The sequence below is a fragment of the Xenopus laevis genome, chromosome 4S (assembly GCF_017654675.1).
Source record: "Xenopus laevis strain J_2021 chromosome 4S, Xenopus_laevis_v10.1, whole genome shotgun sequence".
NCBI classification, from domain to species: Eukaryota; Metazoa; Chordata; class Amphibia; order Anura; family Pipidae; genus Xenopus; species Xenopus laevis.
The window spans coordinates 43,021,566-43,082,513 of NC_054378.1; the positions used below are offsets into that span (position 1 = coordinate 43,021,566).

The 60,948-nt window shown below is 41.1% G+C and overlaps 1 protein-coding gene and 4 long non-coding RNA genes across 5 annotated transcripts in view; 2 read left to right on the forward strand and 3 right to left on the reverse strand.

Annotated features, from left to right (window-relative positions):
• The window catches only part of LOC121393246, a 69,458-nt gene extending 65,714 nt beyond the window's left edge, over positions 1 to 3,744 (reverse strand). Inside the window, exon 1 of the long non-coding RNA XR_005960894.1 lies at positions 3,572 to 3,744. This is a non-coding gene — a long non-coding RNA (uncharacterized LOC121393246). The remainder of the gene's footprint in view (positions 1 to 3,571) is intronic.
• Positions 3,745 to 41,738: 37,994 nt separating this feature from the next.
• Positions 41,739 to 44,351, reverse strand: LOC121393247. Its single transcript, XR_005960895.1, has 2 exons — positions 43,358 to 44,351; positions 41,739 to 42,610 (listed from the first exon to the last, which is right to left on the reverse strand). It is a non-coding gene; the product is annotated as an uncharacterized LOC121393247 (long non-coding RNA).
• A 6,064-nt stretch (positions 44,352 to 50,415) lies between these two features.
• Positions 50,416 to 59,812, forward strand: pdf.S (peptide deformylase, mitochondrial S homeolog). Its single transcript, NM_001114814.1, is given in 2 exon segments — positions 50,416 to 51,146; positions 59,270 to 59,812. Coding segments are annotated over 2 exon segments (726 nt in total). The 5' UTR covers positions 50,416 to 50,578; the 3' UTR covers positions 59,428 to 59,812.
• On the reverse strand, positions 51,553 to 52,477 carry LOC121393249. The gene is made up of 2 exons (XR_005960897.1): positions 52,084 to 52,477; positions 51,553 to 51,886 (listed from the first exon to the last, which is right to left on the reverse strand). It is a non-coding gene; the product is annotated as an uncharacterized LOC121393249 (long non-coding RNA).
• On the forward strand, positions 54,455 to 55,877 carry LOC121393248. Its single transcript, XR_005960896.1, has 2 exons — positions 54,455 to 55,183; positions 55,381 to 55,877. It is a non-coding gene; the product is annotated as an uncharacterized LOC121393248 (long non-coding RNA).
• Positions 59,813 to 60,948: the final 1,136 nt, after the last annotated feature.

A 60,948-nucleotide genomic window follows, 5' to 3' on the forward strand; every position in this document is an offset into this window, starting at 1 on the left:
CAGATTGCTAAAATTGCAATAACAAAAAAAAAGAAATAAAAAATGAAAGCCAACTGCAAATTGTTTTAGACACTCTCTACATTATACTAAATATCCATTTTAAAGACATTTATACATTTCTAGACCAGTATCTTAGAAACTATTTTAAGGTTAACATGACATAGTGGGGTTTTTATTCGGTCTAGGGATTAGAGTAGTGTATAAATCTGCAAGGTCATTATCTATTCCACCAGAAACATTGCAACTTTATTTATACGTTATGTATATTATGGGTGATTTATGCACGGCCAGTTATTTTAATTATGCCCGATATCCCTGCTGTTGTTATTAGTGAGTTAAGCATCTCCAACTTTGTCTGGTCTATTTCTAATATTTTGGCTTTTTGCAACATAAGACTGATAAAGTCTTCAGGTGGTTCCTCAGCTGAGTATATTTTCCTAAAGTACTCTTCCTATGCTGTTAATCAATTTGGGGTTGTTACATGGTGTGATGATACCTGGTTGGTGTTGGGCAGTGAGAGTTTTTAACTCTGAAATTAGGTACAGTAGAAGCCAAATTTTACATTTTCAAGGGACCAGGAGAAATTGTATAAAATTCAGGAAAATGTAAGATTATGGAAATGTACTAAATAAACTTATTCTTTAAGTATACAAAACATATAAGTATAGAGGTCTCTTTTACTCTCACTGAAATACAATATTTACTTTGTCAATGACTACAGTGAAGCATTGCATCATTAATGCTTATTTAAAGATATGGAAGTGAACTATAAAAATCTGTAGTAATAAGATATTAACTTTAAAAAAACTATCTTATATACTCTAAGGTAATTGTCTTCTTAACACTTCAAGGTGAAGTAATGGTGAATAAATAATGATAGAGAGTAGGACTCTAATGCACTAATGCGATGTACTATGAAAGTACACATACTAAAATAAGTTGAAGTTGGATTGCTCTTTTTTCTTTCTGCTTCTATATGATTGCAAGGACTGTATTTGATTTTATACATTTTTCTTGATGCCTAATTTCTTTTCTGTACCACTACATTTTAAATATTTAAAAAATATAATAAAAAAGAGACTTGAAAAAAACCCTAATTCACAATCCTCCAAATTACAGAAAGCTGTCGTAAGTGGAAAACCCCAGGTCCCAAGAATTTTGATAAATAGATTCTATACTTGTACTACTGAGCAGCACTTTGCAAAAAATATATAAAAGGAACCATTAATTTTTCAAAGGTACTGAGATTTATAATCACACCCCTTCCATCAGACCAAAAGGAGAGCACTAGTGATAGGCGAATTTGACCTGTTTTGCTTTTTTTTTTTCACCCATTAAAGTCTTAGAGATTTATATTTGGTGAAGAAGTTTCTGCTTTAGAACAGTATGACAAGGTGGGTTTCAGTAGCATATTATAGCAGGGCTTTCCAACCAGATTTTAGCTTAAGTCAAAACAACAAACCCCAACACTTTCAGCTGCCAAGGGCTGAGAAATTATACTTCAACAAGTTTATGTGTACTAATCCTATCCCAATTGCCAAATTATTTCTATTTTTGTCATGATTCTGTCTAGAGGAGACCTCAGCCAATCAAGGGACTCTGTAGCTTTAAATAGTACTAATGGCACTCACTAGTGGCACACTAAAAGAATTAAACAGCATGGTACTAAAATAAATATTAAAAAGAAATCACAAATAGACCCCCTATTGTTAGAGAAGGTCTTACTGTATGTTAGATTAATCAAAGCAAGGCAGAGGGGACACCCCTGTCTTCTACTTCAGCATATGACTATTGCGTTTCTGAGGGTGCCATTTATGAGTAGCCTAGCTTGGCCATTAGTATATGTTTTTGCTGATGTAAGTTAGGAAGATGTTACCTAGCTTTTCTATTATGGAGTAAGTGAGATAAAAAGGGCCATATGATTTTATCAAATGCCTTATCTGTGTTAAGGCTCAAAATGAGGTTTCTACTTTCCTTGTCCCTAACAGAAATAATTGTAGCCATTATTGTCAAATGCCGATTACATACAAAACCTAGCTGGTGTTTTGTTAAGAAATCAGTAGCAAAAGTTGAAGTCTCCGGGCCAGTATCTTAGATATAATTTTAAGGTTGACATTCAACTGGAATATTACATGGCAGGAGGTCATTTGTATGGTGTTTCTGTTTGGTTTGCAGATTAGTGTAGTGTATGCTTCAAAGAGGTCAATATTTATTTCACCTCTTGCATTATAGACATTCGTTAATAGGTGTATGATATGTGGGTTCAGTATTTTATAATATTATGCTGTGTAACTATCTGGGCCTGGTGATTTATGAGTGACCAGTGTTTTTTTAGGCCTGATATATCTGCTGTCCTTATTGGCAAATTTAACATCTCCCTCTGCATCTGGTCTATTTTTGTTAGTTTGATCAGTTCTTTAGGTGGTTCCTCGGCAGAGTATTTCATTACTCTCTAAATGCTATTAATCAATGTAGGGTTGTTGCATGATGTGTTGGTCCCGGGGGGTTTGTAATTTCAATATGTATTTTGCTTTGGATTGTGATTTAGTTACGTTGACCAGCAGGCTCCCTGTTTCATTTCCCCATCTATAGAATTTATATTTGGAACATTCCAGTTTTGTTTTGGCTTGGGTTTGTATGTGGGTTTTAAACAATTGCGTAACCTCTATATATTTTTATTTTGATGCTGGCTTCTGATTTTTAATATAAAGCTCATGGGCCTTTATAGCATCTTCCATCATTTGTATAAAGGTTAAGTTTTCTTTTGGCTACATCAGTTATTTTGTTACTCTGACAACTGCCCTTAATATTGGGTCTTCTCAGTGATCTTTTATCAATGGAGTTTTGCCAATGTTTTTTCCAGGAAGGTGGTTCAATAAGGTTCAGATTGTGAGAGCAAGGTAGGAAAGTCCATTGCCTATGCAGCATTATTGGTTTTTCTAAGTATTTGCTGATGTGTATTGGTGCATGATCTAAAATTAGTCTTTCTGTGACAGTATAAATGTTGTATTTCCCTGGGGTGTAATAATATCAAGAGATCCAGTAGCGTTAAATTGTTTTTGAGTTGGTATATGTCTCCTGTAATCCATCTATTATGTTTTGTAAGGGGTCCTGTCCTTTCTATGTCTGAGTTGCAGAGCGAGTTGAAAATCAAGGTTGGGGAGGGGGTCTCCACAAGTTTCTGCGTGAGGCAAGTAAAAATGTCCTGATTTGAGCTATTCAGTGCATATATGTTAGCTACCATGTTTTTTTTGTATTATATAATATTAAATAGTGACTTATAAATGGGACATCCAATTTGTATGACAGAGATGTGCAAATAAGAATGGCTACTACCCTTTGTTTGGATTTATAGAATCGGATAGGAATTCACATATCCATGCTGCAATAAGCACACTCTAATCTCCTAATTTCCAGAGATTCCTTTATAATAATATTCTATTAGGTTTTAGTTTCTTGAGATTTGTTAATATATATTTCTTTTGATTGGTGAGGTCACCACCTACATTCCAAGAAACTATCTGTCTCATATGTTGTTTGAACATGTGAAATGTGTTGGTTGTGATGTTACCTGTATACACCTGAGTGTTCTGTCATGAAGTCTTTGCTGTGCATTGTCAGCTATGCCCTGCCTCTACCACGCCCCACCAGGGAATGTTCCAGCCTCTGTGACTTTCCAGAACTGGCATATGTACTAGAGACTGTAGAATTAAGAGAGAGAGATTGACATTATAACATCAATAACATCTAATATCTAATTATATATATACAATTCCAACATTTGCTCCTGCTTTTCAGTATCTTAACATTTAAGGTCAGCTCATTACTCTTCTGTTGAGTAGTGCGAGTTTTCTACTCTGAAATTAGCTACAGCAGAACCCCAATTTTAAATATTTCAGGGGACCAGAAAAACTGTAGGTGTAATACAGGAAAATGAAAATTCGGGAAAGCAACTTATTCTTTAAAGGGGTTGTTCACCCTTACATTAACTTTTAGTATGATGTAAAGAGTGAAATTCTGAGACACTTTTCAATTGGTTTTCATATTTATAATTTGTGGTTTTTGATTTATTTAGCTTTTTAATCAGCAGTTCTGCAGTTTGAAATGTCTCAATTTGGTTACTATGGTCCAAATTACCCTAGAAACCATGCATTGATTTGAATAAGAGACTTGAATATGAATAGGAGAGGACCTAAATAGAAAGTTGAGCAATCAAAAATAGCAATAAGAATAAATTTGAAACTTTACATTTGTTTTTAAGATAGGGTCAGTGACCTCCATTTGAGTCAGAAGAAGGCAGATAATACAAAACTATAAAAAGTAACTAATAACGACCAATTTAAAAGTTGTTTAAAATTGGCCATTCTATAACACACTAAGGGCAAATTTATCAAGGGTCAAATTTCGAGGGTTAAAAAACCCTCGAATTCGACCCTAGAAGTAAAATCCTTCGAATTTGAATATTGAATTCGAAGGATTTTAGTGCAAAAGCTTAGATTGAACGATCGAATAAAAATCGAACGATTCAAACTATTTTAAGCGATCGATTGAATGATTTTTATTCGATCAAAAATAGGCTAACATTGCACTTCGGTAGCTTTAATCTGGCGAAGTTTGAAGTTGAAGTTTTTTTTAAAGAGACAGTACTTTGATTATCGAATGGTTGAATAATCGAATGATTTTCACATCGAATCGTTCAAATAATTTGATTGAATTCGATAGAATTAGACCAATTACCCAAAAAGTTACTTCAAAATTCGAATATTTCTGCATTCAAATTATTCACTCGAGCTTAGTAAATCTGCCCCTGTACTTTGACTGAGATAAACCACCCCTTCAAGTACTCGAAAGATTTAAGCACAGAAGTCTCTTTTACTTTAGACTTACAATATTTACCAGGGAAACTTATTCTTTAAGTATACAAATGATATAAGCACAGATGTCTCTTCTACTCTGAAATACAATATTTACTTTGCTAATAACAAGGGTTAAGCATTGCAGCATTAATTTTACACTATGGGGAGCAAATGCACAACCTCTCTGGCAGTCACGTACAAAAGCTACAGCAATAAGTGACTTGTGCATGACTGTATGAGGTACAGACTAATTGGAAATTACTATTTACAGGAACAACCAAGGCATGCAACTGGTTAGCATTTTAAACCTAATTTTTCACTAATAATAACATTCATAGAGAATAAACGGCCATTTTTGGGATTATCATTTTTAGGTAAAATCAAGAAAACATTATGTAAAATCAGGGAAAAACACCCACTGAAATGCATTATAAATTTGTGGGACAACAAAAAAGAAACAAGGAAAAATGTGGGAAATATAAAATCAGGGTACTCAAAATTAAAGTTTCAAAATCCTATTACTCTCTGTGTAAAAACCCAAGTGCTCCCTTACTTTTTGGGGGTTGGGGAAGACGTGTGTTTGACCATTCAAAATAATGCATAGTGTTGGTGGGTATGTAAGAGAGAAGTGCATGATATTTTGAAATAAGTGTCTGCAAATTGGTGTGAATTCTATCTCTTTTGTGGCTGAGAAGTCCTGAAAGACTTGTATCCTATAGTCTTAAACCTAGAGATCTCTTAAGGTGGCCATACACGGGCCGATAAAAGCTGCAGACAGACCGAGTCGGCAGCTTATTGCCCTGGGTATGGGGCACCCCGACGGACTTCCCCGATCGAGATCTGGCCGAAAGTCGGCCAGATCTCGATCGAATTGGACTAAAAATTCTCGTCGGATCACGGCCGCATCTGTTCGTTGATGCGGTCCTGTGATCCGACCGCCGTTCCCATTCGTTAGGATCCAATCGTTAGGGCCCTCAAGGTGGGTATATCGGAGAGAGATCCGCTCATTTGGCGACATAACTTTTATATATGCCTGTAAGATCAATTCTGCTATAACCAAGTGACTTCTTTCCTATTCTGGGATCGCTCACTCCCCAGCCTGTGTGCCATTTCAATGCTATTATGAGATAACTGATGTTGTAGGCTCAGAAAATTGCAGAGAATATTGAGGTAAACTTGGCCATGTCTACACGTATTGACTATGGTAACCCAATGAAACTTGCTTTTCCAAATACTATTATCTAGATTATCTATTTCTTCTCATAGTAAATTTAGTCTATAGGCAGATCTGGTTTTCTGTTGTTTTCATTTTTCGGTTGTGTTCATTTGATTCTACACCACTAATCTCCAGTATTCAGTCCCTCGGTATTAGATTATATTCAGAAAAGTGTTGTGTTTACGATTTGTTGTAGTACATCAAACTTAGCGAAGTAGAGCATTTAAAGTCTAAACATCTCTTGTACATTTATGGAGAGCATGATGAATGTAGTTTGAGTCTTGTAGAGACGGTGAGTCTCCCATAGGGGATGGTGTGAATTCTGAGTTCTATGTAACCTCTGTAGCTTGTCCCTATTTTTCCCATTTTTGTGCATGGAGGTGGGGATAGCAACCATACGTGTTATAAGCAGAGCCTAACCAAGCAGGCAACCAATTCAAAATGCGATGGTTGAAAAGACCATAGCATTATGTGCTTGATTCTACTTCATTACTTCTTACCCTTCTACTACTACTTTTAGACTGCAACACCTAAGCATACAGTAATTCTTCTCGTCACTAGTATGAAATTCAGTAGTTCATTCACTCCATCATCCACATTGATTTCAATCAATTCTTTATACAACCCACACACTACAACTGACCCTATTATGTATGAATGTTACAGGATCCTTAGATTTTAAGCTCCCATGGGGCAGGGACTGGTGCGAATGATGCAAAATCTCTAGAAAGCACTTTGTAAAGTGTGAGTGTGAGCCATAGAGATAACATATAACTGTCCCTACTGTGAGAGAACGTGATAGGAAGTTTAGATTGTAAGCTCATGTGGGGCAGGGACAGATGTGAATGACGTGATTGAAGTAAACCCACTGGAAACCACTGCGTAGTGTGTGTGAGCCATATGATTAATATATGACTGACCTTACTGTGAATAAACATGATAGGAAGCTTAGACTACATCTTTTTTCCTTACTTCTGTCAATCTTCATGTAGAGTCACGTGACTAAAGTCAACTAATCGTGAGTGTATTGAACCTAATTTACTTTTACTCCCCGTGGGGCAGGGACTGATGTGAATGATATAAACTCTTTGGAAACCACTGACAAGCCAGAAGCTAAGCTCTTCGCTACCGTCCCGTCTGATAGCCTCGCTCGACTGTAATGTGGGGAAGAAGGCATACCTCATTACGGAAGACAGACAGTAGTGCCTGTTCACTCGGAGTATGAAGGATGAGGGGTATCACTGCTCTATTGAGGGGTAAAGCCAGGCTTTATCAATCAGGGTGTCCCTCCCAACATGCAATGAGTTAAACAACTTATCATTCTGTGCATCTTCACCTAGTACGCAACTCAGAAGTTCATAAAAAACAATCACTCCATTATACAACCCACATGCTACAACTGACCCTACTAGGTATGAATGTGATAGGATCCTTAGATTGTAAGCTCTCCCTGTGGGGCAGGGACTTATGTGAATGATGTAAACTCTCTGGAAACCACTGTCAAGCCAGAAGCTAAGCTCTTCGCTACTGTCCCGTCTGATAGCCTCGCTCGACTGTAATGTGGGGAAGAAGGCATACCTCATTACGGAAGACAGACAGTAGTGCCTGTTTGCTCGGAGTATGAAGGATGAGGGGTATCACTGCTCTATTGAGGGGTACAGCCAGGCTTTATCAGTCAGGGTGTCCCTCCCAACATGCAATGAGTTAAACAGCTGAGCATTCTGTGCACCTTCACTAGTACGCAACTCAGAACTTCATAAAAAACAATCACTCCATCATCCACATTGATTCCAATCACTCCTTTATGCAAACAACATGCTACAATTGACCCTACTATGTATGAATGTGATAGGATCCTTAGATTGTAAGCTCTCCTGGTGTGGCAAGGACTTATGTGAATGATGTAAACTCTCTGGAAACCACTGACAAGCCAGAAGCTAAGCTCTTCGCTACTGTCCCATCTGATAGCCTCGCTCGACTGTAATGTGGGGAAGAAGGCATACCTCATTACGGAAGACAGACAGTAGTGCCTGTTCGCTCGGAGTATGAAGGATGAGGGGTATCACTGCTCTATTGAGGGGTAAAGCCAGGCTTTATCAATCAGGGTGTCCCTCCCAACATGCAATGAGTTAAACAGCTGAGCATTCTGTGCACCTTCACTAGTACGCAACTCAGAAATTAATAATAGAACAATCACTCCATCATCCACATAGGATTCCAATCACTCCTTTATGCAAACAACATGCTACAACTGACCCTACTGTGTATGAATGTGATTGGAATATTAGATTGTAAGCTCTCCCTGTGGGGCAGGGACTGATGTAAATAACGTATAATCTGTGTAATGCACTGCGTAAAATGTAACGGCGCTATAGAAATAAGAAGAGGAAGCCAGACCACATGAGAAAATAATCACGATGGAACGTCTGACGAACGGAAGGTAGGATTTTTTTTTAATGATTTCATACCTTGTAAAGTAAAAAAATCCTGTAAAACTGAATGTGATAGGATCCTTAGATTGTAAGCTCTCCTCATTGGGTTGGGACTTATGTGAATAATGTAAACTCTCTGGAAACCACTGACAAGCCAGAAGCTAAGCTCTTCGCTACTGTCCCGTCTGATAGCCTCGCTCGACTGTAATGTGGGGAAGAAGGCATACCTCATTACGGAAGACAGACAGTAGTGCCTGTTTGCTCGGAGTATGAAGGATGAGGGGTATCACTGCTCTATTGAGGGGTAAAGCCAGGCTTTATCAATCAGGGTGTCCCTCCCAACATGCAATGAGTTAAACAATTTAGCATTCTGTGCATCTTCACCTAGTATGCAACTCAGCAGTTCATAAAAAACAATCACTCCATCATCCACATTGATTCTAATCACTCCTTTATACAAACAACATGCTACAACTGACCCTACTATGTATGAATGTGATAGGAATCTTAGATTGTAAGCTCTCCCTGTGGGGCAGGGACTTATTTGAATGATGTAAACTCTCTGGAAACCAATGCGTAGTGTGTGTGTGAGAGCCATATGATTAACATATAACTGACCTTACTGTGAATTAACATGATAGGAAGCTCAGATTGTAAACTCCCGTGGGGCAGGGACAGATGAGACTGATGTATAATCTGCGTAATGCACTGCGTAAAATGTGACGGCGCTATAGAAATAAGAAGAGGAAGCCAGACCACATGAGAAAATAATCACGATGGAACATCTGAAGAATGGAAGATAGGATTTTTTTTTAATGATTTCATACCTTGTAAGGTAAAAAATCCTTTAAAAATGAATGTGATAGGATCCTTAGATTGTAAGCTCTCCTCGTGGGGCAGGGACTTATTTGAATGATGTAAACTCTCTGGAAACCAATGCGTAGTATGTGTGTGAGAGCCATATGATTAACATATAACTGACCTTACTGTGAATGAACATGATAGGAAGCTCAGATTGTAAGCTCCCGTGGGGCAGGGACAGATGAGACTGATGTATAATCTGTGTAATGCACTGCGTAAAATGTGACGGCACTTTAGAAATAAGAAGAGCAAGCCAGACCACATGAGAAAATAATCACGATGGAACGTCTGAAGAACGGATGGAAGGATTTTTTTTTAATGATTTCATACCTTGTGAGGTAAAAAATCCTTTAAAAATGATTGTGATAGGATCCTTAGATTGTAAACTCTCCTCGTGGGGCAGGGACTTATGTGAATGATGTAAACTCTCTGGAAACCACTGACAAGCCAGAAGCTAAGCTCTTCGCTACTGTCCCGTCTGATAGCCTCGCTCGACTGTAATGTGGGGAAGAAGGCATACCTCATTACGGAAGACAGACAGTAGTGCCTGTTCACTCGGAGTATGAAGGATGAGGGGTATCACTGCTCTATTGAGGGGTAAAGCCAGGCTTTATCAATCAGGGTGTCCCTCCCAACATGCAATGAGTTAAACAACTTAGCATTCTGTGCATCTTCACCTAGTACGCAACTCAGCAGTTCATAAAAAACAATCACTCCATCATCCACATTGATTCTAATCACTCCTTTATACAACCCACATGCTACAACTGACCCTTCTAGGTATGAATGTGATAGGATCCTTAGATTGTAAGCTCTCCCTGTGGGGCAGGGACTAATGTGAATGATGTAAACTCTCTTGAAACCACTGACAAGCCAGAAGCTAAGCTCTTCGCTACTGTCCCGTCTGATAGCCTCGCTCGACTGTAATGTGGGGAAGAAGGCATACCTCATTACGGAAGACAGACAGTAGTGCCTGTTTGCTCGGAGCATGAAGGATGAGGGGTATGACTGCTCTATTGAGGGGTAAAGCCAGGCTTTATCAATCAGGGTGTCCCTCCCAACATGCAATGAGTTAAACAGCTGAGCATTCTGTGCACCTTCACTAGTACGCAACTCAAAAGTTCATAAAAAACAATTACTCAATCAACCACATTGATTCCAATCACTCCTTTATACAAACAACATGCTACAACTGACCCTACTATGTATGAATGTGATAGGATCCTTAGATTGTAAGCTCTCCCTGTGGGGCAGGGACTGATGTGAATGACGTATAATCTGCGTAATGCACTGCGTAAAATGTGACGGCGCTATAGAAATAAGAAGAGGAAGCCAGACCACATGAGAAAATAATCACGATGGAACGTCTGAAGAATGGAAGATAGGATTTTTTTTGATGATTTCATACTTTGTAAGGTAAAAATCCTTTAAAAATGAATGTGATAGGATCCTTAGATTGTAAGCTCTCCTCGTGGGGCAGGGACTTATGTGAATGATGTAAACTCTCTGGAAACCACTGACAAGCCAGAAGCTAAGCTCTTCGCTACTGTCCCGTCTGATAGCCTCGCTCGACTGTAATGTGGGGAAGAAGGCATACCTCATTACGGAAGACAGACAGTAGTGCCTGTTTGCTCGGAGTATGAAGGATGAGGGGTATCACTGCTCTATTGAGGGGTAAAGCCAGGCTTTATCAATCAGGGTGTCCCTCCCAACATGCAATGAGTTAAACAGCTGAGCATTCTGTGCACCTTCACTAGTACGCAACTCAGAAGTTATTAAAAAAACAATTACTCAATCATCCACATTGATTCCAATCACTCCATTATACAAACAACATGCTACAATTGACCCTACTATGTATGAATGTGATAGGATCCTTAGATTGTAAGCTCTCCCTGTGGGGCAGGGACTGATGTGAATGACGTATAATCTGCGTAATGCACTGCGTAAAATGTGACGGCGCTATAGAAATAAGAAGAGGAAGCCAGACCACATGAGAAAATAATCACGATGGAACGTCTGAAGAATGGAAGATAGGATTTTTTTTGATGATTTCATACTTTGTAAGGTAAAAATCCTTTAAAAATGAATGTGATAGGATCCTTAGATTGTAAGCTCTCCTCGTGGGGCAGGGACTTATGTGAATGAGGTAAACTCTCTGGAAACCACTGACAAGCCAGAAGCTAAGCTCTTCGCTACTGTCCCGTCTGATAGCCTCGCTCGACTGTAATGTGGGGAAGAAGGCATACCTCATTACGGAAGACAGACAGTAGTGCCTGTTTGCTCGGAGTATGAAGGATGAGGGGTATCACTGCTCTATTGAGGGGTAAAGCCAGGCTTTATCAATCAGGGTGTCCCTCCCAACATGCAATGAGTTAAACAGCTGAGCATTCTGTGCACCTTCACTAGTACGCAACTCAGAAGTTATTAAAAAAACAATTACTCAATCATCCACATTGATTCCAATCACTCCATTATACAAACAACATGCTACAATTGACCCTACTATGTATGAATGTGATAGGATCCTTAGATTGTAAGCTCTCCCTGTGGGGCAGGGACTGATGTGAATGACGTATAATCTGCGTAATGCACTGCGTAAAATGTGACGGCGCTATAGAAATAAGAAGAGGAAGCCAGACCACATGAGAAAATAATCACGATGGAACGTCTGAAGAATGGAAGATAGGATTTTTTTTGATGATTTCATACTTTGTAAGGTAAAAATCCTTTAAAAATGAATGTGATAGGATCCTTAGATTGTAAGCTCTCCTCGTGGGGCAGGGACTTATGTGAATGATGTAAACTCTCTGGAAACCACTGACAAGCCAGAAGCTAAGCTCTTCGCTACTGTCCCGTCTGATAGCCTCGCTCGACTGTAATGTGGGGAAGAAGGCATACCTCATTACGGAAGACAGACAGTAGTGCCTGTTCACTCGGAGTATGAAGGATGAGGGGTATCACTGCTCTATTGAGGGGTAAAGCCAGGCTTTATCAATCAGGGTGTCCCTCCCAACATGCAATGAGTTAAACAGCTGAGCATTCTGTGCCCCTTCACTAGTACGCAACTCAGAAGTTCATAAAAAACAATTACTCATTCAAACACATTGATTCCAATCACTCATTTATACAAACAACATGCTACAACTGACCCTACTATGTATGAATGTGATAGGAATCTTAGATTGTAAGCTCTCCCTGTGGGGCAGGGACTGATGTGAATGACGTATAATCTGCGTAATGCACTGCGTAAAATGTGACGGCGCTATAGAAATAAGAAGAGGAAGCCAGACCACATGAGAAAATAATCACGATGGAACGTCTGAAGAATGGAAGATACGATTTTTTTGATGATTTCATACCTTGTAAGGTAAAAATCCTTTAAAACTTAATGTGATAGGATCCTTAGATTGTAAACTCTCCTCGTGGGGCAGGGACTTATGTGAATGATGTAAACTCTCTGGAAACCACTGACAAGCCAGAAGCTAAGCTCTTCGCTACTGTCCCGTCTGATAGCCTCGCTCGACTGTAATGTGGGGAAGAAGGCATACCTCATTACGGAAGACAGACAGTAGTGCCTGTTTGCTCGGAGTATGAAGGATGAGGGGTATCACTGCTCTATTGAGGGGTAAAGCCAGGCTTTATCAATCAGGGTGTCCCTCCCAACATGCAATGAGTTAAACAGCTGAGCATTCTGTGCCCCTTCACTAGTACGCAACTCAGAAGTTCATAAAAAACAATTACTCATTCAAACACATTGATTCCAATCACTCCTTTATACAAACAACATGCTACAACTGACCCTACTATGTATGAATGTGATAGGATCCTTAGATTGTAAGCTCTCCCTGTGGGGCAGGGACTGATGTGAATGACGTATAATCTGCGTAATGCACTGCGTAAAATGTGACGGCGCTATAGAAATAAGAAGAGGAAGCCAGACCACATGAGAAAATAATCACGATGGAACGTCTGAAGAATGGAAGATAGGATTTTTTTTGATGATTTCATACTTTGTAAGGTAAAAATCCTTTAAAAATGAATGTGATAGGATCCTTAGATTGTAAGCTCTCCTCGTGGGGCAGGGACTTATGTGAATGATGTAAACTCTCTGGAAACCACTGACAAGCCAGAAGCTAAGCTCTTCGCTACTGTCCCGTCTGATAGCCTCGCTCGACTGTAATGTGGGGAAGAAGGCATACCTCATTACGGAAGACAGACAGTAGTGCCTGTTTGCTCGGAGTATGAAGGATGAGGGGTATCACTGCTCTATTGAGGGGTAAAGCCAGGCTTTATCAATCAGGGTGTCCCTCCCAACATGCAATGAGTTAAACAGCTGAGCATTCTGTGCACCTTCACTAGTACGCAACTCAGAAGTTATTAAAAAAACAATTACTCAATCATCCACATTGATTCCAATCACTCCATTATACAAACAACATGCTACAATTGACCCTACTATGTATGAATGTGATAGGATCCTTAGATTGTAAGCTCTCCCTGTGGGGCAGGGACTGATGTGAATGACGTATAATCTGCGTAATGCACTGCGTAAAATGTGACGGCGCTATAGAAATAAGAAGAGGAAGCCAGACCACATGAGAAAATAATCACGATGGAACGTCTGAAGAATGGAAGATAGGATTTTTTTTGATGATTTCATACTTTGTAAGGTAAAAATCCTTTAAAAATGAATGTGATAGGATCCTTAGATTGTAAGCTCTCCTCGTGGGGCAGGGACTTATGTGAATGATGTAAACTCTCTGGAAACCACTGACAAGCCAGAAGCTAAGCTCTTCGCTACTGTCCCGTCTGATAGCCTCGCTCGACTGTAATGTGGGGAAGAAGGCATACCTCATTACGGAAGACAGACAGTAGTGCCTGTTCGCTCGGAGTATGAAGGATGAGGGGTATCACTGCTCTATTGAGGGGTAAAGCCAGGCTTTATCAATCAGGGTGTCCCTCCCAACATGCAATGAGTTAAACAGCTGAGCATTCTGTGCACCTTCACTAGTACGCAACTCAGAAGTTCATAAAAAAACAATTACTCAATCAACCACATTGATTCCAATCACTCCTTTATACAAACAACATGCTACAACTGACCCTACTATGTATGAATGTGATAGGATCCTTAGATTGTAAGCTCTCCCTGTGGGGCAGGGACTGATGTGAATGACGTATAATCTGCGTAATGCACTGCGTAAAATGTGACGGCGCTATAGAAATAAGAAGAGGAAGCCAGACCACATGAGAAAATAATCACGATGGAACGTCTGAAGAATGGAAGATACGATTTTTTTTGATGATTTCATACCTTGTAAGGTAAAAATCCTTTAAAACTTAATGTGATAGGATCCTTAGATTGTAAACTCTCCTCGTGGGGCAGGGACTTATGTGAATGATGTAAACTCTCTGGAAACCACTGACAAGCCAGAAGCTAAGCTCTTCGCTACTGTCCCGTCTGATAGCCTCGCTCGACTGTAATGTGGGGAAGAAGGCATACCTCATTACGGAAGACAGACAGTAGTGCCTGTTTGCTCGGAGTATGAAGGATGAGGGGTATCACTGCTCTATTGAGGGGTAAAGCCAGGCTTTATCAATCAGGGTGTCCCTCCCAACATGCAATGAGTTAAACAGCTGAGCATTCTGTGCCCCTTCACTAGTACGCAACTCAGAAGTTCATAAAAAACAATTACTCATTCAAACACATTGATTCCAATCACTCCTTTATACAAACAACATGCTACAACTGACCCTACTATGTATGAATGTGATAGGAATCTTAGATTGTAAGCTCTCCCTGTGGGGCAGGGACTGATGTGAATGACGTATAATCTGCGTAATGCACTGCGTAAAATGTGACGGCGCTATAGAAATAAGAAGAGGAAGCCAGACCACATGAGAAAATAATCACGATGGAACGTCTGAAGAATGGAAGATACGATTTTTTTTGATGATTTCATACCTTGTAAGGTAAAAATCCTTTAAAACTTAATGTGATAGGATCCTTAGATTGTAAACTCTCCTCGTGGGGCAGGGACTTATGTGAATGATGTAAACTCTCTGGAAACCACTGACAAGCCAGAAGCTAAGCTCTTCGCTACTGTCCCGTCTGATAGCCTCGCTCGACTGTAATGTGGGGAAGAAGGCATACCTCATTACGGAAGACAGACAGTAGTGCCTGTTTGCTCGGAGTATGAAGGATGAGGGGTATCACTGCTCTATTGAGGGGTAAAGCCAAGCTTTATCAATCAGGGTGTCCCTCCCAACATGCAATGAGTTAAACAGCTGAGCATTCTGTGCCCCTTCACTAGTACGCAACTCAGAAGTTCATAAAAAACAATTACTCATTCAAACACATTGATTCCAATCACTCATTTATACAAACAACATGCTACAACTGACCCTACTATGTATGAATGTGATAGGATCCTTAGATTGTAAGCTCTCCCTGTGGGGCAGGGACTGATGTGAATGACGTATAATCTGCGTAATGCACTGCGTAAAATGTGACGGCGCTATAGAAATAAGAAGAGGAAGCCAGACCACATGAGAAAATAATCACGATGGAACGTCTGAAGAATGGAAGATAGGATTTTTTTTGATGATTTCATACTTTGTAAGGTAAAAATCCTTTAAAAATGAATGTGATAGGATCCTTAGATTGTAAGCTCTCCTCGTGGGGCAGGGACTTATGTGAATGATGTAAACTCTCTGGAAACCACTGACAAGCCAGAAGCTAAGCTCTTCGCTACTGTCCCGTCTGATAGCCTCGCTCGACTGTAATGTGGGGAAGAAGGCATACCTCATTACGGAAGACAGACAGTAGTGCCTGTTTGCTCGGAGTATGAAGGATGAGGGGTATCACTGCTCTATTGAGGGGTAAAGCCAGGCTTTATCAATCAGGGTGTCCCTCCCAACATGCAATGAGTTAAACAGCTGACCATTCTGTGCACCTTCACTAGTACGCAACTCAGAAGTTATTAAAAAAACAATTACTCAATCAACCACATTGATTCCAATCACTCCATTATACAAACAACATGCTACAATTGACCCTACTATGTATGAATGTGATAGGATCCTTAGATTGTAAGCTCTCCCTGTGGGGCAGGGACTGATGTGAATGACGTATAATCTGCGTAATGCACTGCGTAAAATGTGACGGCGCTATAGAAATAAGAAGAGGAAGCCAGACCACATGAGAAAATAATCACGATGGAACGTCTGAAGAATGGAAGATAGGATTTTTTTGATGATTTCATACTTTGTAAGGTAAAAATCCTTTAAAAATGAATGTGATAGGATCCTTAGATTGTAAGCTCTCCTCGTGGGGCAGGGACTTATGTGAATGATGTAAACTCTCTGGAAACCACTGACAAGCCAGAAGCTAAGCTCTTCGCTACTGTCCCGTCTGATAGCCTCGCTCGACTGTAATGTGGGGAAGAAGGCATACCTCATTACGGAAGACAGACAGTAGTGCCTGTTTGCTCGGAGTATGAAGGATGAGGGGTATCACTGCTCTATTGAGGGGTAAAGCCAGGCTTTATCAATCAGGGTGTCCCTCCCAACATGCAATGAGTTAAACAGCTGAGCATTCTGTGCACCTTCACTAGTACGCAACTCAGAAGTTATTACAAAAACAATTACTCAATCATCCACATTGATTCCAATCACTCCATTATACAAACAACATGCTACAATTGACCCTACTATGTATGAATGTGATAGGAAGCTCAGATTGTAAGCTCCCGTGGGGCAGGGACAGATGAGACTGATGTATAATCTGTGTAATGCACTGCGTAAAATGTGACGCGCTATAGAAATAAGAAGAGGAAGCCAGACCACATGAGAAAATAATCACGATCGAACATCTGAAGAATGGAAGATAGGATTTTTTTTTAATGATTTCATACCTTGTAAGGTAAAAAATCCTTTAAAAATGAATGTGATAGGATCCTTAGATTGTAAGCTCTCCTCGTGGGGCAGGGACTTATGTGAATGATGTAAACTCTCTGGAAACCAATGCGTAGTATGTGTGTGAGAGCCATATGATTAACATATAACTGACTTTACTGTGAATGAACATGAGAGGAATCTCAGATTGTAAGCTCCCGTGGGGCAGGGACAGATGAGACTGATGTATAATCTGTGTAATGCACTGCGTAAAATGTGACGCGCTATAGAAATAAGAAGAGGAAGCCAGACCACATGAGAAAATAATCACGATGGAACGTCTGAAGAACGGAAGGTAGGATTTTTTTTTTTAATGATTTCATACCTTGTAAAGTAAAAAAATCCTGCAAAACTGAATGTGATAGGATCCTTAGATTGTAAGCTCTCCTCGTTGGGTTGGGACTTATGTGAATAATGTAAACTCTCTAGAAACCACTGACAAGCCAGAAGCTAAGCTCTTCGCTACTGTCCCGTCTGATAGCCTCGCTCGACTGTAATGTGGGGAAGAAGGCATACCTCATTACGGAAGACAGACAGTAGTGCCTGTTCACTCGGAGTATGAAGGATGAGGGGTATCACTGCTCTATTGAGGGGTAAAGCCAGGCTTTATCAATCAGGGTGTCCCTCCCAACATGCAATGAGTTAAACAGCTGAGCATTCTGTGCACCTTCACTAGTACGCAACTCAGAAGTTATTAAAAAAACAATTACTCAATCATCCACATTGATTCCAATCACTCCATTATACAAACAACATGCTACAATTGACCCTACTATGTATGAATGTGATAGGATCCTTAGATTGTAAGCTCTCCCTGTGGGGCAGGGACTGATGTGAATGACGTATAATCTGCGTAATGCACTGCGTAAAATGTGACGGCGCTATAGAAATAAGAAGAGGAAGCCAGACCACATGAGAAAATAATCACGATGGAACGTCTGAAGAATGGAAGATAGGATTTTTTTTGATGATTTCATACTTTGTAAGGTAAAAATCCTTTAAAAATGAATGTGATAGGATCCTTAGATTGTAAGCTCTCCTCGTGGGGCAGGGACTTATGTGAACGATGTAAACTCTCTGGAAACCACTGACAAGCCAGAAGCTAAGCTCTTCGCTACTGTCCCGTCTGATAGCCTCGCTCGACTGTAATGTGGGGAAGAAGGCATACCTCATTACGGAAGACAGACAGTAGTGCCTGTTTGCTCGGAGTATGAAGGATGAGGGGTATCACTGCTCTATTGAGGGGTAAAGCCAGGCTTTATCAATCAGGGTGTCCCTCCCAACATGCAATGAGTTAAACAGCTGAGCATTCTGTGCACCTTCACTAGTACGCAACTCAAAAGTTCATAAAAAACAATTACTCAATCAACCACATTGATTCCAATCACTCCATTATACAAACAACATGCTACAATTGACCCTACTATGTATGAATGTGATAGGATCCTTAGATTGTAAGCTCTCCCTGTGGGGCAGGGACTGATGTGAATGATGTAAACTCTGGAAACCAATGCGTAGTGTGTGTGTGAGAGCCATATGATTAACATATAACTGACCTTACTGTGAATGAACATGATAGGAAGCTCAGATTGTAAGCTCCCGTGGGGCAGGGACAGATGAGACTGATGTATTATCTGTGTAATGCACTGCGTAAAATGTGACGCGCTATAGAAATAAGAAGAGGAAGCCAGACCACATGAGAAAATAATCACGATCGAACATCTGAAGAATGGAAGATAGGATTTTTTTTTAATGATTTCATACCTTGTAAGGTAAAAAATCCTTTAAAAATGAATGTGATAGGATCCTTAGATTGTAAGCTCTCCTCGTGGGGCAGGGACTTATGTGAATGATGTAAACTCTCTGGAAACCAATGCGTAGTATGTGTGTGAGAGCCATATGATTAACATATAACTGACCTTACTGTGAATGAACATGAGAGGAAGCTCAGATTGTAAGCTCCCGTGGGGCAGGGACAGATGAGACTGATGTATAATCTGTGTAATGCACTGCGTAAAATGTGACGGCGCTTTAGAAATAAGAAGAGGAAGCCAGACCACATGAGAAAATAATCACGATGGAACGTCTGAAGAACGGAAGGTAGGATTTTTTTTTAATGATTTCATACCTTGTAAAGTAAAAAAATCCTGCAAAACTGAATGTGATAGGATCCTTAGATTGTAAGCTCTCCTCGTTGGGTTGGGACTTATGTGAATAATGTAAACTCTCTAGAAACCACTGACAAGCCAGAAGCTAAGCTCTTCGCTACTGTCCCGTCTGATAGCCTCGCTCGACTGTAATGTGGGGAAGAAGGCATACCTCATTACGGAAGACAGACAGTAGTGCCTGTTCACTCGGAGTATGAAGGATGAGGGGTATCACTGCTCTATTGAGGGGTAAAGCCAGGCTTTATCAATCAGGGTGTCCCTCCCAACATGCAATGAGTTAAACAACTTAGCATTCTGTGCATCTTCACCTAGTACGCAACTCAGCAGTTCATAAAAAACAATCACTCCATCATCCACATTGATTCTAATCACTCCTTTATACAACCCACATGCTACAACTGACCCTTCTAGGTATGAATGTGATAGGATCCTTAGATTGTAAGCTCTCCTCGTGGGGCAGGGACTTATGTGAATGATGTAAACTCTCTGGAAACCACTGACAAGCCAGAAGCTAAGCTCTTCGCTACTGTCCCGTCTGATAGCCTCGCTCGACTGTAATGTGGGGAAGAAGGCATACCTCATTACGGAAGACAGACAGTAGTGCCTGTTTGCTCGGAGCATGAAGGATGAGGGGTATCACTGCTCTATTGAGGGGTAAAGCCAGGCTTTATCAATCAGGGTGTCCCTCCCAACATGCAATGAGTTAAACAGCTGAGCATTCTGTGCCCCTTCACTAGTACGCAACTCAGAAGTTCATAAAAAACAATTACTCATTCAAACACATTGATTCCAATCACTCCATTTATACAAACAACATGCTACAACTGACCCTACTATGTATGAATGTGATAGGATCCTTAGATTGTAAGCTCTCCCTGTGGGGCAGGGACTGATGTGAATGACGTATAATCTGCGTAATGCACTGCGTAAAATGTGACGGCGCTATAGAAATAAGAAGAGGAAGCCAGACCACATGAGAAAATAATCACGATGGAACGTCTGAAGAATGGAAGATAGGATTTTTTTTGATGATTTCATACTTTGTAAGGTAAAAATCCTTTAAAAATGAATGTGATAGGATCCTTAGATTGTAAGCTCTCCTCGTGGGGCAGGGACTTATGTGAATGATGTAAACTCTCTGGAAACCACTGACAAGCCAGAAGCTAAGCTCTTCGCTACTGTCCCGTCTGATAGCCTCGCTCGACTGTAATGTGGGGAAGAAGGCATACCTCATTACGGAAGACAGACAGTAGTGCCTGTTTGCTCGGAGTATGAAGGATGAGGGGTATCACTGCTCTATTGAGGGGTAAAGCCAGGCTTTATCAATCAGGGTGTCCCTCCCAACATGCAATGAGTTAAACAGCTGACCATTCTGTGCACCTTCACTAGTACGCAACTCATAAGTTATTAAAAAAACAATTACTCAATCATCCACATTGATTCCAATCACTCCATTATACAAACAACATGCTACAATTGACCCTACTATGTATGAATGTGATAGGATCCTTAGATTGTAAGCTCTCCCTGTGGGGCAGGGACTGATGTGAATGACGTATAATCTGCGTAATGCACTGCGTAAAATGTGACGGCGCTATAGAAATAAGAAGAGGAAGCCAGACCACATGAGAAAATAATCACGATGGAACGTCTGAAGAATGGAAGATAGGATTTTTTTGATGATTTCATACTTTGTAAGGTAAAAATCCTTTAAAAATGAATGTGATAGGATCCTTAGATTGTAAGCTCTCCTCGTGGGGCAGGGACTTATGTGAATGATGTAAACTCTCTGGAAACCACTGACAAGCCAGAAGCTAAGCTCTTCGCTACTGTCCCGTCTGATAGCCTCGCTCGACTGTAATGTGGGGAAGAAGGCATACCTCATTACGGAAGACAGACTGTAGTGCCTGTTTGCTCGGAGTATGAAGGATGAGGGGTATCACTGCTCTATTGAGGGGTAAAGCCAGGCTTTATCAATCAGGGTGTCCCTCCCAACATGCAATGAGTTAAACAGCTGAGCATTCTGTGCACCTTCACTAGTACGCAACTCAGAAGTTATTAAAAAAACAATTACTCAATCATCCACATTGATTCCAATCACTCCATTATACAAACAACATGCTACAATTGACCCTACTATGTATGAATGTGATAGGATCCTTAGATTGTAAGCTCTCCCTGTGGGGCAGGGACTGATGTGAATGACGTATAATCTGCGTAATGCACTGCGTAAAATGTGACGGCGCTATAGAAATAAGAAGAGGAAGCCAGACCACATGAGAAAATAATCACGATGGAACGTCTGAAGAATGGAAGATAGGATTTTTTTTGATGATTTCATACTTTGTAAGGTAAAAATCCTTTAAAAATGAATGTGATAGGATCCTTAGATTGTAAGCTCTCCTCGTGGGGCAGGGACTTATGTGAATGATGTAAACTCTCTGGAAACCACTGACAAGCCAGAAGCTAAGCTCTTCGCTACTGTCCCGTCTGATAGCCTCGCTCGACTGTAATGTGGGGAAGAAGGCATACCTCATTACGGAAGACAGACAGTAGTGCCTGTTCACTCGGAGTATGAAGGATGAGGGGTATCACTGCTCTATTGAGGGGTAAAGCCAGGCTTTATCAATCAGGGTGTCCCTCCCAACATGCAATGAGTTAAACAGCTGAGCATTCTGTGCCCCTTCACTAGTACGCAACTCAGAAGTTCATAAAAAACAATTACTCATTCAAACACATTGATTCCAATCACTCCTTTATACAAACAACATGCTACAACTGACCCTACTATGTATGAATGTGATAGGAATCTTAGATTGTAAGCTCTCCCTGTGGGGCAGGGACTGATGTGAATGACGTATAATCTGCGTAATGCACTGCGTAAAATGTGACGGCGCTATAGAAATAAGAAGAGGAAGCCAGACCACATGAGAAAATAATCACGATGGAACGTCTGAAGAATGGAAGATAGGATTTTTTTTGATGATTTCATACCTTTGTAAGGTAAAAATCCTTTAAAACTTAATGTGATAGGATCCTTAGATTGTAAGCTCTCCTCGTGGGGCAGGGACTTATGTGAATGATGTAAACTCTCTGGAAACCACTGACAAGCCAGAAGCTAAGCTCTTCGCTACTGTCCCGTCTGATAGCCTCGCTCGACTGTAATGTGGGGAAGAAGGCATACCTCATTACGGAAGACAGACAGTAGTGCCTGTTTGCTCGGAGTATGAAGGATGAGGGGTATCACTGCTCTATTGAGGGGTAAAGCCAGGCTTTATCAATCAGGGTGTCCCTCCCAACATGCAATGAGTTAAACAGCTGAGCATTCTGTGCACCTTCACTAGTACGCAACTCAGAAGTTATTAAAAAAAACAATTACTCAATCATCCACATTGATTCCAATCACTCCATTATACAAACAACATGCTACAATTGACCCTACTATGTATGAATGTGATAGGATCCTTAGATTGTAAGCTCTCCCTGTGGGGCAGGGACTGATGTGAATGACGTATAATCTGCGTAATGCACTGCGTAAAATGTGACGGCGCTATAGAAATAAGAAGAGGAAGCCAGACCACATGAGAAAATAATCACGATGGAACGTCTGAAGAATGGAAGATAGGATTTTTTTTGATGATTTCATACTTTGTAAGGTAAAATCCTTTAAAAATGAATGTGATAGGATCCTTAGATTGTAAGCTCTCCTCGTGGGGCAGGGACTTATGTGAATGATGTAAACTCTCTGGAAACCACTGACAAGCCAGAAGCTAAGCTCTTCGCTACTGTCCCGTCTGATAGCCTCGCTCGACTGTAATGTGGGGAAGAAGGCATACCTCATTACGGAAGACAGACAGTAGTGCCTGTTTGCTCGGAGTATGAAGGATGAGGGGTATCACTGCTCTATTGAGGGGTAAAGCCAGGCTTTATCAATCAGGGTGTCCCTCCCAACATGCAATGAGTTAAACAGCTGAGCATTCTGTGCCCCTTCACTAGTACGCAACTCAGAAGTTCATAAAAAACAATTACTCATTCAAACACATTGATTCCAATCACTCCTTTATACAAACAACATGCTACAACTGACCCTACTATGTATGAATGTGATAGGATCCTTAGATTGTAAGCTCTCCCTGTGGGGCAGGGACTGATGTGAATGACGTATAATCTGCGTAATGCACTGCGTAAAATGTGACGGCGCTATAGAAATAAGAAGAGGAAGCCAGACCACATGAGAAAATAATCACGATGGAACGTCTGAAGAATGGAAGATAGGATTTTTTTTGATGATTTCATACTTGTAAGGTAAAAATCCTTTAAAAATGAATGTGATAGGATCCTTAGATTGTAAGCTCTCCTCGTGGGGCAGGGACTTATGTGAATGATGTAAACTCTCTGGAAACCACTGACAAGCCAGAAGCTAAGCTCTTCGCTACTGTCCCGTCTGATAGCCTCGCTCGACTGTAATGTGGGGAAGAAGGCATACCTCATTACGGAAGACAGACAGTAGTGCCTGTTTGCTCGGAGTATGAAGGATGAGGGGTATCACTGCTCTATTGAGGGGTAAAGCCAGGCTTTATCAATCAGGGTGTCCCTCCCAACATGCAATGAGTTAAACAGCTGAGCATTCTGTGCACCTTCACTAGTACGCAACTCAGAAGTTATTAAAAAACAATTACTCAATCAACCACATTGATTCCAATCACTCCATTATACAAACAACATGCTACAACTGACCCTACTATGTATGAATGTGATAGGATCCTTAGATTGTAAGCTCTCCCTGTGGGGCAGGGACTGATGTGAATGACGTATAATCTGCGTAATGCACTGCGTAAAATGTGACGGCGCTATAGAAATAAGAAGAGGAAGCCAGACCACATGAGAAAATAATCACGATGGAACGTCTGAAGAATGGAAGATAGGATTTTTTTGATGATTTCATACTTGTAAGGTAAAAATCCTTTAAAAATGAATGTGATAGGATCCTTAGATTGTAAGCTCTCCTCGTGGGGCAGGGACTTATGTGAATGATGTAAACTCTCTGGAAACCACTGACAAGCCAGAAGCTAAGCTCTTCGCTACTGTCCCGTCTGATAGCCTCGCTCGACTGTAATGTGGGGAAGAAGGCATACCTCATTACGGAAGACAGACAGTAGTGCCTGTTTGCTCGGAGTATGAAGGATGAGGGGTATCACTGCTCTATTGAGGGGTAAAGCCAGGCTTTATCAATCAGGGTGTCCCTCCCAACATGCAATGAGTTAAACAGCTGAGCATTCTGTGCACCTTCACTAGTACGCAACTCAGAAGTTATTAAAAAAACAATTACTCAATCATCCACATTGATTCCAATCACTCCATTATACAAACAACATGCTACAATTGACCCTACTATGTATGAATGTGATAGGATCCTTAGATTGTAAGCTCTCCCTGTGGGGCAGGGACTGATGTGAATGACGTATAATCTGCGTAATGCACTGCGTAAAATGTGACGGCGCTATAGAAATAAGAAGAGGAAGCCAGACCACATGAGAAAATAATCACGATGGAACGTCTGAAGAATGGAAGATAGGATTTTTTTTGATGATTTCATACTTTGTAAGGTAAAAATCCTTTAAAAATGAATGTGATAGGATCCTTAGATTGTAAGCTCTCCTCGTGGGGCAGGGACTTATGTGAATGATGTAAACTCTCTGGAAACCACTGACAAGCCAGAAGCTAAGCTCTTCGCTACTGTCCCGTCTGATAGCCTCGCTCGACTGTAATGTGGGGAAGAAGGCATACCTCATTACGGAAGACAGACAGTAGTGCCTGTTTGCTCGGAGTATGAAGGATGAGGGGTATCACTGCTCTATTGAGGGGTAAAGCCAGGCTTTATCAATCAGGGTGTCCCTCCCAACATGCAATGAGTTAAACAGCTGAGCATTCTGTGCACCTTCACTAGTACGCAACTCAGAAGTTATTAAAAAAACAATTACTCAATCATCCACATTGATTCCAATCACTCCATTATACAAACAACATGCTACAATTGACCCTACTATGTATGAATGTGATAGGATCCTTAGATTGTAAGCTCTCCCTGTAGGGCAGGGACTGATGTGAATGATGTAAACTCTGGAAACCAATGCGTAGTGTGTGTGTGTGAGAGCCATATGATTAACATATAACTGACCTTACTGTGAATGAACATGATAGGAAGCTCAGATTGTAAGCTCCCGTGGGGCAGGGACAGATGAGACTGATGTATTATCTGTGTAATGCACTGCGTAAAATGTGACGCGCTATAGAAATAAGAAGAGGAAGCCAGACCACATGAGAAAATAATCACGATCGAACATCTGAAGAATGGAAGATAGGATTTTTTTTTAATGATTTCATACCTTGTAAGGTAAAAAATCCTTTAAAAATGAATGTGATAGGATCCTTAGATTGTAAGCTCTCCTCGTGGGGCAGGGACTTATGTGAATGATGTAAACTCTCTGGAAACCAATGCGTAGTATGTGTGTGAGAGCCATATGATTAACATATAACTGACCTTACTGTGAATGAACATGAGAGGAAGCTCAGATTGTAAGCTCCCGTGGGGCAGGGACAGATGAGACTGATGTATAATCTGTGTAATGCACTGCGTAAAATGTGACGGCGCTTTAGAAATAAGAAGAGGAAGCCAGACCACATGAGAAAATAATCACGATGGAACGTCTGAAGAACGGAAGGTAGGATTTTTTTTTTAATGATTTCATACCTTGTAAAGTAAAAAAATCCTGCAAAACTGAATGTGATAGGATCCTTAGATTGTAAGCTCTCCTCGTTGGGTTGGGACTTATGTGAATAATGTAAACTCTCTAGAAACCACTGACAAGCCAGAAGCTAAGCTCTTCGCTACTGTCCCGTCTGATAGCCTCGCTCGACTGTAATGTGGGGAAGAAGGCATACCTCATTACGGAAGACAGACAGTAGTGCCTGTTCACTCGGAGTATGAAGGATGAGGGGTATCACTGCTCTATTGAGGGGTAAAGCCAGGCTTTATCAATCAGGGTGTCCCTCCCAACATGCAATGAGTTAAACAACTTAGCATTCTGTGCATCTTCACCTAGTACGCAACTCAGCAGTTCATAAAAAACAATCACTCCATCATCCACATTGATTCTAATCACTCCTTTATACAACCCACATGCTACAACTGACCCTTCTAGGTATGAATGTGATAGGATCCTTAGATTGTAAGCTCTCCTCGTGGGGCAGGGACTTATGTGAATGATGTAAACTCTCTGGAAACCACTGACAAGCCAGAAGCTAAGCTCTTCGCTACTGTCCCGTCTGATAGCCTCGCTCGACTGTAATGTGGGGAAGAAGGCATACCTCATTACGGAAGACAGACAGTAGTGCCTGTTTGCTCGGAGTATGAAGGATGAGGGGTATCACTGCTCTATTGAGGGGTAAAGCCAGGCTTTATCAATCAGGGTGTCCCTCCCAACATGCAATGAGTTAAACAACTTAGCATTCTGTGCATCTTCACCTAGTACGCAACTCAGCAGTTCATAAAAAACAATCACTGCATCATCCACATTGATTCTAATCACTCCTTTATACAACCCACATGCTACAACTGACCCTTCTAGGTATGAATGTGATAGGATCCTTAGATTGTAAGCTCTCCCTGTGGGGCAGGGACTAATGTGAATGATGTAAACTCTCTTGAAACCACTGACAAGCCAGAAGCTAAGCTCTTCGCTACTGTCCCGTCTGATAGCCTCGCTCGACTGTAATGTGGGGAAGAAGGCATACCTCATTACGGAAGACAGACAGTAGTGCCTGTTTGCTCGGAGTATGAAGGATGAGGGGTATCACTGCTCTATTGAGGGGTAAAGCCAGGCTTTATCAATCAGGGTGTCCCTCCCAACATGCAATGAGTTAAACAGCTGAGCATTCTGTGCACCTTCACTAGTACGCAACTCAGAAGTTATTAAAAAAACAATTACTCAATCATCCACATTGATTCCAATCACTCCATTATACAAACAACATGCTACAATTGACCCTACTATGTATGAATGTGATAGGATCCTTAGATTGTAAGCTCTCCCTGTAGGGCAGGGACTGATGTGAATGATGTAAACTCTGGAAACCAATGCGTAGTGTGTGTGTGTGAGAGCCATATGATTAACATATAACTGACCTTACTGTGAATGAACATGATAGGAAGCTCAGATTGTAAGCTCCCGTGGGGCAGGGACAGATGAGACTGATGTATTATCTGTGTAATGCACTGCGTAAAATGTGACGCGCTATAGAAATAAGAAGAGGAAGCCAGACCACATGAGAAAATAATCACGATCGAACATCTGAAGAATGGAAGATAGGATTTTTTTTAATGATTTCATACCTTGTAAGGTAAAAAATCCTTTAAAAATGAATGTGATAGGATCCTTAGATTGTAAGCTCTCCTCGTGGGGCAGGGACTTATGTGAATGATGTAAACTCTCTGGAAACCAATGCGTAGTATGTGTGTGAGAGCCATATGATTAACATATAACTGACCTTACTGTGAATGAACATGAGAGGAAGCTCAGATTGTAAGCTCCCGTGGGGCAGGGACAGATGAGACTGATGTATAATCTGTGTAATGCACTGCGTAAAATGTGACGGCGCTTTAGAAATAAGAAGAGGAAGCCAGACCACATGAGAAAATAATCACGATGGAACGTCTGAAGAACGGAAGGTAGGATTTTTTTTTTAATGATTTCATACCTTGTAAAGTAAAAAAATCCTGCAAAACTGAATGTGATAGGATCCTTAGATTGTAAGCTCTCCTCGTTGGGTTGGGACTTATGTGAATAATGTAAACTCTCTAGAAACCACTGACAAGCCAGAAGCTAAGCTCTTCGCTACTGTCCCGTCTGATAGCCTCGCTCGACTGTAATGTGGGGAAGAAGGCATACCTCATTACGGAAGACAGACAGTAGTGCCTGTTCACTCGGAGTATGAAGGATGAGGGGTATCACTGCTCTATTGAGGGGTAAAGCCAGGCTTTATCAATCAGGGTGTCCCTCCCAACATGCAATGAGTTAAACAACTTAGCATTCTGTGCATCTTCACCTAGTACGCAACTCAGAAGTTCATAAAAACAATAACTCCATCATCCACATTGATTCTAATCACTCCTTTATACAACCCACATGCTACAACTGACCCTTCTAGGTATGAATGTGATAGGATCCTTAGATTGTAAGCTCTCCTCGTGGGGCAGGGACTTATGTGAATGATGTAAACTCTCTGGAAACCACTGACAAGCCAGAAGCTAAGCTCTTCGCTACTGTCCCGTCTGATAGCCTCGCTCGACTGTAATGTGGGGAAGAAGGCATACCTCATTACGGAAGACAGACAGTAGTGCCTGTTCGCTCGGAGTATGAAGGATGAGGGGTATCACTGCTCTATTGAGGGGTAAAGCCAGGATTTATATAATCAGGGTGTCCCTCCCAACATGCAATGAGTTAAAGAGCTGAGCATTCTGTGCCCCTTCACTAGTACGCAACTCAGAAGTTCATAAAAAACAATTACTCATTCAAACACATTGATTCCAATCACTCATTTATACAAACAACATGCTACAACTGACCCTACTATGTATGAATGTGATAGGAATCTTAGATTGTAAGCTCTCCCTGTGGGGCAGGGACTGATGTGAATGACGTATAATCTGCGTAATGCACTGCGTAAAATGTGACGGCGCTATAGAAATAAGAAGAGGAAGCCAGACCACATGAGAAAATAATCACGATGGAACGTCTGAAGAATGGAAGATAGGATTTTTTTTGATGATTTCATACTTTGTAAGGTAAAAATCCTTTAAAAATGAATGTGATAGGATCCTTAGATTGTAAGCTCTCCTCGTGGGGCAGGGACTTATGTGAATGATGTAAACTCTCTGGAAACCACTGACAAGCCAGAAGCTAAGCTCTTCGCTACTGTCCCGTCTGATAGCCTCGCTCGACTGTAATGTGGGGAAGAAGGCATACCTCATTACGGAAGACAGACAGTAGTGCCTGTTTGCTCGGAGTATGAAGGATGAGGGGTATCACTGCTCTATTGAGGGGTAAAGCCAGGCTTTATCAATCAGGGTGTCCCTCCCAACATGCAATGAGTTAAACAGCTGACCATTCTGTGCACCTTCACTAGTACGCAACTCAGAAGTTATTAAAAAAACAATTACTCAATCATCCACATTGATTCCAATCACTCCATTATACAAACAACATGCTACAATTGACACTACTATGTATGAATGTGATAGGATCCTTAGATTGTAAGCCCTCCCTGTGGGGCAGGGACTGATGTGAATGACGTATAATCTGCGTAATGCACTGCGTAAAATGTGACGGCGCTATAGAAATAAGAAGAGGAAGCCAGACCACATGACAAAATAATCACGATGGAACGTCTGAAGAATGGAAGATAGGATTTTTTTTGATGATTTCATACTTTGTAAGGTAAAAATCCTTTAAAAATGAATGTGATAGGATCCTTAGATTGTAAGCTCTCCTCGTGGGGCAGGGACTTATGTGAATGATGTAAACTCTCTGGAAACCACTGACAAGCCAGAAGCTAAGCTCTTCGCTACTGTCCCGTCTGATAGCCTCGCTCGACTGTAATGTGGGGAAGAAGGCATACCTCATTACGGAAGACAGACAGTAGTGCCTGTTTGCTCGGAGTATGAAGGATGAGGGGTATCACTGCTCTATTGAGGGGTAAAGCCAGGCTTTATCAATCAGGGTGTCCCTCCCAACATGCAATAAGTTAAACAACTTAGCATTCTGTGCATCTTCACCTAGTACGCAACTCAGCAGTTCATAAAAAACAATCACTGCATCATCCACATTGATTCTAATCACTCCTTTATACAACCCACATGCTACAACTGACCCTTCTAGGTATGAATGTGATAGGATCCTTAGATTGTAAGCTCTCCCTGTGGGGCAGGGACTAATGTGAATGATGTAAACTCTCTTGAAACCACTGACAAGCCAGAAGCTAAGCTCTTCGCTACTGTCCCGTCTGATAGCCTCGCTCGACTGTAATGTGGGGAAGAAGGCATACCTCATTACGGAAGACAGACAGTAGTGCCTGTTTGCTCGGAGTATGAAGGATGAGGGGTATCACTGCTCTATTGAGGGGTAAAGCCAGGCTTTATCAATCAGGGTGTCCCTCCCAACATGCAATGAGTTAAACAGCTGAGCATTCTGTGCACCTTCACTAGTACGCAACTCAGAAGTTATTAAAAAAACAATTACTCAATCATCCACATTGATTCCAATCACTCCATTATACAAACAACATGCTACAATTGACCCTACTATGTATGAATGTGATAGGATCCTTAGATTGTAAGCTCTCCCTGTAGGGCAGGGACTGATGTGAATGATGTAAACTCTGGAAACCAATGCGTAGTGTGTGTGTGTGAGAGCCATATGATTAACATATAACTGACCTTACTGTGAATGAACATGATAGCAAGCTCAGATTGTAAGCTCCCGTGGGGCAGGGACAGATGAGACTGATGTATTATCTGTGTAATGCACTGCGTATAATGTGACGCGCTATAGAAATAAGAAGAGGAAGCCAGACCACATGAGAAAATAATCACGATCGAACATCTGAAGAATGGAAGATAGGATTTTTTTTTAATGATTTCATACCTTGTAAGGTAAAAAATCCTTTAAAAATGAATGTGATAGGATCCTTAGATTGTAAGCTCTCCTCGTGGGGCAGGGACTTATGTGAATGATGTAAACTCTCTGGAAACCAATGCGTAGTATGTGTGTGAGAGCCATATGATTAACATATAACTGACCTTACTGTGAATGAACATGAGAGGAAGCTCAGATTGTAAGCTCCCGTGGGGCAGGGACAGATGAGACTGATGTATAATCTGTGTAATGCACTGCGTAAAATGTGACGGCGCTTTAGAAATAAGAAGAGGAAGCCAGACCACATGAGAAAATAATCACGATGGAACGTCTGAAGAACGGAAGGTAGGATTTTTTTTTTAATGATTTCATACCTTGTAAAGTAAAAAAATCCTGCAAAACTGAATGTGATAGGATCCTTAGATTGTAAGCTCTCCTCGTTGGGTTGGGACTTATGTGAATAATGTAAACTCTCTAGAAACCACTGACAAGCCAGAAGCTAAGCTCTTCGCTACTGTCCCGTCTGATAGCTTTGCTCGACTGTAATGTGGGGAAGAAGGCATACCTCATTACGGAAGACAGACAGTAGTGCCTGTTCACTCGGAGTATGAAGGATGAGGGGTATCACTGCTCTATTGAGGGGTAAAGCCAGGCTTTATCAATCAGGGTGTCCCTCCCAACATGCAATGAGTTAAACAACTTAGCATTCTGTGCATCTTCACCTAGTACGCAACTCAGCAGTTCATAAAAAACAATCACTCCATCATCCACATTGATTCTAATCACTCCTTTATACAACCCACATGCTACAACTGACCCTTCTAGGTATGAATGTGATAGGATCCTTAGATTGTAAGCTCTCCTCGTGGGGCAGGGACTTATGTGAATGATGTAAACTCTCTGGAAACCACTGACAAGCCAGAAGCTAAGCTCTTCGCTACTGTCCCGTCTGATAGCCTCGCTCGACTGTAATGTGGGGAAAAGGCATACCTCATTACGGAAGACAGACAGTAGTGCCTGTTCGCTCGGAGTATGAAGGATGAGGGGTATCACTGCTCTATTGAGGGGTAAAGCCAGGATTTATATAATCAGGGTGTCCCTCCCAACATGCAATGAGTTAAACAGCTGAGCATTCTGTGCCCCTTCACTAGTACGCAACTCAGAAGTTCATAAAAAACAATTACTCATTCAAACACATTGATTCCAATCACTCATTTATACAAACAACATGCTACAACTGACCCTACTATGTATGAATGTGATAGGAATCTTAGATTGTAAGCTCTCCCTGTGGGGCAGGGACTGATGTGAATGACGTATAATCTGCGTAATGCACTGCGTAAAATGTGACGGCGCTATAGAAATAAGAAGAGGAAGCCAGACCACATGAGAAAATAATCACGATGGAACGTCTGAAGAATGGAAGATAGGATTTTTTTTGATGATTTCATACCTTGTAAGGTAAAAATCCTTTAAAACTTAATGTGATAGGATCCTTAGATTGTAAACTCTCCTCGTGGGGCAGGGACTTATGTGAATGATGTAAACTCTCTGGAAACCACTGACAAGCCAGAAGCTAAGCTCTTCGCTACTGTCCCGTCTGATAGCCTCGCTCGACTGTAATGTGGGGAAGAAGGCATACCTCATTACGGAAGACAGACAGTAGTGCCTGTTTGCTCGGAGTATGAAGGATGAGGGGTATCACTGCTCTATTGAGGGGTAAAGCCAGGCTTTATCAATCAGGGTGTCCCTCCCAACATGCAATGAGTTAAACAACTTAGCATTCTGTGCATCTTCACCTAGTACGCAACTCAGCAGTTCATAAAAAACAATCACTGCATCATCCACATTGATTCTAATCACTCCTTTATACAACCCACATGCTACAACTGACCCTTCTAGGTATGAATGTGATAGGATCCTTAGATTGTAAGCTCTCCCTGTGGGGCAGGGACTAATGTGAATGATGTAAACTCTCTTGAAACCACTGACAAGCCAGAAGCTAAGCTCTTCGCTACTGTCCCGTCTGATAGCCTCGCTCGACTGTAATGTGGGGAAGAAGGCATACCTCATTACGGAAGATAGACAGTAGTGCCTGTTTGCTCGGAGTATGAAGGATGAGGGGTATCACTGCTCTATTGAGGGGTAAAGCCAGGCTTTATCAATCAGGGTGTCCCTCCCAACATGCAATGAGTTAAACAGCTGAGCATTCTGTGCACCTTCACTAGTACGCAACTCAGAAGTTATTAAAAAAACAATTACTCAATCATCCACATTGATTCCAATCACTCCGTTATACAAACAACATGCTACAATTGACCCTACTATGTATGAATGTGATAGGATCCTTAGATTGTAAGCTCTCCCTGTAGGGCAGGGACTGATGTGAATGATGTAAACTCTGGAAACCAATGCGTAGTGTGTGTGTGTGAGAGCCATATGATTAACATATAACTGACCTTACTGTGAATGAACATGATAGCAAGCTCAGATTGTAAGCTCCCGTGGGGCAGGGACAGATGAGACTGATGTATTATCTGTGTAATGCACTGCGTAAAATGTGACGCGCTATAGAAATAAGAAGAGGAAGCCAGACCACATGAGAAAATAATCACGATCGAACATCTGAAGAATGGAAGATAGGATTTTTTTTTAATGATTTCATACCTTGTAAGGTAAAAAATCCTTTAAAAATGAATGTGATAGGATCCTTAGATTGTAAGCTCTCCTCGTGGGGCAGGGACTTATGTGAATGATGTAAACTCTCTGGAAACCAATGCGTAGTATGTGTGTGAGAGCCATATGATTAACATATAACTGACCTTACTGTGAATGAACATGAGAGGAAGCTCAGATTGTAAGCTCCCGTGGGGCAGGGACAGATGAGACTGATGTATAATCTGTGTAATGCACTGCGTAAAATGTGACGGCGCTTTAGAAATAAGAAGAGGAAGCCAGACCACATGAGAAAATAATCACGATGGAACGTCTGAAGAACGGAAGGTAGGATTTTTTTTTTAATGATTTCATACCTTGTAAAGTAAAAAAATCCTGCAAAACTGAATGTGATAGGATCCTTAGATTGTAAGCTCTCCTCGTTGGGTTGGGACTTATGTGAATAATGTAAACTCTCTAGAAACCACTGACAAGCCAGAAGCTAAGCTCTTCGCTACTGTCCCGTCTGATAGCCTCGCTCGACTGTAATGTGGGGAAGAAGGCATACCTCATTACGGAAGACAGACAGTAGTGCCTGTTCACTCGGAGTATGAAGGATTAGGGGTATCACTGCTCTATTGAGGGGTAAAGCCAGGCTTTATCAATCAGGGTGTCCCTCCCAACATGCAATGAGTTAAACAACTTAGCATTCTGTGCATCTTCACCTAGTACGCAACTCAGCAGTTCATAAAAAACAATCACTGCATCATCCACATTGATTCTTATCACTCCTTTATACAACCCACATGCTACAACTGACCCTTCTAGGTATGAATGTGATAGGATCCTTAGATTGTAAGCTCTCCCTGTGGGGCAGGGACTAATGTGAATGATGTAAACTCTCTTGAAACCACTGACAAGCCAGAAGCTAAGCTCTTCGCTACTGTCCCGTCTGATAGCCTCGCTCGACTGTAATGTGGGGAAGAAGGCATACCTCATTACGGAAGACAGACAGTAGTGCCTGTTTGCTCGGAGTATGAAGGATGAGGGGTATCACTGCTCTATTGAGGGGTAAAGCCAGGCTTTATCAATCAGGGTGTCCCTCCCAACATGCAATGAGTTAAACAGCTGAGCATTCTGTGCACCTTCACTAGTACGCAACTCAGAAGTTATTAAAAAAACAATTACTCAATCATCCACATTGATTCCAATCACTCCATTATACAAACAACATGCTACAATTGACCCTACTATGTATGAATGTGATAGGATCCTTAGATTGTAAGCTCTCCCTGTAGGGCAGGGACTGATGTGAATGACGTATAATCTGTGTAATGCACTGCGTAAAATGTGACGGCGCTATAGAAATAAGAAGAGGAAGCCAGACCACATGGGAAAATAATGGAACGTCTGAAGGACGAAAGGTAGGATTTTTTTTAATGATTTCATACCTTGTAACGTAAAAATCCTTTATAAATGAATGTGATAGTGTGCTTATGTATATTAGGAATGATGTAAACTCCCTGGAAACCACTGCGTAGTTTATGAGCTCTTTGCTACTGTCCGTCTGATAGCCTCGCTCAACTGTAATGTGGGGAAGAAGGCATACCTCATTACGGAAGACAGACAGTAGTGCCTGTTCATTTGGAGCATGAAGGATTAGGGGTATCACTGCTCTACTGAGGTTTAGCCAAGAACCTAGCTCCTACATACAAGTGTACTGGTGGACTTATAGTAAAAATTTATATTCGTTTTGTGCAAAATTTGTACTTATGGTTTATGGGAAGAAGTATTTTATGCTGTGTTAATTTGGGTTTTTATCCGCTGCGAGGTGTAGCCAATTGAGGTGTTTGGTGAAGGACAGGGACGCCTAAAAATTCGTGGTGTGTGATGAGTCCATGAGATAATTTCATCTTGCCTGTTGATGATTTCATCTCTCTGATGCCACAAATATTGTTTCTATCAACACCTCATAAGCTCCCCTTTCAGTGCAGTTGCTAAGGCTGTATTTCTGAGCAACATTTCCAAGATTTACAAGAATATTAGGTCTCCCTAGAATCTTGGTTAGTAAGGACTTGAGGTTTTTTTTTTTTTGTACAGTGATCCTTGCTCATTCAGGGTTTGCAGTTGTGCTAAAATAACAAATAAAAAACCAAATACAAAAAGTATTGTAGAAGTGATACCTATATTGGCTAACAATAAAAAAATACATTGCAAACTTTCAGAGCACAAAGGAAACTCTGCTTCAGTTGTGCTAAGAAACTTATGAATTACTGGTAGATGGAGACAGTTTGCATTTCAAAAATTTAGTCTAGGTTTAGCCACTTTACGCTTTACTTTACTCCTTTCTTACGCCACTTTTGGAGAGAAACAAGATACTTGGCTTGATAACTCAAAATCACAACTTTCGGTGCAGTTCCTGAGCCCTTCTATTTCTGGGCAATATACATTTTGTTATTAGTATAGGCATTCAGCTTTCTGTAGAACAGAGGCTGGCACAGCTATGGTTTTTGAGTGATCATGATATGAATTGAATATTTATGCTGTGGTGGTATAGCCTATAGAAGTGGGTGAATTTGGGTTGACACTACCAATATTTTGTGGCAAATATGTTTCCATAAATGTGCAGATTTTCTAGTACTTTTAAAGTTTACAGAATAGAGGTGAGGCTAGTGACTGTCCAAGTTGGGGGTATAAGCTAAGCTTAACCAAGCTGGGAGCCAATCCAAAATACCACAGGCAAAAAGACCTTAGCATTATGTGCTTGATTCCACTTCATTACTTCTTACCCTCAATTACACCTTAAAATACTACTACTTTTAGACTGCAACACCTCAGCATACAGTAATTCTTCTCTTCACTAGTATGCAATTCAGTAGTTCATTCACTCCTTATCCACATTGATTCAAATAACTTCTTTATACAATACACACGCTACAACTCACCCTACTGTGTATGAATATAATAGGATCCTTAGATTGTAAGCTCTCCCCATGGGGCATGGACTGATGTAAACAATGCTCCAGGGCCTGATGGCATACACCCCCGGGTTCTAAGAGAGCTTAGTTCAGTTTTAGACCAGCCCCTATTTTATTTTCTCAGATTCACATTCATCTGGTATGGTACCTATGGATTGGAGAAAAGCTGATGTCATTCCAATATTTAAAAAGGGATTACGATCTCAGCCTGGCAATTATAGGCCAGTAAATTTGACATCGGTGGACAGCAAATTATTTGAAGGCTCGTTAAGGGATGACATTCAAAATGTTGTCCTAGTGAATGGCATTATGAGCAGCAATCAGCATGGCTTTATGAAGGATAGGTCATGTCAGACAAATTTGATTGCTTTTTATGATGAGGTAAGTAAGATGCTGGATAGTGGGTAGCCAAAGCGTTTGATAACGTGCCCCAGTCTAAACTAAGGTCTGTTGGGCTTAATGAAGCCGTTTACACATGGATAGGAAACTGGCCACAGGATCGGGTACAGAGGGTGGTTGTTAATGGTACATTCTCTGCTTTTAGTAAGGTTCTTAGTGGGGTCCCTCAGGGCTCGGTATTGGGACCACTTTAATTTAACTTGTTCATTAATGACTTAGGGGAGGGTATTGTAAGTAATGTATCAGTGTTTGCAGATGACACAAAACTATCCAGCCCAATAAATTCCATCCAGGATGCGTCATCCTTGCAACAGGATCTTGACAAACTGGCAATCTGGGCAGCTAAGTTGCAAATGAGATTCAATGTTGATAAATGTAAAGTTATGCACCTGGGATGTAAAAATATCCAAGCGACTTATACCCTTAATGGGGCTGCCCTAGGCAAATCCATTATGGAAAAGGACCTTGGAGTCATTGTAGATGATAAACTTGGCTGTAGCAAGTAATGCCAGTCAGCAGCATTTAGGGCAAATAAGATCTTGAGCTGTATTAAAAGGGGCATAGATTCACGGGAGGAGGGGGTCATTCTACCACTTTATAGAGCACTGGTAAGGCCCCATCTAGAATATGCTGTACAGTTTTGGTCCCCATCACTCAAACAGGACATTATTGTATTAGAGAGGGTGCAGAGAAGGGCAACTAAGCTGGTAAAAGGTATGGAAAATTTCAGCTATGAGGAAAGACTGGCCAATTTGGGGATGTTCACGCTGGAGAAGAGGCACTTAAGGGGTGATATGATAACTATATATAGGGATCATATAATAATCTCTCTAATGCTTTATTTACCAGTAGGTCCTTGCAGCTGACACAAGGTCACCAATTCCGTTTAGAAGAAAAGAGGTTCCGCCTAAATATTCGGAAAGGGATTTTTTACAGTGAGAATTGTGAAGATGTGGAATTCTCTCCCTGAACCAGTTGTACAGGCTGATACATTCGATAGCTATAAGAAGGGATTGGATGGCTTTTTAGCAAGTGAAGGAATACAGGGTTATGGAAGATAGCTCATAGTACAAGTTGATTCAGGAAGGATTTTTTCCCCAGGTTAGGTTAAAAAAAAGTAAAAAGGTTGAATTTGATGGATGTGTTTCTTTTTTCAACGTAACTTACTATGTAATAAATGACTATGTAATGTTAATGATGTAAAATCTCTGGAAAGTACTGTGTAAAGTAAAGCAAAGCTTAACCAAGCAGGGAGCCAAAATGTCACGGGAGAAAAGACCCTAGCATTATTTGCTTGATCTCACCTTGCAATCCGTCTGCTTTTAGACTACAACACCTTACCATTCATTCTTCACTAGTATGCAAGTCAATAATTCATTCACACCATTTACTCCATCATTCACATTGATTATATTCACTCCCATTTACAAACCACACACTACACCTGACCCAACTGTGTATGAATGTGTTAGGATCCTTAGATTGTAAACTCTTGTGAGGCAGGGACTGATGTGAATGATGTAAAACCTCTGAAAAGCACTGCATGAAGTGTTTGAGATATATAAACAAAATATAACTGACCCGACTGTGAGTGAACGTGATAGGAAGCTTAGATTGTAAGCTCCTGTGGTGTAGGGCCAGAAGTGAAATGTGACAGCGCTGTAGAAATAAAAATAACAGAATTTACACTTTCTGCAGCATTTGGCAGCACCAGGTGGGCTTAATGTGGGAAAGAAGACATGGTAAAAAATAATCATGTATGTCTGAATAACGGAAGATAGGATTATTTTAATGATTATATACTCTGTAAGGTAAAAACCCTTTAACATTCACAAGCTAGAAGCTAAGCTCTTTGCTACAGGCCCGTATTGTAAAACTGATAGCACCACATTTAAATTTCATGGGGGGACTGAATACTTGTATGGAGGAGCCAGTCTCTTTAGGGAACTCAAAGCTAGTCCCTTGGACAGTCCGTATATTTTTCCTCTGCCATGCGTGGGTCAATGTGTTTGGATTCACACCATCCGATGAATGTCTTCCAAACTCGGTAGATTTTTGCTGAAACGGGCTTGTGTGCCCGTAACATAGTGGGGATGGCATCTGAGGGTGCCCCGTATGTTTTCAGGATTAAGGCCTCAAGAGCCATGCCGTTAAAGCCCACATATGTAAATTTGGGTGGACAATGGGCCCGAGTTAACAGGTCGGGTCTTTGTGGGAGGTGAAGAGGTGTCCCTGCTAAAATGCCCACAATGTCTGCGAACCACGATCTTCTTGGCCAGAAGGGGGCTACCAGAATGGTTTGTATTCCTTCCCTTCTTATCTTTTTGATGACTCTTGGTAGAGGAGCCAGCGTGGGAAAGAAGTAGGCCAGCTTGAAATTCCAGTGAAGTACTAGGGCATCCACTGCAAATGCTTGTGGGTCAGCGGAACCTTGTGGTTGTATCTGGATGCCATCAAGTCCACCTTTCTACGATCTCTTGGAACACCTCCGGGTGCAGGCTCCATTCTCCCTGATCTAGTGACTCGTGGCTTAGTTAGTCCGCCATCCAATTGTCTACACCTGGAATCTATCACAAGTTTCACAGTCAGCACCCTTCACCTCCAAATTGTTTTAACCTGATGCATGTCCAATGGTTTCTACCTCCAATCCGTTCAATCAGACCACATTAGTTATTGACGGCACCAGTCAGTGATTTCTTTTCTTAAAATGCCTTTATTAGGACATGGGCTCTGACCCCTGATGTCAACTATTGTGGAAGGAACCACCAGTCGAGGGAGGACTTGACTTGGTCCCGAATGTGAACCATTCTGTCTAGGTACTTGCAATCTCTCCTTTGGTGGTGTAAGATCACGTGCTGGAGTGGTCTTGTGTGCAGCTGTGCATAGGGGATTGTTGGGAAGGTCGACACCAATGTTCCCAGAGTCTGCATAGCTGTTTGCAGTGTCATAGTGGAGGTTGTCTGAAGGGCTCCAATCCGCCTCCTTAGAGTGTTGATCCTGTCCCGTGTGGAAGGGCTTTCCAATATCAACCCTAAGAAATCTGTGGTGAATGATGTAAAATCTTTGGAAAGTATGGATTGGAATGTGCAGGTATGTGTTTTTTATATCGATCACTGTCATGAATTTGTTTGCCTCCATGGCCATTAATACGAACTGGACCGACTCCATCTTGGACAAAGAGGTTTAGGGCTATTAAGTCCAGAACTGGTCTGTAGGAGCCATCTTTTTTGGGACCATGAACAGATTGGAGTAGAAGCCTCTTCCTCATTCTGTGACTGGAACTGGTTGGATGACCCCGGAGATCGCGAGGTCTTGGATGGCTGCTTTCTGTTTGAGATTGGTTGTGGGGAGCCGTGATACAAAAATTCTTATAAGAGGGGGCTGTAGAAGTTGTATTAGAGGACCCATTGGTATCGAATTTGACTTTGCCACGCCTCCCAAAAGAATCTTAAGATGCTGCCTAAGGGGGTCCCCCCAGGGGTGGGCGTACCTTCATGCAGAAGTGGATTTGTCTTGGGAGGACTTGGTGGGTCCCTCGGAGAAGGACAAACCAGATCCTTGTTTGTTGTGGTATCATGGCCGACTACTTGTGTTTGTCGGTATGTTGCTTCGTCCTCTGTCCCTGTTGAAATGGGCGGATTGTCTCGTTGAGTTCTGACCCCAACAGCTGTTTTCCTTGGAAAAAAAGACTCAAAAGGGACCTTTTTGATGTTAGATCCGCCAACCAGGTCTTTAACCATAGGAAGTGACGGGCTGCGCCGAGGCCTTGGGTTGCCCGGAGTCTTAGTGTTTCCCTGTTGAAATAGGCACTTAGCCTAAAATGTAATATACTGTATATATGCTAAGACCTTCAGGCCGTTGCAGATCTCCAGGGAGCAGGAACAGCAGCCTCAGGGAATGTGAAGCTTGCCTGCATGCCTTTGGAGAGCGGCAAGGCAAAAGGGCAATAAATTATACCTAGGTCCAAGGTACCTAGTTGGCTGGTGAGGCACTATACTTGGAAATCCCTGACCTCAGTTTGGCATGACCTAAACAGCAGTTCTGTGGCACTAGTTCCAGCCACTATGTGTCTTCCGTATCTTCCCTCTGTGGACACTAAAAAGAAACTGACTAAGTGGAGGAGGCAAAGGATGAAGCCGGAGCAGGAGGAGGAGTCACTGTTAACATCTTAGTGTCCATTCTCCAACCTGTAGGAACTTCATCCCCAAGGTGCCTGGGTCCCCCAATCTTGGGAAGAAGAGAAAATGTATGTTTCAAAGGCATTTTTGAACTTTATAAACAAGACTTGCTTGCTTTATTACTATCAGACTCTCTCTCTTTGGTAACTCTGAAGACTCCCTACCCAAGCTAAAAGATGATTATTTGATATTCAGGGAGCAGAGTTCTCATTTATCCAGAAAAGCCAGCCCTATCAAATAGAGGGACAATGAAAAAAATATCTATAGCCAATGATCCAGATCCACTCTAATTAAGAGCATCTCCCCTTCACATCAATTAGCGATGGACACTTGAGTGACTGGCTGACACTAAGGGGAATATTTACTATGTTGTATAAATACAGCAAAGAGACGGCATTCAAATTCACCACACATCACAAGGAAAAAAATATAGTGCATTTACCAAGCTACTTTTCTAATGTCGTCAAATGCGGAATTTAGAAGGTGTACAATCTTTGAGAAATTTGCTGTTTCTTTTACATAACGTTTATGTAATCCTATGGGGTTTTAAACGTGTATTTATCAAATGGTGAACTGTAACTTTCACCTATTTTCTAATGTCGTCAAATGCGGAATTTAGAAGGTGTACAATCTTTGAGAAATTTGCCGTTTCTTTTACATTATGTTTATGTAATCCTATGGGATTTTTAAACGTGTATTTATCAAATGGTGAACTGTAACTTTCACCTATTGATAAATATGCTTCTTAAAGGGTTTGTTCACCTTTGAGATAACTTTTAGTACTATGTACAGAGTGATATAAGTTGAACCACCCCTTTAAAAATCACATAGGAATCAGTAGGAGAGTTTTTTTGTGGTGAGCTCTGATCTCACATTTTGATAAATCTAACCCTAAATCTTCTGCCACATTGGTTCATTAGATGATGTAGAACATGTTTTTTTTTTTATGCCGACATTTATATAGGTTTTTTCTATGGTTAGACTAACTGAATATGATCTCTTTCATGACATAGTACATTTCAATTGTTTATATGGATAAAATTAAAGTCATATTCTGCTACATAAATTAAATGAATTCTCTTATGTAAAATCTTGCCAGACAGTTGGGTTGAAGACATGCAAATGAAGCAGGAGAAATGTACAGTAGCTCTTCAGTCCAGAACTTCCTCCTTTCATCACGTCACACATCAGGCAAAGGTGTCAGAGATCCCTTCCCTAAGTGGGGAACAGATAAAAGCTTAAGAGCTTCTGATGTGTAGCTATAGTGGTCTGTAATTTAAAAAAGTTTATTTTAAATAATAAAGATGATAAAATGCTTTTAATGACACAGACTGTTTATATTTGGACAGATTTTCATAGGTGAACAACCTCTTTAGCAAAAATGTAGTCAATTGAATTTCTCCTTTTTGACCCATTTGCTTAATACTGTTGTTTCTCAAAACAACCTTTGACATCAAGCCTAATTTCTCTTACTAAGGTGATAATGGATGTTATAACTGTTTATCAAAACTCCTCCCAATCTTCCCTGAACAGAGCAGCTTTATAAAAGGAAGAGCTGGGACAAAGAACTAGTATAAAGGTTATCTACACTGCAAAACAAGTTAAAAAAACTGCATTGGTTGTAATTGGCACAGAAAAGGCATTTGATAAGAGCTGTAGGAAACACCTTAACGACTCTATCAACCTATTGATTTATAGGCCTTTCATAGATTTTATTCAACTTCTATACTTTTCTCCAAAAGACATATAATCGCATACAAAACATTGAAACCCCTCATCAGATATCTTAAGATGTCCACCTGATTACCTGGTCTCGATATTACTAATCTATCAGTTTACAAGCGTTTGACTTTTTTTTATTATGAAAAATCCTACTCATAATATAAAAAAAAATCTTCTCAATACTACAAACTTTTGAGTCTATTGCTGGATTTTAACCCAAAAAATGGATTTTATACTCACCGGAAAATACTTTTCTAGTAGGCCCGAACTGTCAGTGCAGACGTATGGGTAATGTGTAGGTTGACCTCTGGAGGCAGGGCAGAAGAATTGGTCTGTTGGCCCACCCTCTGGAGCTTGTAAAACTTTGTGTAGAAGCAAAAACATGTAACTAGTAAAACTTTATAAAAGTGTTGGGTGAAGCCCATGTGGCTGCTTTACAGATCTGCTCTGGTGTGGCCAGGTTTTGAAGGGTCCTTTAAGTACTTTGTGCTCTTGTAGAGTGGACTGCCACCCGGAATGGTTGTTGTTTGCCGCTGAGGGTGTAGGCCTGATTAATGATCTCTATGAGCCATCTGGTGATAGTCCTTTTTGACACTGCTAGACCTTTGTGAGCTGGATCATAATAAACAATAAGCGAGTCTGATTGTTGAAAAGCCGTTGTTCGTAGATTTAAATCACCCTTACCACATCAAGCTTGTGTAGCAGTCTTTTAGGATTTGGACAGAAGGATGGGAGTACAATCTCTTGATTGATATGAAACCTTGATACTACTTTTGGTAGAAATCCAGGTGCTGTCTGAAGGGCGACTGTCGTTGTGGACTACAACCCATGGTTCTTTGTGCGACAATGTTGCCATTTCAGACACCCTTTTGGCAGAAGTAATTGCAATAAGAAAAGCGACTTTTAATGTTAACCATTTTAGGTCGGATGTGTGAAGAGGTTCGAAAGGTGCCTTTTGTAGTACTGACAGTACTAATGTTAAGTCCCACGGGGTAGAGTCAGGTACCCACGGGTTACACGCAAAAACCTGCGGTACCCTGCGGGTAGAAGTTCCGAGTGCGGACAAAGACGCGAGTCAGCGACTCTGCGGGTTTGCGGGCCGTGGGTCAGGCCGCGGGTCTTCTCAATAACGATATTTACACCTTTTTTCTGGTCACGTCTACTTCCGGTTTACAATGACAGCACTTCCTGTTTTACTCCTTTTTTTCTGATCACATCTACTTCCGATGATGTCACTTCCGGTTTACAATGACAGCACTTCCTGATTCTTGATGGTCAGCGGGTCCGGGTTGAGAATAAGGTACTTGCGGGTAGGGTCGGGTAGCGGTTCCAAGCGGGTAAGAATGCGGGTTGCAGGTCCCAAAAAATGGAGCCACACAGGACTCTACCAGGTGTAGGATTCCTAAAGGGGGGGTCTGATCCTCTTAGCTCCTTGTGAGAACTGTTCGATGTCTGATTGCTCCAACCACTTGAAGTGGAATAACATTGAGAAGGCAGATATTTGAGCATGCTAGGTGCTAATCCTTTATCAAATTCTGTGGATAAAAACCAGTCATGATTTGTGGTGTACTGTCTTCACAAGACAGTTGTCTCTCTTCGCACCATCCCAGGAATGTTCGCCAAACTTTGTGGTAGACTTTTGCCGTGGGTGCCTTCCTCATCTGCAGAAGAGTGTTTATGACTGGTGGCACGCTGTGTTCCCCGGGTGCCTTGGTCAGTAGTTTTTGTGTAGCTTTGTGTGCCCAGACGCTGGATCAAGTTTGTAGGTAGCTTAACATACCTAATAATAAAGTGTCTGCATACTGATCGGACCATAGTTATGTCATACATTGACAGGTATATAGGTAGCTCTGCATACCTATCCTGTGGTGGCTATGAGTTTCATGCCTCTGCTGAGCATGTTGGTAGCACTGCATACCTTGCCCATATACCCCATTCTTGTTTACTGTCAGGGGTGCAGGATTCCTCTATTCCACTTACTGCAAACTGCCAACAAGGAGGTAATAGTTTAATAGCGTTGGGAGACAGCTCTGCATGCCTACATAATCTTTGTAGTAAGCAGTAATAAAAAGAAAATAATAAAATAGAAGAGAAGATTGATTTCTATTCTTTACATCCAAGGCAGGACAAAAGAACTGGGGGAACAGAGGTGGAGGCAGTCTATATATCCAGAGGGAGGGGCCAAGAGACCAATTCTTCTCTGTTCAATGACCTGCAATGATAAAAAAGATGACACATTTTTATAATGAATAGAAAAATGCACCAGGTACAGGTGACATACTAGATAACGGAAAAGTTCTGTAAAATTCCATTGTATTCCACAGAGTTTATCTGCTATGTAAACCGGTGCCTTTTCTCCCTTTTTCAGCATTGAATGGCTGCCGCAATGCCTACTCAGCACCTTGATTATATAAACTATAGAGGTGTCTCTAAAACAAGCACATCAGTGTAGGGCCACAATACATTATATTTTCATTACTTTGATGCATTTTAATTTTTTTATGTTACTGTCCAAAAATAAACAATGGTCTCAGTGTACCAGGTTAAAGTGATTTAGCTAATCAGCATTAACAAGGTACATTTCAGAGTGGATCTCTGAAAATGGCAAATATACTAATATACATCTAAAAAAAACTACAGAATATAAGGAAAACATATTAGAAATGCTTCATGAACCCTTCAGAAAACAACCCTCTGAAATTAAAGATAACCCAGCTTATAAAAACACTTGTATAGTATGGCATATACTACACAGATTATATAAATATGATTATCAGGCTTTTCCTTACTTACCTTTAAAGGAGAAACAAACCCCTTGTTAAAAAAAAAAAACCCTACCCCACATATAAACCCCCTCACCCCCCCCAGCCTAGCTGCTACCCCGGGGAAATATCATATCTATATTTATCAGAGGAAAACTGCACTGGCCCAGAGTTCCAGTGAGCACCACAGAGGGATCCTCTTCATTCTTATTTTTTATTCACACAGCTGTGCATACACAGTACAGTGAAAAGCCATAAAAAAACTATTTCGCAACGCTGTGCATGTATGTGTCTGCCCCTGTAAATTTGAAGAAGTGGAAAAAGAGTATCACTCTGTGGTGATCTCTGGAAGAACCCCAGGCCGATGCAGTTTTTTATTGACAGGAGCAGCGGCCTGAGGTATCAGGTAAGTAAATAAAATCACATGGGGTGCCTAACTTTTGGCACCCCCAAATTAAAAAGACTTTCCTTCTCCTTTAACAAGGAACACAAGTCTCCTCTGCACAGCTTAGCCTCCAGTCTCCTACCTGGAAAAGAAAAAAAATGAATTGGTTCCAACATCTTATTTCCCCTACAAATAGGAATATTCTTTGTAGGGATGATTGTAGAAGCAAAAGTTAAATCTCTGACAAAGAGAATTTTTTCATTTTCAACTAACAACTAGCCTAGGATTCTCTCATGTACACCTTCCTCATTTCATTCTTTAACAAACAAGACCTTATGCACAAACAGTGATTCATAACATTCTATCACAGAAAATTGATAACCCAATGGATTGCTTATTTTGATTGGTCATCTTTCTTCTCCCTTAAAGGAATAGTTCAGTGTGAAAATAAAAACTGGGTAAATAGATAGGCTGTGCAAAATAAAAAATGTATCTAATATAGTTAGTTAGCCAAAAATTTAATATATAAAGGTTGGAGTGAACAGATGTCTAATAAAACAGCCAGAATCCAACTTCCTGCTTTTCAGCTCTATAACTCTGAGTTAGTTAGCGACTTGAAGGGGGGCCACATGGTACATTTCTGATCAGTGAGTTTGTAATTGATCCTCAGCATTCAGCTCAGATTCAAAAGCAACAGATATGACCCATGTGCCCCCCCCCTCAAGTCTCTGATTGGTTACTGTCTGGTAGCCAGGGTAACCAGTCAGTGTAAACCAAGAGAGCTGAAAAGCAGGAAGTAGTGTTCTGACTGACATGTTATACATTAAATCACTCCAGCCTTTATACATTACATTTTTGCCTAACTAACTATATTAGAAACATTTTTTATTTTGCACAGCCTATTTACCCAGTTTTTATTTTTATACTGAACAATTCCTTTAAGTCCACAATGTTTAAACCTTCACTATTGGATTTTGGGAAAGGCATAGGGAAATTCCAGACCTTACATAAGAAAAAAAATATTTACCTCACAATTTAAATCCATACAGTTTTTAATCCAAGTCATTTTCATGCTACGTTTCTGAATATATTGCATAATTTTGTCCCAAGTTATGGGATGGTCTGAAACTGATGCCTGAAGTGCCCTCCAAGGGCAGATATTTACCACTGTCCTGTCCTGTCCTGTCCATTGATCAAACAATTCTGGGAGACTGTCACTTCCTATTGTAAATTCACGCTACATTTTCAGATACATTGCACATATTTGTGGGCAATCTTGGGATACACTGTATTGCTGGATATCAACTCACCCGCCATCACTTGAAATGATAATTACTAAGCTTGATTTTTCGCATGGATTGGTTTGAAGCCCCCTTGAACATAAAGCACCAAGTAACTACCTTCTTTGCTACCTGGACAAAATATGTGCAGACATTACTCCCACTAGACAAGAGGAAACTTCCTATGTATTTTGGTTTACTACCTGGTATATGTCCGAGGACTTAGTAGGGAGAAATCCCTTACCAATAATAACTCAAACACACAAGAAAACTTGTAAATGCTCTGATAGCATTTTATTTGATACAAACCCTAGTGGAAATAGGTATAATCCCTAAGGCTGCCACCGGCTGATATTTGATTGGCCTAGCAAGAAAAAATCCAACTAGAACCGTGCTGATATTACTAATTTACCGGCAATGAAGCTAATGGTAAATTTGAAGACATCAATCTTCTCTTCCCCTCCCTAAAGCGGTTTGCTAAAAAAAATAATTTTTAAACCCTCCCTCTCATCTCCCACAGGTTACATTTCCCCGATTCGCCTGTTTCTGCACCCCAATATCATATACCTGCCCATTCCTGGCCTTGTGACATCACGAGTCCGCCCATTTCTCATCCCGTGATGTCACCAAACAGGGACTCCTCCTTCAGGCCCAGAAAAATCAAAAGGTGGCAATACTTAAAGCCCCAGGGAAGAGAAACTGTAACTATTTTACCATTTAGGGCAATCTGATGAGTAGCATATGTTTCTGATTATTGAGGATAGGTCGAGGAATGTGTGCAGGCCTACTCCAATTTACAATGCAAATGGATAGTGTAGGACTCATGTACAATGAGGAGACTTGACTTGGCATGTGAACTTACATATTTTGGCCAAAGTGTGGTAATAGCACTTCATTTTTTTAGGTAAACTGTGCGCTGGCAATTTTTTTCTTTCTGTACAAATATTGGCTTTTTATTATTTATAGCAGCTGGGCAACTCCAGATTGTGAGATAGACCGAGCTCTGGCCCAAGGGTGCTTTTAGCAGCTGGTCAACACCACAGTGTGGGTTAGACCAAGCTCTGACGATTTCTTTCTTTGTTTCATATCAAAATTAGGTTCATTCAATCACATCTACAGAAAAATATTCTCATCCCACAGAATCCACTGCAGAATCCTTAGTAAATTCTACTTTGATAAACTAATACTTTCTGAAGTAGTGAGAGAACAAAATTACAGATTGATCCCTTTGCCATACAAAAGGATTTAACTTTCATTCAAATAATAGTAAATACCTTAACAGCTCTCCCAAATGTGTTTTTTCTTTACCCAGTTATTTACATCTACTCTGGGAATGTCCTCTAATTAAACATTTTGGAAAGATATTCAAGCTCATGTTCTCAATTTTCATTATCCTCTCAATTTACGCTCATGGGTACAGATAATGAAATTGGTCTATTCTCTGTAATACTTCATTCTCGACACATTATAAAATCCGTCAAATTAACTCTAGCTGCAGCATGAACTGGATTTAAGAAATAGATCCGAGGCCACTTCTCCTTCCTTAAGCAAGACTTTTTATCTGGATTAAAAACCACTTTCTACAAATATAACTATCCCATTACAGGCTTCATAATATACAAAGTTGATTAAAATTGAAAATATTTTTACAAAACATGGAGAATGAGAAAGACAGGATAAATGGCGTCCTTTACTGTTCCATAGATATTTAATCTTATTACAATCTAGCTGGTAGATATTAAAGATATCCTACACAAACTCTTATGCAGATGTTTAAATTCAGTCATTTTCCAGTTATATTCTTTCTTTTGCCGCCCCCACGGCACTCACCTCTTCAGCACCGGAGTGGTTTGGGGGCGGTCCAAGTCACGCTGGAGGAGTCGGGGTGGTCCACGTCGCTAGTGCAGAACTAGAAGAGTCAAATTTCTGGGTTGAAAAGCTGAAATTTGTCTCTTAGTTACCAGGAGCAGCATTTTTGCCACCCCTGGCAACCAGGGGGTGCTGCTGCCCGAGGCAAGTGCCTAAACTCGCCTCATTAGTGTAGCGCCCCTGTTTACAACGGCACATAAACGGTCTATTTAAGTGCCATTTCTAGATATAATTAAGCTACACTTTATATTCTGATATTTTGTCACTTCTTGATCATTGTACAGTTTGACTGTTATTCACATGTATTTATGTATTAGTGTATAGGTTGCTATAAAGCACCATAACCAGGTTTATCATTCTCCAACGTGGCTTCTAAAACTCTTTTGAATGTGGAGCACATCACGAATGAAGCAGCATTACAGGCCTGGACTGGGAGTCAAAATAGGCCCTGCCGTTCCAAGTACACAGAGGCCCAAACAGCCCCCTATATGGTAACCTTCTATGGAACCATACCTCAGCCACTCTGGCATTTGCCAAAACCTACAGATTGCCAGTCCAGGCCCAATGTCCGCTACAAATCAGGCTAAAGTGCGTGAAGACCAGGTGTGCGGGCGGCTTCTGCTTATTCTGGGGCCCTCCGAGTTACCTCACAACTGCATTATGTGTAAGCAGGCTCCAATAGCCGCCTAATATTAAGGGCACACACCTTACACAAAACAAGTATGTCACAGATTCGCAGCCTCCACTGAACAGCGAGTGCCCCCGTATGAATGAATACAATCCTGCCCCAAGGAAAAAAAAACCTAATGCTAGTCATAGTCAGCGCAAACCAATATTCCCTCAGCTGCGCACTGCGTCAGTGTTTTTCTCCTCCGCGGAACCACCATTTTAAAAACGCGCCGAATGTCACGTGACGCCGCAGACGGTCCCGTGATCGCGACGTCACCCACTGCCGCTTATTAACCAGGAACTATCCATCCGGGTCACAGTAGCGGTCGGACATCCTCGTGTGGGGACGCAGTTGCCGTGAAGACTTGCAGTGACAGTAGTAGCGATGAAGGCAATGCTCGGGATAATGAACTCATTTAGGATGACTGGATTTTGAGATGACAGCAGCAATACACGTCATGTATTATATTTGATGATTATAAGCGCTTGTCCAAGCATGCTGCTTCAGAGAGGCTGCCGTGCTGTGGCTCTCCTGCTGTCTCCCTCCTACAGTAACACGCTGCTGCCTAACGTTACCCATGTGCCTCGCCGCCTGTCCTCCTCTTCGTGGACTTTGGGGAAGAAGCGAAGTTACTGGCGGTACTTGAAGAGACGCGTGTTGGGAGCAGCCACACCTCCGTACTCCCGTGTCACCCAGACTGGTGATCCAGTGCTGCGCTGCACTGCTGCCCGTGTCCCCTCGGCTCACGTGTCCCACCCAGACACACAGGCTGTCGTGAATCAGCTGGTGAGGGTCTTAAGTGCCGGCTGTTGCGTCGGGATAAGTGCCCCTCAGCTTGGGGTGCCTCTGCGGATCCTGGCAGTTGCTTTCCCAGAACAGATGTGCCAGGCAGTGCCCCCTGAGGTTCGCCAAGCGAGAGAGATGAGCCCATTCCCGCTCCAAATATTTATTAATCCAGAGATGCGAATCCTGAACTCCCAGACTCTCAGCTTCCCAGAGGGCTGCAGCAGCGTCCAGGGATTCTCTGCAGTGGTGCCCCGCTACTATGCCGTGGAGATATCGGGTATGTATGAGCAGGGCCCGTACAACAACATTTTCAGGCCCCCTGGGTCCCGGCCCCCAAGCCCCACCCCAGATCCCGCCCACTCCCCCAAGAGCCACCCCAGATCCCGACCACTCCCCAGATCCCGCCCACTCCACACTACAGTTAAAAGACCACACAGACATCTGCGCTAAAAAAGGTAACCCCCACCACGCACAAGTTATAAAGAGCTATTGATGGGCATGCCCCCCTTATAAGTTAAAAAAAAACTGTAGTGCCAGGCCCCCCATAAATTTTTTTTTAAAAAAATTGGTGGTCAGGGCCCCCCTTTAGGCTTAAAAAAACCAATTGGTGATCTGGTCCCCCCTATAAGTTAAAAAAAAAACACCAAAAAATAGAACACAAGAAGATAGGCGCTGAGGCAGGATTAACTGCTAAATCATCAGTGTTTATTTGCCAACACTACATGTTTCGAACCATAGAAGGCTCTTTGTCAAGTGTGGAGACAATCAGTGCATCATTACTTAAAAGGTGTTAGACAGGAAGTGACACAATATAATGGAAACGAACTTTCCAATTATTAACCCTTGCCTAAAAGATTAGTGAAAAAATTATTTAGAAAAACATACTGAAGCGTGACAATGTCCAATACAGATTTTTGTTTGGTACAAATAAAGTCTTTTGAAGCGTTTCAATGGTGTCTGTTGTGTGTCTTTACTTTTTGCGATAAGTCTTTAAGGTGGAAGTAGGAAAAACAGTGACTGTGAAGATAAAAATATCATAGGGAATAAAAAACAATTTATTATCCAGGTTTAGTACTGCCTAAAAAAGCCTACCAAGCCCTCTTTTCATCACAAATTCTTAACAACAGAGTTCCATTAGTACGAAATTACTAGGCCTTAAATGCCATTGGTTTATTATATATATGTTTAACAAATTTATTGAGCCCATACGTTACCATTAGAAGTTTTCAAACATATCTTGGCTATTAATACTGATCAATATCTGGAAGAGAAGAGTAATGCACATATTAGGACCGTTTATAAAGAACTTTTTATAAGAAACTTTTTACGCTCCAAGACTCATTCAAGCCTTTTGGATTCATAGTGTTTAGTTTCTTAATCCAGTACATTTCCCGTTGTAACAATTTGGTTTTCACATCCCCTCCCCTAGGAGGGTTTTGCACTACTTCTAGTACAAGCCATTTCAACTGATTGACATTGTGTTTCATTTCTGCGAAGTGCCTCGCAACTGCTGTATCTGTGTAGGTGTCTTTTTTATAATTTCGGATATACCCTCGATGTTCCTTAATCCGTATTTTTATTTGCCTAGCAGTTTGCCCTACGTATGCCATTCCACATGGGCATTTAAGTAGGTAGACTACGTTGCATGTGTCGCATGTTGCATAATTTTTTAAAAACAAGGGGGTGCCATATAAGGGGTGATTAACCCTATCTCCCTTGATAATAGATGCGCAACACACACAATTAAGGCAAGCAAATGTTCCCTTTTTAGGTTTTCCCAAAAATCTTTGTGTGCTGCTCTTTGGGGGGTCAATTTCAGATGGGCATAATATGTCCCGTATGCACTCGCCCCTTTTATAGCTAAACATAGGATTATTAGGGTAACACTTCCCTATTGTTCTATCCTGCTGGATAATGGGCCAGTATTTTAACACAATTTTTTCTATGGCTTTACTATGTGACCCATATGTAGAAACAAATGGTAAACTCTTTTTCTCTTCTTTTTTGGTTTTATACATTAAAAGGTCTTTTCTATCGACTTTGTTAGTCTCTTGTATACAATTATGTATTTGCTTGCGATTATAGCCTCTATCTAGAAACCTTCCTCTCAGTGTTTCCGTGGCACTAATCAGGCTCCCTGTGTTTGAGGATATCCTACGAGCCCGTAGGAACTGCCCTCTAGGGATAGCCTTAATTATATTTGGTGCGTGAAAGCTGTTAGCATGTAAGACATTGTTCCTGTCAGTCTCCTTACGATAGTCTTCTAAATATAAACGACCACAGGCAAACCTTTCATATATAGAGCGCAAGGCCTTAACTGCTTTAAAAAATAATAACACCATTGTTATACGTAAAGCTGATAAAGGGGGGGCTACAGTAGTGATGGATAAAAAAAGCTATATAACTGAAGCTTTTAACCAGCTAACTACCCCTGGCCACTATGAAAAAATAGCCTGTGACCCTACTGCCCAGATTAAGAAAGATATTGACCTAATGATAAATGAGGCATGGGTTAGTAACATAATATCCACAAATGTTAAAGAGTATTTAACTACTGAATTTCCAAGAATACCAGTACTATATTTACTCCCAAAAATTCACAAAAGTCTAACAAACCCCCCAGGTAGACCAATAGTATCAGGGCTGGGCTCAGTCTTGGAACCATTATCTAAGTTTGTAGATTCTTATTTGCAACCGTTGGTAAAGGGGATACCGGTTTGCCTTAAAGACACCACAGAATTACTTGTAAAAATGAATGAAATACAGAATCTACCATTGGATGTCCAGCATGTAAGCATAGACATACAGAGCCTGTATACATCTATACCACAGAATGAGGGGTTAAGGGTGGTGGAAGAAGCCCTTTTAGAAACTAATCTCTCTCCACACCTCATATACTTTATACTTGATTCCCTTACAATGGTACTACAAAGAAATTACTTCAGGTTTGCTGGAGAGTTTTACTGGCAACGCCAGGGCACGTCCATGGGTGCTGCGGTAGCACCCTCTTTTGCCAATTTGTTTGTGTACCATTTAGAGAAAACATTATTCTTAGAAAGTCGCTTTAAGCGGTACATATACCAATATTATAGATATGTCGATGATGTCTTGATTCTGTGGAAAGGCCCCCTAGATATCTTCCATGAAATGGTAAATGAAGCAAACAAGGCACATAACACCATTAAATTTACATTGGAAGTAGGAGGTAAAACGCTGAATTTTTTGGATGTACACCTTGAAATTGTGGAGGGCCAAGTATGCACCAGCCTGTATCGTAAGGAGACTGACAGGAACAATGTCTTACATGCTAACAGCTTTCACGCACCAAATATAATTAAGGCTATCCCTAGAGGGCAGTTCCTACGGGCTCGTAGGATATCCTCAAACACAGGGAGCCTGATTAGTGCCACGGAAACACTGAGAGGAAGGTTTCTAGATAGAGGCTATAATCGCAAGCAAATACATAATTGTATACAAGAGACTAACAAAGTCGATAGAAAAGACCTTTTAATGTATAAAACCAAAAAAGAAGAGAAAAAGAGTTTACCATTTGTTTCTACATATGGGTCACATAGTAAAGCCATAGAAAAAATTGTGTTAAAATACTGGCCCATTATCCAGCAGGATAGAACAATAGGGAAGTGTTACCCTAATAATCCTATGTTTAGCTATAAAAGGGGCGAGTGCATACGGGACATATTATGCCCATCTGAAATTGACCCCCCAAAGAGCAGCACACAAAGATTTTTGGGAAAACCTAAAAAGGGAACATTTGCTTGCCTTAATTGTGTGTGTTGCGCATCTATTATCAAGGGAGATAGGGTTAATCACCCCTTATATGGCACCCCCTTGTTTTTAAAAAATTATGCAACATGCGACACATGCAACGTAGTCTACCTACTTAAATGCCCGTGTGGAATGGCATACGTAGGGCAAACTGCTAGGCAAATAAAAATACGGATTAAGGAACATCGAGGGTATATCCGAAATTATAAAAAAGACACCTACACAGATACAGCAGTTGCGAGGCACTTCGCAGAAATGAAACACAATGTCAATCAGTTGAAATGGCTTGTACTAGAAGTAGTGCAAAACCCTCCTAGGGGAGGGGATGTGAAAACCAAATTGTTACAACGGGAAATGTACTGGATTAAGAAACTAAACACTATGAATCCAAAAGGCTTGAATGAGTCTTGGAGCGTAAAAAGTTTCTTATAAAAAGTTCTTTATAAACGGTCCTAATATGTGCATTACTCTTCTCTTCCAGATATTGATCAGTATTAATAGCCAAGATATGTTTGAAAACTTCTAATGGTAACGTATGGGCTCAATAAATTTGTTAAACATATATATAATAAACCAATGGCATTTAAGGCCTAGTAATTTCGTACTAATGGAACTCTGTTGTTAAGAATTTGTGATGAAAAGAGGGCTTGGTAGGCTTTTTTAGGCAGTACTAAACCTGGATAATAAATTGTTTTTTATTCCCTATGATATTTTTATCTTCACAGTCACTGTTTTTCCTACTTCCACCTTAAAGACTTATCGCAAAAAGTAAAGACACACAACAGACACCATTGAAACGCTTCAAAAGACTTTATTTGTACCAAACAAAAATCTGTATTGGACATTGTCACGCTTCAGTATGTTTTTCTAAATAATTTTTTCACTAATCTTTTAGGCAAGGGTTAATAATTGGAAAGTTCGTTTCCATTATATTGTGTCACTTCCTGTCTAACACCTTTTAAGTAATGATGCACTGATTGTCTCCACACTTGACAAAGAGCCTTCTATGGTTCGAAACATGTAGTGTTGGCAAATAAACACTGATGATTTAGCAGTTAATCCTGCCTCAGCGCCTATCTTCTTGTGTTCTATTTTTTGGTGGATTACTTATTTGCACCTACGGCGGAGGTGCCTCACAAGAAGACTGGGCAATACTATTTAAAGACTTTTCGGTATCCAGTCAACCTTGATTACTAAGTTAAAAAAAAAACATTGGTGGTAGGGCCCCCCTTACAAGTAAAAAAAAAAAAACTTCCCCCCCCACAAGTTATAAAAAGCCATTGGTGATCAGGCCCCCCCCTGCAAGTAAAAAAAAAAAAAATTGGTCAGATCCCCCACAATTTTGTAAAAATTTGCTTGCCTGTGTTTTGTGTCTAAGGGGGGCCGCCATGCTTCACTTACTTGATTAGCTGGGCCCCCCCTGCTTTCAGCGTGCACAAAATATGGCACAGCAGCTCCGTGCACGGAAGCTTTTCTCCTTCCTATGCCCTGGTGGTCCTTTAAGAATAAGTCCTGGTAAAGCTGTACGGGGATTGGATAAGGGGATCCAATCCCAATGCAGATGTAATCCTTTATTCTTAAAGGACCAATGAGGGTACAGGAAATCTTAATAGGAGAAAAGCTTCCGTGCACAGAGCTGTGTGCCATATTTTGTGCACGCTAAAAGCAGGGGGGCCTGGCTAATCAAGTAAGTGAAGCATGGTCTGGGCCCCCCCTTAGACACAAAACCCTGCGGGCCCGGGACAACTGTCCCCCCTGTGACCCCCTGATGGCGGCTCTGTGTATGAGCGCCACATAGCTCCAGCAAACACATACAGAAGCCAGTGGTGGATTAATGAGATGTGTGGCCCCTAGGCTACACTTTCCACAGGCCCCCTTCTAGGGTACTCCCAAAGTTTATAAATCTAAAACAATCGGGTGCATGGGGCCCAAGATCTAGCTTTTTTTCAATTATTCCGTTTTTTAAAGAAAATAAAAATAATTGAAAAAGCTAGATGGCTCCCTAATCACTCTGGGCCCTTAGGCTATAGTCTAGGGTAGCCGATTCATTAATCCGCCCCTGACAGAAGCTCATACCATTCTTTAAAATAGTGATACTACTGCAGCCTTGACTCGGAGTCTGTGTGCTATGGCCCAAAGAAATGTGCCCAATGGAGCAGGTTTTCTCTGCTTGAAGGAAAAAGTCTTTGCATCAAGATAGCGTGTTGTTGCCTAGGGGTTCTGTTCTGTGACCAGATGTAAACTAATTATGCAGAGTGGCTTTTCCCAAACATACAAACAGGGACAGAACTAGGGGTAGGCAAAAAATGCTCCTACCTAGGGCACAATGATGTGGGGCACTGGGCAGGTACCTTTTCAAAGGTCTTACCCCTAGTCTGGGTTCACTCCACCCCTCCCTCTGTCACTCGCCCCTTCCTCCCTTCTCTTCCTTCTCTTTTATTGCTCATGCACACTTGCCTGCACAACCGGACTGTGGGGGGCGAGGGTAGCCGAGTGGAGTGCCTAGGGCCCTGCATAAGGGAAGGACTACACCCAGGCATCAAGTCGGATGTGACGGAAGTAAGGTAAGATATACAAACGTCGGGTGGTGTTGCAGCATTGATCCGACAGTCGTGCCGGGTTGGATCAACATTGCGACACCATCAAACATTTGTATATCTTGCCTTACTTTCATCGCATCCAGCTTGCCGCCTGCTTTTTTGCACAGCGCGTCAGATCGCACATAAAACGCCCATGTTGTCCTACCCTAAAAAGGGCTCTAAACTCCACAGGAAATTTTGTAGGATGGTGTCAAAACCACATAACACATCTTGCAAGTCTGATGTAGTTGCATGGGTCAAAATATGGCACCTATATAAAAATCTGACATGTAAACTACATGCCTATTTTTCCATCTAAAGGTGGCAATGGGAAAGCAGCATTGTCATCTGATGAAATAAAATCCAATGGTGTTAAAGGACAAGGAAAGTCTAAAATAGAATAAGGCTAGAAATGCTGTATTTTCTATACTAAACATAAGCATGAACTTACTGCACCACAAAGCCTAATCAAACATATAATTTATGCTTTCAAAGTTGGCCACAGGGGGCTGTCATCTTGTAATTTTGTTAAACATCTTTGCCTGACCCTGACCCTGCACATGCTCAGTGTGGTCTGGACTGCTTAGGGATCATCATAAACAAAGCTGCTTGAGTTCTGCATGGCTGGGAAGTAAGGTGGGGGCTCCCCCTGCTGTTCATAAGTATGATTGTTTCCATGCTCAGCAGTTAGGGACCATCTGACAATTCCTATCCACAGCAGTAAATGAAGGGAGAATTTCATTGCATACAGTCAGGTTTCTTATAAAAACGGTATACATTTTTTAATTAAAGTATATTGGATATAGGTTTCTTTTTCATTAAAGAAAGTAAAAATTGGATTTTATTTTTTTGCCTTTCCTTGTCCTTTTAAACCGACTTTTCTGTTTCCATTGAAATACATCAACTGTAGATACCTGATCAAATGACACCATCCAACTTCTATCTGATCAGACTTTGCTTTCTAGCTATAGGGGGATCAGACTTTGTAGGATCATACAAATGTTGCATGCTGTTAAATGGCAAGAACAGATAAAATTAGACCCAAAAAAGCTGATCAAAATCTCCAGTGTAGTTTTACCCTAAAGGCAGGCAGTGACACATGCGAAGATTCAGGGAGATTATTCGTCCAGCGACAAATCTCTTTATCAGGCGACTAATCTCCCTTAACTGCCTTCCCGCTGGCTAAAAAGTAAATCGCCGGTGCACTGGCACTCGTAAAGCTTTGTTTTCCAATGTTGCCTCACGAGGAAAGTTTGGGCAACTTTGGAAAGCCAAAGAGATCCGAGTGCCATCCCGCCGGCGATTAACATACTAGCCTGTGGGAAGGCAGTTTGAGGAGATTAGTAGCCCAAAGAAGGGATTTGTCGCTGGGCGACTAATCTCCCGAAATTGCAGCATGTGCCCTGGTCCAGGCAATCTGTGGGTTCTGGCAAATGCCAGAAGGGCTGCTGTAAGTTGCCATAGACAGTCACTATATATTGGACTGGCGGGAGGCTGTTTGGGCTGCTGTGTGGCCTGTTTGGGCCTCTGTGTACATGAAATGCCAGGGCCTGTTTTGAATCTCAGTCCAGGACTGGCCCTTAGATTTATTAGCAGTTTGTGCTCCATTGGGCCCCTTATATGGCCGGATTTGCAGGGTCTGTTTACTGGATAATAACAAATGTTCATTCTAGGAAACACAGAGCAGCTACTGCAGGGCACAAAAACTGGGAATCTCTACTTTGTAATGACCACTGACATTTTCTACATCCCATGACAACACTTCAGGGTCCACCATAAGAACTGTATATCTTTTATATCAGTGTACAGAGATTTCAACTTGTAAGTATTTTGAATGAAGCTCTGGAGCAAAGTGCTCATAGATCGCAAAAAAACAACAGATTGGGGTAATGTTTTATACATTTATATGGGCTAGACAATGAGCTAAACGTTTAAACCTCTTTCTACAAAATGCTTTTAACACAAGAAGTGTTGTTTTAAAGTCTTCTGATGTTGCTGACTGTACTGATTATTAAAACCATCTATGCTTTCTTAGGGCTAAATCCAAAGGGTGAACACATTACCTGGCAGGCTCAGGGTTGGGCTGCACGAATAATCCAGCATGAGATGGACCATCTGGATGGGGTTCTGTACATTGATAAAATGGATCCTCGGACATTTGTCAACATCAGCTGGATGGAGGTCAATGACTAGGAAAGTAGAATGCTTGAAGCTCCAAGATTCATGAAATGTGATAAATGGATCTATCATCCAGATGTAAGGACTCTTACACATGGTCATATTTGTGCATTTAAAAATGCATGCATTGCATTTATATACACACAGGAGTACAAACAGGCAGGAAATAATGGAATCAGCTCCAGCCGATGTTTTAAATGCACATCAAACTCACACAAACGGCCTGTGTGTAAGAGCTGTTAGAATAGCATTGTTTATTGCAATCTTCAATACAGACTGTGTTCTGTGCAAGCTCATTATGTTTATATTGCAGAAGACTGAAAAACCTGGTCTATTTTCTGCTGAAATGGCTATACTTTGTTAGACACCAAAAAAATGCCTTCATACTCTGCTAAAATAACTCTGCAGCATGTGACTGCTGTTTGTCTTCTGTTCAAAATTGAAGAAGTCACCAGGACCAGCTGTTTTATTCACTATTTGGATTTTTTTGTGAAGGAAAACATAGTATTGTGCAGTTGGTTTGCAGATATTGTTTTATAACAACATTCTGCAGAGATGCTCATAATGAGAACAACATATTCCACCCTCAATGGTTGTGACTTGTGCTATTTATACTGATCTGGGATATGGAGTTGTGGCTATCATTATCATATATGAAAGCTTTATAAATATACTCAAACAACACATCTTTGTTTGTAGTATGGTTTGTAAATCTCATTCATTTTCACAAAAAAAAAAATAATAGTTTTAACACACACCCATGGTGTGATACTTTATATATTAGACACTCTGCTGATATAGTTGGTTATTAATCATGTTTACTGGGTTAGTGCATCAATGCTATTCGACAAATTTTTCTATAAACTTGTCGTAAAGAGAACAATTGCAGATAGGATGGCAAAGTATCTGCCTTGTAAAATAAATGATTAAAGGAGAAGGAAAGCTACATAAGCAGTTTATTGCCAATAGATTAGCCACAATACTGCAAGCTACACACTATATTTATTCTGCAGAATGCTTTACCATACCTGAGTAAACTGCTCTAGACACTCTCTCTGTTTAGGATAGCAGCTGCCATATTAGCTTGGTGTAACATCACTTCATGCCTGAGCCTCTCCCTCATAGCTCTGAGCTCAGATTATAGTGGGGGGGGGGCAAACTGAGCATTTTGACATAGGACTCAGAGCTACATTACTTTGAGGTTTTACTGGTGTGTTTATATAGACCTTTCTGATAAAGCTTATTTAGTTTTAGCCTTCTCCTTGAAAAGGTAACATGAAGATGTCACCAGATTTGAAAGTAGCTTTCATGATGTATGAGCTATTTAATAATTAATAGATATCAAAAGAGAACCCTAGTTAATATCCTGAATGATCTGTTGGAAACAAAGCTTGTTTTCAGTATGTTACTGATTCAAGTTGAAGAGTGACTTACTGAGGGTAAGAATGCATCTGCATTGGTGGACTATATAGAAAGTAGTAATTACACAGCAGGGACTTTATGTACATTTTACACATTGAACTTATTTATAGATTA